The 62,186-nt window shown below is 42.6% G+C and overlaps 1 protein-coding gene and 1 long non-coding RNA gene across 8 annotated transcripts; both read right to left on the reverse strand.

Moving 5' to 3' along the window:
• Positions 1 to 10,752: 10,752 nt before the first annotated feature.
• Positions 10,753 to 17,716, reverse strand: LOC135542334 (uncharacterized). The gene is made up of 2 exons (XR_010456049.1): positions 15,793 to 17,716; positions 10,753 to 15,653 (listed from the first exon to the last, which is right to left on the reverse strand). It is a non-coding gene; the product is annotated as an uncharacterized LOC135542334 (long non-coding RNA).
• A 1,446-nt stretch (positions 17,717 to 19,162) lies between these two features.
• LOC135542335 (protein TESPA1-like) lies at positions 19,163 to 47,061 on the reverse strand. Of its 7 annotated transcripts, none has more exons than XM_064969225.1 (15): positions 46,371 to 47,061; positions 45,459 to 45,741; positions 45,143 to 45,185; positions 43,524 to 43,567; positions 43,362 to 43,415; positions 42,642 to 42,678; positions 42,428 to 42,478; positions 42,079 to 42,165; positions 41,739 to 41,947; positions 39,807 to 41,272; positions 39,537 to 39,624; positions 38,637 to 38,807; positions 23,597 to 24,108; positions 22,563 to 22,714; positions 19,163 to 22,209 (listed from the first exon to the last, which is right to left on the reverse strand). In XM_064969225.1, exons 2-10 carry the CDS (start codon positions 45,691 to 45,693, stop codon positions 40,335 to 40,337), a joined length of 1,698 nt encoding a protein of 565 aa, XP_064825297.1. In that variant the 5' UTR covers positions 45,694 to 45,741; positions 46,371 to 47,061; the 3' UTR covers positions 19,163 to 22,209; positions 22,563 to 22,714; positions 23,597 to 24,108; positions 38,637 to 38,807; positions 39,537 to 39,624; positions 39,807 to 40,334. The 7 variants fall into 7 exon arrangements, with proteins under 7 accessions (XP_064825297.1, XP_064825292.1, XP_064825293.1 ...); XM_064969220.1 differs by having other exon boundaries at positions 19,164 to 22,209; positions 45,459 to 45,725; positions 46,371 to 47,060; XM_064969221.1 differs by having other exon boundaries at positions 19,164 to 22,209; positions 24,031 to 24,108; positions 45,459 to 47,061.
• Positions 47,062 to 62,186: the final 15,125 nt, after the last annotated feature.

The raw sequence follows: 62,186 nt of genomic DNA on the forward strand, positions 1-62,186 counted from the left end.
CCCGTCCAGTCTACACCTAAAACTATATTGAAACTGATTTCACATATAATAATAATAATAATGGCCTGCCTAGTTGGCCTGTCCACTCTACACCTAAACTATATTGCCTGCCTCATTGGCCCGTCCACTCTACACCTAAACTATATTGAAACTGATTTCACATACAGTGTGGCAAAAATAATTATTTAGTCAGCCACCAATTGTGCAAGTTCTCCCACTTAAAAAGACTAGAGAGAGGCCTGTAATTTTCATCATAGGTACACTTCAACCTAGACAGACAAAATTAGACAAAAAATTCAGAAAATCACAATGTAGGATTTTTTATGAATTTATCTGCAAATTATGGTGGAAAATAAGTATGTTGTCAATAACAAAAGTTTATCTCAATCTCAATCTTTGTTATATACCCTTTCTTGGCGACGACTGAGGTCAAACGTTTTCTGTAAGTCTTCACCAGGTTTTCACACACTGTTGCTGGTATTTTGGCCCATTCCTCCATGCAGATCTCCTCTAGAGCAGTGATGTTTTGGGGCTGTTGCTGGGCAACACGGACTTTCAACTCCCTCCAAAGATTTTCTATGGGGTTGAGATCTGGAGACTGGCTAGGCCACTCCAGGACCTTGAAATGCTTCTTACAAAGCCACTCCTTTGTTGCCCGGGCAGTGTGTTTGGGATCATTGTCATGCTGAAAGAGAATTTGCTGATGGAAGGAGGATGGAAGGAGTTTTTCACTCAAAATCTCACGATACAGGGCCCCATTCTTTCCTTTACACGGATCAGTCGTCCTGGTCCCTTTGCAGAAAAACAGCCCCAAAGCATGATGTTTCCACCCCCATGCTTCACAGTAGGTATGGTGTTCTTTGGATGCAACTCAGCATTCTTTGTTCTCCAAACACGATGAGTTGAGGTTTTACCAAAAAGTTATATTTTGGTTTCATCTGACCATATGACATTCTCCCAATCTTCTTCTGGATCATCCAAATGCTCTCTAGCAAACTCCAGACGGGCCAGGACATGTACTGGCTTAAGCAGGGGGACATGTCTGACACTGCAGGATTTGAGTCCCTGGCAGTGTAGTGTGTTACTGATGCTAGGCTTTGTTACTTTGGTCCCTGCTCTCTGCAAGCCATTCACTAGGTCCCCCCGTGTGGTTCTGGGATTTTTGCTCACCGTTCTTGTGATCATTTTGACCTCACGGGGTGAGATCTTGCGTGGAGCCCCAGATCGAGGGAGATTATCAGTGGTCTTGTATGTCTTCCATTTCCTAATAATTGCTCCCACAGTTGATTTCTTCAAACCAAGCTGCTTACCTATTGTAGATTCAGTCTTCCCAGCCTGGTGCAGGTCTACAATTTTGTTTCTGGTGTCCTTTGACAGCTCTTTGGTCTTGGCCATTGTGGAGTTTGGAGTGTGACTGTTTAAGGTTGTGGACAGGTGTCTTTTATACTGATAACGAGTTCAAACAGGTGCCATTAATACAGCTAACAAGTGGAGGACAGAGGAGCCTCTTAAAGAAGAAGTTACAGGTCTGTGAGAGCCAGAAATCTTGCTTGTTTGTAGGTGACCAAATACTCATTTTCCACCATTTGCAAATAAATTCATAAAGAATCCTACAATGTGATTTTCTGGATTTCTTTTATCATTTTGTCTGTCATAGTTGAAGTGTACCTATGATGAAAATTACAGGCATCTCTCTTCTTTTTAAGTGGGAGAACTTGCACAATTGGTGGCTGACTAAATACTTTTTTGCCCCACTGTATAATAATAATAATGGCCTAATGATGAGATTACATTTACAACAGTCTGATGGGTGACAATATTATCAGTCAAATAGAGAATGAAGAGACTGATGACCAGCATTGACAGTGTGCATTGACAAAGAAGCTAGAAGGAGCTTACCAAATAGCACTTATTCCATATCATCCTACAGAGGTTCATGCAGGCCAGACGTTTTGATTGCTATACCCTATCAGAAAAAGCAGATTCTAAGGTATCTAATTAATCATTTTTTTCCATGCAACTTTTCTTACTGTAAAATATATGTACAGTATGTTTACTGTGGTAGGGCAGGGCCTGTGATTGTCTACTAAATTAACAAGTTGATTTCATTGGCATGACGCCGCCATAGCCTTGGCTACTACGCACATATGACAACAGATTAAATCAAATAAATGAAGTATAGTATGATGGGGGAGGATGTGGGAGTTGACAAGTGAGGGGAAGCGAACATTGATAATAAGTATGTAATCACCCATAGTGAATGAATAACAGGGAGGGAATAGATTATTAATATATTCTATTTCTAATCTCAAAATGGTATGTTCCCTATATCAGTCCACCGAATCCAAGCAGTTTTAGTAGTCTACTCCAAGCCTAAACAGTGACAGGGTGCATAATTTACATTGGCAAGACCAAGACGAATGGATGCACATGCTGTGTTTGTCACAAGACATCCAACATAGAATGCCCACCCAGATCACACCCTGACCAACCAAACATAGAAACATACAAAGTAAACTATGGTCAGGGTGTGACAGTGTTAGCTTTGCTACAAGATCTAAATGAAAACGACTCAGATGGCAGGGAGGATATGGATGATGAAATCTCTGATGATTATTATTCTGATTCATGCTGAATATAGCTTTCCATATCTGGAAAAGGATCCATATCAGGCAGCAGATGACCAAGTGTCAGATAATGTTTCAGGATCAGATGGCACAGCTGTACTAGGTGAAAGGAGGAACTCACTGGTGGCCTGTTGCTGTATTCTACAACATGCTTGACTTGGCTGCTATGTTCTTCAGCAGTGGATTTATTTTACTAGGCAAGTCAGTTAAGAACAAATTCTTATTTTCAATGGCGGCCTAGGAACAGTGGGTTAACTGCCTGTTCAGGGGCAGAACAACAGATTTGTACCTTGTCAGCTTGGGGATTCGAACTTGCAACCTTTTGGTTATTAGTCCACCACTCTAACCACTAGGCTACCCTGCCGCCCCAACACCATGAGCAGAGAGACTTTATCATGAGTCTGGCACACGGGCTAGGTGAAAGACTTATGAGGGCCAAGGTAGCAGCAGCAAAGATTCCATGCCAGCCATTGAGTGAGCCAAATTGCACATAGTCTCCGGGGAGGAGAAAGTGCAAGGTGGGCAGATACACTTGGAACAGAACCCAGAACACCTGTTTCAGCTGCAAGCGACTTGTTTGTGGGAAGTGTTGCAATCAAGTGAAAGTGACTAAGATTTGTTGAGACCTTTAGGTCAAGGGACAGCAGCTAAATGAGATCCAACTTGTTCCCGTTTGGGTATTTTTATGAAAAGAAGACTTTACTGTGTTACAACTTGGTTTTGGTTTCATAGTTGTAACAAAAGGAACTCCATGAATAAAATGTATTTTACACAATTCTGTGTTTTTAGTAATTTTTCGTTTTTACATATAGCCTACAGTGACATAAACTAATTAAAATGTTATGTTCTGTGAAATATTTACATTCCTATTCTAATGTTACCTAAGAACTTCATAAACACAACCAAATGGCATTGGCTCGAAGGGGGTCCAACGAGGCTGAACAAAAATATCAACGCATCACGCAACAATTTAAAAGACTTTACTGAGTTACAGTTCCTAGAAGAAATCAGTAAATTGAAATAAATAGATTCGGCCCTAATCTATAGATTTCAAAAGACTGGGCAGACAGAAATAATCCTCACCGTTCCCTCACAAAATGTGTATTGTTCCCTAGCAAAATGTAGCACGTTCCCTCGCAAAACGTTTTGTGTTCCATCACAAAATAATTTTTTGAAAAGTACTTCCGGCAAAGCCAGAGTGAATCCTGCTACCTATACAGTCGACCTGATTCAGGTAAGTAAGAACCTTGTGTAAAGTTGATTTGAATGCTATCAAATCAAATTTTATTAGTCACATGCGCCAAATACAACAGGTGTAGACCTTAGAGTTAAATGCTTACTTACGAGCCCCTAACCAACAGTGCAGTTTCAAAACATATACTGATAAGAATAAGAGATAAAAGTAACAAGTAATTAAAGAGCAGCAGTAAAAAATAACAATATATATACAGGGGGTGCCGGTAGAGTCAACGTGCGGGAGCACCGATTAATTGAGGTAGTATATACATGTAGGTTAATTAGGTTAATTAAAGTGACTATGCATAGATGACAACAGAGAGTGTCAGCGGTGTGGAGAGGAGGGGGCAATGCAAATAGTCTGAGTAGCCATTTGCCTAGATGTTCAGGAGTCTTATGGCTTGGGGGAAGAGGCAGTTTAGAAGTCTCTTGGACCAAGACTTGGCACTCCGGTACCGCTTGCCGTGTGGTAGCAGAGAGAACAGTCTATGACTAGGGTGGCTAGAGTCTTTGACAAGTATTAGGGCTTTCCTCTGACACCGCCAGGTATAGAGGTCCTGGATGGCAGGAAGCTTGGCTGCAGTGATGTAATGGGCCGTTCGCACTACCCTCTTGTGGTCGGAGGCCGAGCAGTTGCCATCCCAGGCAGTGATGCAACCAGTCATCAGGATGCTCTCGATGGTGGAGCTGTAGAACCTTTTGAGGTTCTGAAGACCCATACAAAATCTTTTCATTCTCCTGAGGGGGAATAGGTTTTGTTCGTGCCCACTTCACGACTGTCTTTGTGTGCTTGGACCATGTTAGTTTGTTGGTGATGTGAACACCAAGGAACTTGAAGCTCTCAACCTGCTCCACTGGAGCCCCGTCGATGAGAATGCAGTCCACAATCATCTCCTTTGTCTTGATCACGTTGAAGGAGATGTTGTTGTCCTGGCACCACACGGCCAGGTCTCTATAGGCTGTCTCGTCATTGACGGTGATCAGGCCTACAAACGTCATATTATCAGCAAATTTAATGATGGTGTTGGAGTCGTGCCTGGACGTGCAGTCATGAGTGAACAGGGGTTACAGGAGGGGGCTGAGCACACACCCCTGAGGGGCCCCTGTGTGTAGGATCCTGAGGCAACAACATCTCCACCCCGCTAATCCTCAACACTGGGGCCCCACAAGGGTGCGTTGTGAGCCCTCTCCTGTACTCCCTGTTCACCCACGACTGTGTGGCCACGCACACCTCCAACTCAATCATCAAGTTTGCGGACGACACAACAGTGGTTAGGCTTGATTACCAACAATGACGAGACGGCCTACAGGGAGGTGAGGGCCCTCGGAGTGTGGTGTCAGGAAAATAACCTCACACTCAACGTCAACAAAACTAAGGAGATGATTGTGGACTTCAGGAAACAGCAGAGGGAACACCCCCCTATCCACATCGATGGAACAGTAATGGAGAGGGTAGTAAGTTTTAAGTTCCTCGGCATACACATCACAGACAAACTGAATTGGTCCACCCACACAGACAGCATCGTGAAGAAGGCGCAGCAGCGCCTTTTCAACCTCAAGAGGCTGAAGAAATTCGGCTTGTCACCAAAAGCACTCACAAACTTCTACAGATGCACAATCGAGAGCATCCTGGCGGGCTGTATCACCGCCTGGTACGGCAACTGCTCCGCCCACAACCGTAAGGCTCTCCAGAGGGTAGTGAGGTCTGCACAAAGCATCACCGGGGGCAAACTACCTGCCCTCCAGGACACCTACACCACCCAATGTTACAGGAAGGCCATAAAGATCATCAAGGACAACAACCACCCGAGCCACTGCCTGTTCACCCCGCTATCATCCAGAAGGCGAGGTCAGTACAGGTGCATCAAAGCTGGGACCGAGAGACTGAAAAACAGCTTCTATCTCAAGGCCATCAGACTGTTAATAAACAGCAACCACTAACATTGAGTGGCTGCTGCCAACACACTGATTCAACTCCAGCCACTTTAATAATGGGAATTGATGGGAAATTATGTAAAATATATCACTAGCCACTTTAAACAATGCTACCTAATATAATGTTTACATACCCTACATTATTCATCTCATATGTATACGTATATACTGTACTCTATATCATCTACTGCATCTTTATGTAATACATGTATCACTAGCCACTTTAACTATGCCACTTTGTTTACATACTCATCTCATATGTATATACTGCACTCGATGCCATCTACTGTATCTTGCCTATGCTGCTCTGTACCATCACTCATTCATATATCTTTATGTACATATTCTTTATCCCCTTACACTTGTGTGTATAAGATAGTAGTTTTGGAATTGTTAGTTAGATTACTTGTTGGTTATTACTGCATTATCGGAACTAGAAGCACAAGCATTTCGCTACACTCGCATTAACATCTGCTAACCATGTGCATGTGACAAATAAAATTTGATTTGATTTGATGGCAGATGTGTTTTTACTTTCCCTTACCACCTGGGGGTGGCCCATCAGGAAGTCCAGGATCCAGTTGCAGAGGGAAGTGTTTAATCCCAGGGTCCTTTGAGGGCACTATGGTGTTGAACGCTGAGCTGGTGTCAATGAATAGCATTCTCACATAGGTGTTCCTTTTGTCCAGGTGGGTAAGGGCAGTGTGGAGTGCAATAGAGACTGCATCATCTGTGGATCTGTTGGAGCGGTATGCAAATTGGAGTGGGTCTAGGGTTTCTGGGATAATGGTGTTGATATGAGCCATGACCAGCCTTTCAAAAAGTTAATGGCTACAGAAGTGAGTGCTACGGGTCGGTAGTCATTTAGGCAGGTTACCATAGTGCTCTTGGGCACAGGCACTATGGTGGAGCCTCTTAGGGCTAGGCCCCTTTTTTCTCAATTTCCGCCTGAGGGACGTGCCCAAAGTTAACTGCCTGTTGTTCAGGCCCTGAAGCCAGGTTATGCATATAATTGGTACCATTGGAAAGAAAACACGTTGAAGTTTATAGAAATGTTTAAATAATGTACGAGAATATAACACAATAGATTTCGTAGGAGAAAATCCAAAGAAAAACCAACCAGATTTTTTTTTTCAGAGACCATCCTCTTACAATGGCAAGTATAAGTATATCATACTTAAAATTAGCTCCATGGATGCAATTCCTATGGCTTCCACAGTGTGTCAGCAGTCTATGTTCAAGGTTTCAGGCTTGTAACTTCAGAAACTAAAACAAAAATTCAGTGTTAGTACAGGGACACAGTCTTGGAAATGTGCGTTTGCGCTCCATGAAGACACATGCTAAAATTGGTATTTGTGAATTATGAAACCTGTGCCGGTGGAAAAATATTTTGATGTGGGGCGCCGTCCTCAAACAATTGCATGGCATGTTTTTGCTGTAATAGCTACTGTAAATCGGACAGTGCAGTTAGATTAACAAGATTTTAAGCTTTCAAACGAGATAAGACACTTATATGTACATACATTTTTAATATCCATAATTTTTATGATTATTTATTTGAATTGCGCGCCCTCCAGTTTCAACGGAAGTTGTCGCGCTAATTGAAACATGTTGGTATCCCTGATCCCTAATGAAAACATTTTGGTATCACAGACTCACACAGGGAGAGGGTGAAAATGTCAGTGATGACACTTGCTAGTTGGTCAGCGCAAGCTTGCAGTACACGTCCTGGTAATTCGTCTGGCCCTGCGGCCTTGTGAATGTTGACCTGTCTAAAAGTCTTACTCACATCAGCTACGGAGAGCGTGATCACACAGTCCTCCGGTACAGCTGATGCTCTCATGCATGTTTCAGTGTTATTTGCCTCAAAGCGAGCATAGAAGTAGTTTAGCTCATCCGGTAGGCTCATGTCATTGGGCAGCTCTCGGCTGTGCTTCCCTTTGTAGTCTGTAAGGGTTTGCAAGCCCTGCCACATCCGACGAGCATCAGAGCCAGTGTAGTACGACTCGATCTTAGTCCTGTATTGATGCTTTGCATATTTGATGGAACATCGGAGGGCATAGCAGGATTTCTTATAATCTTCCGGGTTAGAGTCCCACTCCTTGAAAGCGGCAGCTCTAGCCTTTAGCTCAGTGCGGATGCTGCCTGTAATCCATGGCTTCTGGTTGTGGTATGTATGTATGGTCACTGTGGGGATGACGACATTGATGCACTTATTGATGAAGCCAATGACAGGTCATATTCCAGTCTGCTCTAGCAAAACAGTCCTGTAGCTTAGCATCTGTTTCATCTGACCACTTTTCTATTGAACTAGTCACGGGTGCTTCCTGCTTTAATTTTTGCTTGTAAGCAGGAATCAGGAGGATGGAATTATGGTCAGATTTTCCAAATGGAGGGTGAGGGAGAGCTTTGCATGCATCTCTGTGTGTGGAGTATAGGTGGTCCAGAGTTATTTTCCCTCTGGTTGCAAATATAACATGCTGATAGAAATTTGGTAAAACTGATTTAAGTTACCCTGCATTAAAGTCCCCGGCTACTATGAACGCCACCTCTGGGTGGCCTCTTGTTTGCTTGTGGCGGAATACGGCTCATTCAATGCTACAAAGAATATAGATGAAAACTCTCTCGGTATGTAGTGTGGTCTGCAGCTTATCATGAGAAACTCTACCTCAGGCGAGCAATAGCTCGAGACTTCCTTAGATATCGTGCACCAGCTGTTGTTTACAAAAATACATAGACCACCGCCCCTTGTCTTACCAGACGCCGCTGTTCTATCCTGCCGGTACATCGCATAACCAGCCAGCTGTATGTTGATATTGTCGTCGTTCAGCCACGACTCAATGAAGCATAAGATGTTACCATTTTTAATGTCCCGTTGGTCATTTAATCTTCCCAGTAAATCGTCCATTTTATCGTCCAAAGATTGCATGTTTGCTTGCAGAATTGAGGGAAGTGGGGGTTTATTCAATCGCCTCCAACTTCTCAGAAGGCAGCCTGCTCTTCGACCTCTCTTTCTCTGCCTTCTCTTCAAGCTAATCACTGGGGTCAGGTACTGTTCCCGAGGGGCTGTATATCCTCCGGCGCGTCAGAGTCGAGAAAGAAGAAAAAGCTTTCTGCTAGTCCATGGTGAGTAAATCACAGTCCTGATGTCTAGAATTTATTTTCGGTCATAAGAGACGGTAACTGCAACATTATGTACAAAAAGAGTAAAAAAATATGTTACAAACAACACAGATAAACAAACAAAAAAACACAATCGGTTGGGGGGACATTAATTGTCTGTCTTCTGGTCCGGCGACATCTTACATTAGCAAATGCTAAGCTAGCGTTAGCAATAGCACAGTTACTGGGTGTCACAGAGTTATTTACCTATATACTTAGTTGGCAAGCTAATGATGTTGATATAAGTCATGGTAGTTGGAAAAGGGTTTATTTCCAGTGATTCGAGTGATTTGTTTCTGTTCTTGTTAGTTACAGGTGGCTATTATTTGGAAACAGTACATTGATTATGTTTTGTCCAATGGTTGGGTAATGCAGAACAGCTCCAGGTGTTTCATGCTTTTCTTAACTCTTGTTCTGAGCACATGAAATTCTCTATACAATCTAACAAGTCAAATCAGTTTCCTTGATCTTTTGATTATTTGTGATGATAATGTTCTATGCACAGCTCTTTACAAGAACCCTACAGACCCTAACAGTGTTGAGGGCTGATAGCTTTCAACCGATTCCTTTGAAAAACATCTGGATTTGTCTCCCGCTTCAATCTTGGGGGTGACTGAAGCCTGCTTGATTGAAGCAAGGTACAAGAGTCCCCCTTTACTCCCACTCCCCTCCTCCTCAATCTCTGTAGTTGGTTGCATTTCCTAAAGCCTAAGTCATTTACTTTTACATGATATGGCATCACATTTTGTTACTTTGTATAGTCTTTTTTTCAAGCATTCAGACGGTAGATAAGTATTTCAAATTGTAAGAATCAATGAGGTCCTGCAAACTGTGCCTTCATAAGGCTTATGGCTCTGATTATTATCTAATTATGTCAAATAATGTCTCATTTCTCATGAGTGTTCATGTTGATCATTATTTTGGCTATGCTAGCCTATTGTAAATGATCAAATAAATGTCTGATCAATACATACAATTCTGAACGTATTGTAATTTATAATGCTAATGCACCAATAAATTGTCCAGTATTCTTGCTGTATCTGTTTTCATGAACATTCCCTTGTGTCAAAGCTTCTAAAGTGACTCAAGCTTAACTAATTCTTGAGAAGAAGTGTAACCAGTATTCTATTGGTTACAAAACAATATAAACGGAATTATGTATTGCCGCCGTTTGTCTGTTATCCAACAGTCCATGATCAGATCTGTTGACCATGAGATCATTTTGCAGGGAAGATAGGATGAATCAAACTATTTAGGCTTGGAATGACATGTAGAAATATTGACAAGTAGAAATAATGACAAGTAGAAATATTGTCTAAACTGTTTGTGTTCGTACGATGAGTTGGATGGCACATCACATGTTTGGGATTTACATATCATCTTGGCCCGGATTTTCAAAAGTTACCTATCCGGATTTCAGCTATCGAATAGGACTCAATACATAGAAATGCAATGAATAGAATGGAAGTCCCCATTCAAGTCATTGATTTGTCCGTTCTATTCATTATCTTTCTAATCATTTAATCCTATCCAATAGGCAAAATCCAGATAACTTCAGAAAAACTGGGCCCAGGCCATCAAAGAATGTCGACAAGCCCAGCGGTCGGCCCAATGTAATGTCTGGGTTTACATAACTTTACACAACCACAGATTTCCTTTCCCAAGTTGAAAATTAAGATCTTCAAATGTGCAGGACAGAATGTACTTTTCGCCAAACAGTGCCATGTGACCCATATGAACTATGCAATATTATCATCTGTAACGGTTTTCTTCCTGGGAAGGAGAGGAGGACCAAAATGCAGCGTGTTTATTTATAAACATGTTTAATGAAAGATGAAAACGTGAGCACTATACTAAATAAGAAAACATGGAGAAACCAAAACAGTCCTCACTGGTGCAAAACACAGAGACAGGGAACAATCACCCACAAAATACCTAAAGAATATGGCTGCCTAAATATGGTTCCCAATCGGAGACAACGATAAACACCTGCCTCGGATTGAGAACCACTCCAGGCAACCATAGACTTACCTAGCACACTCAACTGAACACAACCCCATAGACTACAAAACCCCTAGACAAAACAAGACACATAAATCACCCATGTCACACCCTGGCCTAACCAACATAATAAAGAAAACACAGAATACTAAGGCCAGGGCGTGACATCATGGCTTAATCTTCCAAGAGACCTGTCAGGACCCGGTTACGAACCTGGGTCTCCGGAGTGAGAAACAGTCACTTAACCAACTGAGCCACGAATAGTCAGCAGAACCCAGAAGATGAGGCAGACACAGCAGTACTTAAGACGGTGTATTTAATAAAGTAAAAAGGAGAAGTCCTTCAATACAAAAAATGGCAAATCCAAAAGGTGGTAGGAATAGCACAAAAAAGCCTTAAGAGATACTCAAAAACAAAAACAGAATTCCACAAGAGCATCCACCGGAATCGACAAGAATACACAGAACACTAGGGCCGGGTGCTAACATACAAACACAGAGCACAGAACTGAGGGAAACTAAGGGTTTAAATACAATCAGGGGAAACGAGGCACAGGTGCAAATAATAATGGGGAACAAGGGAAAAAACATGAGGTCAAAAAGCACAATGGGGGCATCTAGTGACCAAAACCCGGAACAACCCTGGCCAAATCCTGACAAGACCCATACCAAGCTGTTGATTTATACATTTACGAAATGCTATCAATGCATCTCTGTAATCTGCTCTATGGTTGACAAATTGCACCAGCAGAGATGATGACCGTATATATAAGATTAGTATAGTGGGGCTGATGAAACTGGGCCTGATGTGGGCCTTGGTACCTAAGCTCTTGATCTGAATCTGAAACTCAAAGTCCTGGGCCTGTATCTGTATTGTTTTCACTCATGAATGATGATATAAACTTCATTAAATAAAATGGAATAATATTGAGGACGTGTGGCCTAGCTTACTTCATTTGTACCATTTTCCTGTATATTAATTGTCGAGGTGGTGCCTTCAGAAAATGTTTATACCCTTTGACTTATTCCACATTTTGTGTTACAGCCTGAATTCAAAATGGATAGAATCTAAGGAATCTACACATAATAAACACATAACACAGTGACAAAGTGAAAACATGTTCTTAGACATTTTTTGCAAATGCATTGAAAATGAAATATATAAATATCTCATTTACATAATTATTCACACCTCTGAGTCAATACTTTGTAGAAGCACCTTTGGCAGTGATTACAGTTGTGTCTTTCTGGGTAAGTTTCTAAGAGCTTTCTTCACCTGGATTGTGCAACATTTGCCCATTATCCTTTTCAACATTTTTCGTTCTCTTTCAAATTGGTTGTTGATCATTTTTGGTTTTGCCATAGATTCTTAAGTACTTTTAAGTCAAAACTATTACGTGGCCACTCAGGAACATTCACTGTCTTTCTAAGCAACTTCAGTGAAGATTTGGACGTTCAGGTTATTAACCTGCTGAAAGGTGAATTAATCTCCCAGCTGACTGAACCAGGCTCTGCGATTTTGCCTCTGTTTAATATTTTAAATTCAGGCTGTAACACAAGAAAATGTGGGAAAAGTCAAGGTGTGTGAATCATTTCTGAAGGTACTGTATCTGACTAGAAGCTGCCCTCTTTCATTGCATTATATGACTAGAACCTTCTTAACTTACTATGGGTTTCACCCAGACAGTTACAAAAATCAACTTCTCATTTTGAAAATGGCTTGTGTGGTATCGATATGAGTGGGAAACATTTATTCTAGTGACCACAAAGTGTAAATAGGATCATTTCAGTCTCATCCAAAACTGAGATTTGCGAGATAGGAACAACTCGTACGTCATGGGGAATAAAGGGTATCATAACAGTTTTCCGTGGGTTGGGTTTATTTAAATCATCCCCACACAGCATTTAAGCACCCAAGCTAACTGGCTAAAAAGTTTTCTAGCTTGCTACCTACTTCCAGACACAAATGAGACACACCATTTTACTCACCCTACTCGTGTTATCTAGAGCGTTGGTAATCAATTCAGAGCACAGCTGCACGTGAATCGATATCCCAGTGGGGCTAGTTAGGGATCATGAGTACATTACACAATGTACAGTACATGGGACAATATTTTAAACGGTCAATAGCTCCACATTTCTATGAATTAAAAACCTCAAACCAACTATAATTTGCAGACATTCATACAAATAATTGAAAGCATTCAATGACACAGCTAAAAGATGTGCACCATGAAATGATTGTCCCATTTACATTGGGTAATTTATTGACAGTCCCCAGAGTCAAACCAACTTTGCCACAGTTGTACTACAGCCGATTGGCAAAATAATTTGTCTAACTCTTACTACCTGCAAATACACACAAGAGACACCCACATCAAACCACACGCCGAAACCAACTAAATTTTGAATTCAGTCAGTGCCACTAATATTTAGCCCACCTCCCTCATTCCATCCGTACCAGTAAGGACTGACAACCAGAGCCATTTCCTTTCGATTGCACTCGACAAGTCATAGTCGATTATAGATACTTTTCTGCTTGAACACTCCCAGCTCACATCTGAAAAGAAGAGGCCGGTGGGAGGAGCATAAGGAGGTCTGGCACATTGTAATGGCTTTTACAGCTCACCCCCCCCCGAGCATCCTCTGCATCTGAACTATTCTTTTCACTATTGTCTTACTACAAAGACAATTGAAAATGTGAACTCTCAACAATAGATATGGGCCTTTATTACCAGATAATACCAGATAATGTTATTTCTGCCACGTTATTTCTGCCACTATCCATTGCCTCTTCATTTGTCTTGGTTTAATTACCATATCAAGCCTTGTTGATTTGACTCATTGAGTTGTTTGAATTTCTTCCCTATTTTCCTATTACCATTTATTTTTTCTTTAATATTATTATACTCCTTTGCTTAGTTCTATAGCGGTTTATCGTGATTTTGTTTAATCCTTTTGGAGAGATATTGTGGAGGGTTATTGTACTTGGCCCTTTGGTGCCTCAGCACAACAGCGCCATCTGCTGACATAATATGTCTTTCACTCAGTAAAACAGGACTGGGAACACCGGATTGGAGCCCTCAGAGTGTGCCTGCCGTGGGGGGACCACCTGTCACGTCTACTCCCGTTCCAACGCTCAAAAGTCACCGATTTACTAACCACCAGTCCTGGAAGCCCTTCATTAGGCACACCTGGACTTCATCACTACACTGATTACTCCCCCTTTATCTAAATCAAATCAAATTTTATTGGTCACATACACATGGTTCGCAGATGTTATTGCGAGTGTAGAAAAATGCTTGTGCTGCTAGATCCGACAGTGCAGCAGTATCTAACAAGTAATATCTAACAATTCCACAACAAAACCTAATATCTAACAAAATTCCACAACAAAACCTAATACACACAATCTAGTAAAGGAATGGGATAAGAATATATAAGTATAAAATATATGGATGAGCAGTGACAGAGCGGCTAAGATGCAATCGATAGTAAAGAATATATAGTGAAGGATACAGTATACATTATATACATATGAGATGAGTAATATGAGATATATAAACATTATTAAAGTGGCATTATTAAAGTGACAAGTGTTTTGTTTATTAAAGTGGCCAATGATATCAAGTCTGTAGCTATGCAGCCTCCTTTCTGCACTAGTGGTGGCTGTTTAAACAATCTGATGGTCTTGAGATAGAAGCTGTTCAATTTCTATGTCCCAGCGTTGATGCACCTGTACTGACCTCGCCTTCTGGATGGAAGTGGGGTGAACAGACAGTGGCTCGGGTGGTTGTTGTCCTTGATTATCTTTTTTTGCCTTCCTGTGACGTCGGGTGTTGTAGGTATCCTGGAGGGCAGGTAGTTTTCCCCCGGTGATGCGTTCTGCAGACCGCACCACCCTCTGGAGAGCCTTGCAGTTGTGGGCAGTGCAGTTGTCGTACCAGGCGGTGATACAGGATGCTCTCAATTGTGCACATGTAAAAGTTAGTGATGGTTTTTCGGTGACAAGCCACATTTTTTCAGCCTCCTGAGGTTGAAGAGGCGCTGTTGCGCCTTCTTCACCACTGTCTGTGTGCATGGACCATTTCAGTTTGTCGGTGATATGAACACAGAGGAACTTAAAACTTTCCAACTTCTCTACTGCTGTCCCGTTGATGTGGATAGGGGGGTGCTCCCTTTGCTGTTTCCTGAAGTACACAATCCTCTCTTTTGTTTTGCTGACATTGAGTGAGAGGTTATTTTCCTAACACCACACTCCGAGGGCCATCACCTCCTCCCTGTAGGCCGTCTCGTCATTGTTGGTGATCAAGCCTACCACTGTTGTGTCGTCCGCAAACTTGATGATTGAGTTGGAGGCGTGCATGGCCACGCAGTCGTGGGTGAACAGGGAGTACATGAGGGGGCTGAGCATGCACCCTTGTGGGGCCCCAGTGTTGAAGATCAGCAAAGTGGAGTTGTTGTTTCCTACCTTCACCATCTGGAGCCGGCCCGTCAGGAAATCCGGGACCCAATTGCACAGGGGAGGTTGAGACCCTGGGACTCTAGCTTAATAATGAGCTTGGAGGGTACTGGTACTATGGTGTTGAATGCTGAGTTGTAGTTAATGAAAAGCATTCTTACATAGGTATTCCTCTTGTCCAGATGGGATAGGGCAGTGTGCAGTGTGATGGCGATTGCATCGTCTGTAGACCTATTAGGGTGGTAAGCAAATTGAAGTGGGCCTAGGGTGGCAGAAAGGGTGGAGGTGATTTGATCCTTGACTAGTCTCAATAAGAACTTCATGTTGACAGAAGTGAGTGCTACAGGCGATAGTAATTTAATTCAGTTACCTTAGCTTTCTTGGGAACAGGAACAATGGTGGCCATCTTGAAGCATGTGGGGACATCAGACTGGGATAGGGATTGATAGCGGATGTGTTGTTACCTACCCCTCTACTTGGGGGCGGCCCGCCGGGAAGTCCAGGACCAAGTTGCAGAGGGAGGTGTTTAACGCTGAGCTGTAGTCAATGAATAGCATTCTCACATAGTTGTTCCTTTTGTACAGTTGGGAAAGGGCAGTGTGGAGTGCAATAGAGATTGCATCATCTATGCAAATTGTAGTGGGTCTAGGGTTTCTGTGTTGTGTTAATGTGAGCCATGATCAGCCTTTCAAAGCACTTCATGGCTACAGACGTGAGTGCTACGGGTCGGTAGTCATTTAGGCAGGTTACATTAGTGTTCTTGGGCACAGGGACTATGGTGGTCTGCTTTAAACATGTTGGTATTACAGACTCGGACAGGGAGAGGATAAAAAGGTCTGTGAAGACACTTGCCAGTTGGTCAGCGCATGCTCGTGGTCATATTTCTGTGCATAGGGTGTGTTTACAGGGTATGTTTGTAAATTAGCTCTGGGTTGCCACAGTGTGATCAGAGTGCGCTCGGGCGTTTGTAAATTCAGTGTTACATTGGCAATTCGAAAATTCAGAGCGTTTCGCTCTCGGAGGGTTCAGAGTGCACACCGGCATTTAAGCACCCAAGCTAACTGGCTAAAGTTTTCTAGCTTGCTAGCTACTTCCAGACACAAATGAGAGAACACCTCACTCTGACCATTTTACTCACCCTAGCAGAGCTGGTTAGGCTGTTTTCATGTTATCTAGAGCGTTGGTGACTACTGTGCTGCAGTTTTTTTTCGCCAACGTTTACTGACACCGGTCATATTCAAGGGTGTTGTAGTTTCGTTAATTCATCAGTTATTCTGATAATGCTCTGAAATCAGAGTAGATAACCAGAGTGAAATTACGAACACACCCTTTGATAAGTTTGCGTTAAAGCTAGAATCAATGCATGCCTCAAAATGTGTACAAACGGAGTACATTTTCAAGAACTGTCCTCCATTTCACATACTTTCACATACTTTTTGGACTCGGGGGATTGGTAGTATGCATTTTGAGAAACATCCTCCGTGTTTGGCTCTCACACTTTCCCTTTACTGGATGAAAAAAAATAAAGAGTGGATCAGAAATATTGAAGGTGAGAGATTCAACATCTCCCATACCAGGGTCTGCAGCCGCCATTCCCAAAGTGATGACTTGATGGAGCCTTCAACTCCACCTGGACGTCGGCTAATCAAGAAGGGAGCTTCCCCCACCTTGTTCCAGTGGAATGACTGCTCAGTCACAGCACCACCCTTACAAAAAATAGGACTGTTTTGAAATGGCAGTAAAAGTGCAGTAACTGCAGTCGACTTTGGTATTTTGGATGCAGTAATGACAGAATAACTGCAGTGTACTGCAGTTATATTGCACTCTAACTGCAGTTACACTATAAAATTACTCCAGTAAAAAAATTGTGTTATTTTGGACGCAGTATTTGCAGCATACTGCAGTTATAAACTCAGCAAAAAATAAACATCACTTTTTCAGGACCCTGTCTTTCCAAGATAATTTGTAAAAATCCAAATAACTTCACAGATCTTCATTGTAAGGGGTTTAAACACATGCTTATTCAATGAACCATGAACAATTAATGAACATGCACCTGTAGAACAGTCGTTAAGACACTAACAGCTTACAGACAGTAGGCATTCAAGGTCACAGTTATGAAAATTAGCACACTAAAGAGGCCTTTCTACTGATTCTGAAAAACACCAAAAGAAAGATGCCCAGGGTCCCTGCTCATCTGCGTGAAAATGCCTTAGGCACATGAGGACAGCAGATGTGGCCAGGGCAATAAATTGCAATGTACAGTGCCTTGCGAAAGTATTTGGTCCCCTTGAACTTTGTGACCTTTTGCCACATTTCAGGCTTCAAACATAAAGATATAAAACTGTATTTTTTGTGAAGAATCAACAACAAGTGGGACACAATCATGAAGTGGAACGACATTTATTGGATATTTCAAACTTTTTTAACAAATCAAAAACTGGAAAATTGGGCGTGCAAAATTATTCAGCCCCCTTAAGTTAATACTTTGTAGCGCCACCTTTTGCTGCGATTACAGCTGTAAGTCGCTTGGGGTATGTCTCTATCAGTTTTGCACATCGAGAGACTGAAATTTTTTCCCATTCCTCCTTGCAAAACAGCTCGAGCTCAGTGAGGTTGGAGGGAGAGCATTTGTGAAAGCAGTTTTCAGTTCTTTCCACAGATTCTCGATTGGATTCAGGTCTGGACTTTGACTTGGCCATTCTAACACCTGGATATGTTTATTTTTGAACCATTCCGTTGTAGATTTTGCTTTATCTTTTGGATCATTGTCTTGTTGGAAGACAAATCTCCGTCCCAGTCTCAGGTCTTTTGCAGACTCCATCAGGTTTTCTTCCAGAATGGTCCTGTATTTGGCTCCATCCATCTTCCTATCAATTTTAACCATCTTCCCTGTCCCTGCTGAAGAAAAGCAGGCCCAAGCCATGATGCTGCCACCAACATGTTTGACAGTGGAGATGGTGTGTTCAGGGTAATGAGCTGTTTTGCTTTTACGCCAAACATAACGTTTTGCATTGTTGCCAAAAAGTTCAATTTTGGTTTCATCTGACCAGAGCACCTTCTTCCACATGTTTGGTGTGTCTCCCAGATGGCTTGTGGCAAACTTTAAACGACACTTTTTATGGATATCTTTAAGAAATGGCTTTCTTCTTGCCACTCTTCCATAAAGGCCAGATTTGTGCAATATACGACTGATTGTTGTCCTATGGACAGAGTCTCCCACCTCAGCTGTAGATCTCTGCAGTTCATCCAGAGTGATCATGGGCCTCTTGGCTGCATCTCTGATCAGTCTTCTCCTTGTATGAGTTGAAAGTTTAGAGGGACGGCCAGGTCTTGGTAGATTTGCAGTGGTCTGATACACCTTCCATTTCAATATTATCGCTTGCACAGTGCTCCTTGGGATGTTTAAAGCTTGGGAAATCGTTTTGTATCCAAATCCGGCTTTAAACTTCTTCACAACAGTATCTCAGACCTGCCTAGTGTGTTCCTTGTTCTTCATGATGCTCTCTGCGCTTTTAACGGACCTCTGAGACTATCACAGTGCAGGTGCATTTATACGGAGACTTGATTACACACAGGTGGATTGTATTTATCATCATTAGTCATTTAGGTCAACATTGGATCATTCAGAGATCCTCACTGAACTTCTGGAGAGAGTTTGCTGCACTGAAAGTAAAGGGGCTGAATAATTTTGCACGCCCAATTTTTCAGTTTTTGGTTTGTTAAAAAAGTTTGAAATATCCAATAAATGTCGTTCCACTTCATGATTGTGTCCCACTTGTTGTTGATTCTTCACAAAAAAATACAGTTTTAAATCTTTATGTTTGAAGCCTGAAATGTGGCAAAAGGTCGCAAAGTTCAAGGGGGCCGAATACTTTCGCAAGGCACTGTATGTACTGTGAGACGCCTAAGACAGCGCTACAGGGAGACAGGACAGACAGCTGATCATCATCGCAGTGGCAGACCACGTGTAACAACACCTGTACAGGGTTGGTACATCCGAGCATCACACCTGCGGGACAGGTACAGGATGGCAACAACAACTGCCCGATTTACACCAGGAATGCACAATCCCTCAGACTGTCTGCAATAGGCTGAGAGAAGCTGGACTGAGGGCTTGTAGGCCTGTCGTAAAGCAGGTCCTCACCAGACATTACTGCCAATAGCGTTGCCTATGGGCACAAACCAACCGTCGCTGGACCAGACAGGACTGGCAAAAAGTGCTCTTCACTGACGAGCCGCGGTTTTGTCTCACCAGGGGTGATGGTTGGATTCACGTTTATTGTTAAAGGAACGAATGTTACACCGAGGCCTGTACTCTGGAGTGGGATCAATTTGGAGGTGGAGGGTCTGTCATGGTCTGGGGGGTGTGTCACAGCATCATCGGACTGAGCTTGTTGTCATTGTAGTCAATCTCAACGCAGTGTGTTACAGGGAAGACATCCTCCTCCCTCATGTGATACTCTTCCTACAGGCTCATCCTGACATGACCCTCCAGCATTTCAATGCCACCAGTCATGCTGCTCGTTCTGCGCGTGATTTCCTTCAAGACAGGAATGTCAGTGTTCTACCATGGTCATTCCCACCAGAAATGTCTGGAAACTTGCAGGTGCATTGGTGGCAGAGTGGGGTAACATCTCACAGCAAGAACTGGCAACTCTGGTACAGTCCATGAGGAGGAGATGCACTGCAGTACTTAATGCAGCTGGTGGCCACACCAGATACTGACTGTTACTTTTCATGTTGACCAATTTGGTTTGGATGCAGTAAATGAATAATATCTGCAGTGTACTGCAGTTGAACTTCAATTACACTGAAAATTTACTGCCTAAAAAAACTGTAAATTGGATGCAGTATTAGCAGCATACTGCAGTTATACTTGACTCTAACTGCAGTTATACTGCACTCTGACTGCAATCTTTTTTCGTAAGGAGGTAGAGCAACTGGGGAGACAGGTGGAGGAAACGTCTGTCCATCACCAATTCTGTTTGGAGCGATTTGCTGCATCCAACACGACATACGGTTGGATCTACACAAGGTAGGTCATAATAACAGTAATAATAATATAGAGAAGAGAGGATAAAGAGTGCTGCTTTACTTCAATAAAAAGAACAATATATGGTATCAAAAGGATGCGCATCGTGTCTCCGCTGAATCCAGGGATAACCATTATGGTGGACAAAGGTTTCCTTGTGGACGACTGTGTGCCCTGCAAGGTATACAGACCGACTTTTCTCTTAAAGAGATCACAAATGCCAGCAGCAGAAGTCAGGGAGATGCAATCCACCACTCGGCTGAGGGTCCATGTGGAGCGGCTGATTAGCAGAACGAAAGATCATAAGCTGTTTGACACTCATACCGCTCTCCTTCACTGGGATCAACCAGCTCTACACCGTTGCCTGCCTCCTCATCAACTACCAGAATGGGCCGCTGGTCAAAGCTTGGGCAAAGGACTAGTGATGATGTCAATTTCAATACGATTAGACTGGTAACTGGATTGGCCTGTTTTTTTCTCTGCTTCTGCTTATGTTCAGTGTTGCAGGTCTACAGGCCTGCACTCCACTATTTTGTCCAGTGATTTCACTAACAAACGCAGAACATTTGACATCAATATAATACATTTGTTGGATTCGGGGGGATAAAACAGCACAAAAAAGTGGTTATCTTTCATAATATAATGCCTTATACCTCATAACATTAGGAAATAATATATGCTAGAAATAATCACAGATAAAGGGAAGATGTACAAAAGTTTAAAAATATATATTTTAAAATTAATATTCATCAGAATGAAAAAACAAGACTATGGTTATTGATAATTGATATTTCAACAAGTCATCTCTGGAAAAAAGTGTACATTTTACATTTGGATACATTTTACCTAGGAGAGTAATAAAAAAATGGCCAGCTTTCTCTCTGATTGCTTCCCAAACTTGGCAGTCTGTGAATGTGCTGTATCAGCATGTCCTCCTGGGCATATACCACAAAGTCACACCACTCCAAACCTGAGATCAGCATCTTACCTTGTAGCTGCTAGTAGTATGCATGCTGGTGTTTCAGTGCTGTTGCACCATTCTGGGTCTTTAGGTAAGGGCAGTCCACGTAGCTCTTGACATTTGGGCACTTTATCTCCAGAAGGCCAAATGATGGACTCTCTGTGGGGTCCATCACGAAATACCCAAAGCCAAGGGGCATCTGGGTAGATAAGAAATGCACAGCGGTAACTGTTGACATTCTGGAGAACACAACGGCAAACACCATCTATACAGACCTCTCTTCATCTCTGCAGACTGAAGAGTTCCCCTGAGGACTCTGTCAGCCAGGTGTTCTGCAGAACTCTGCCCCCTCACATGGCAGACCTCTTTGAAGCCGGAGGAGGTTATGCGTGGCTTGTGAAGGTGATGCCCCTCCATTAATAAGCTATGCACTCTCATAGCACTCTCGACCTTGTGGGCCAATGTAATTGCCAGTGAGCTCATGTGTAGGAGTTCATGCTCACTATGGAGAAATATGCACACAGATGGGCCAAGACTGTAGCCATCAAGTGGCAGAGATGGAGGGGGGGCATCTTCACGCGAAGTGATGTTGCGAGTTGTTGTAGCAGGCTGCTGGTATGCCAGGATGCTCCCTGACTGGACTTCACCAATGCCAGAATCCACTAATGGGACCTCAGTGGCCATGTCCATTGTAGTGACCAAAGGGGCTGTAGCATTGGCAAAGTTCCTGTACACCTCTGCCACTTAGATGACAGGCAGCACCCCTGGTGACACCTCTATAGAAAGTACTCCTGTGATAAAGACAAAAAAGGAATTTCAGTCATAGGCCATATCAGGAAACCCCTAGTTCTTACTGCCTGGACACTTGTGTCGATTCAGAAGGATTGGCTGTAGGTATAAGCTTGATGGTAATAACTGCACCTTGCCCATTGATTGGCTGGGTGGAATTGTTGCCATCTTGCTTTTAACTACCCCCTTTCGATCTACACAAGTGTCTGGAGTTCAGGGACCACTGGGGAGTGTTTCTTGATTGGCATGTAGTTTGGCATGTAAATAAGGCATAGTGGCTACACAATCAAATGCCTTTATTTTTAAAGCAGTTGTCAAAGATTAACTCAGATTATGAGAAATTATCCACATTTACCTCACTCCCTCAACCAGTCTCTTCTCTTTGGGTCTTGCTGACAGGAACATCCTCCTGTTAGGAGGGCCTGGCTTCAACCTCTTGGAATAACAACGGGCACTTAGATCATCACATCACTACCGTTCAAAAGTTTGGGGTCACTTAGAAATGTCCTTGTTTTTGGAGGAAATTTTGAAAGAAAAGCAAATTGTCAATTTTTTGTCCAATAAAATAACATCAAATTGATCAGAAATACAGTGTAGACATTGTTAATGTTGTAAATTACTATTGGAGCTGGAAAGGGCTGTTTTTTAATGGAATATCTACTGTATATAGGCGTACAGTAACAATCACTCCTGTGTTCCAATGGCACGTTATGTTAGCTAATCCAAGTTCATAATTTTAAAAGGCTAATTGATCATTAGAAAACCATTTTGCAATTATGTTGGCACAGCTGAAAACTGTTGTACTGATTAAAGAAGCAATACAACTGGCCTTCTTTAGACTAGTTGAGTATCTGGAGCATCAGCATTTGTGGGTTTGATGACAGCCTCAAAATGCTCAACACTGTGTACTACTCCCTTCACAGAACAGCACAAACTGCCCCTAACCAGAATAGAAAGAGGAGTAGGAGGCCCCGGTGCACAACTGAGCAAGAGGACAGTACATTAGAGTGTCTAGTCTGAGAAACAGACGCCTCACAAGTCCTCAACTGGCAGCTTCATTAAATAGTACCCGCAAAACACCAGTCTCAACGTCATTAGTGAAGAGGCAACTCGGGGATGCTGGCCTTCTAGGCAGAGTTCCTCTGTCCAGTGTCTGTGTCCTTTTGCCCATCTTAATCTTTTCTTTTTATTGGTCAGTCTGAGGTATGGATTTTGCATTGCAAATCTGCATAGATATTCCATAATAAATCTTCCGTTTCCAGCTACACTGTATTTCTGATCAATTTGATGTTATTTTAATGGACAAAAAAATGTGCTTTTCTTTCAAACTTTTGAACGTTAGTGTATATCATTCATATTAGCCTTCAATAACCATTCATACTTCCTTACCATTGTTCTTGGCATGTGCCACCTCTGCTCACTCTCAGTGCAACTATAGATGGGGAAACTGCACCAATCCCAGATTGAGAGTAGTTTGCTGTCTGGTTGAGCAGTGCAACTGTGTGGTTGCACAAAGTACTCCCATTAACACAGGAGCAGCGGCAGTGGGCCAGGATTACAGGGAGTGACTCCTTTAACACAACAGTGCTGTTCAAATGTAGGTAAGTAAACAAACCAAGAACAATAGAAACAGACTGACAGCTCAAAGAAAGAAATCCGCAAACTAGTTTCTGGGGAGCCTATTAAAAATTCACACCTTAAGTGAATTATTTAAAACGTGACACTTAAACTGTGCTACGTTGACTACACTATCTAGTTAATCAATTTCCAAGTAGCCTCGCTGTGCTGCCATTCTGTTAGAAGGTAACAGATCATTTTATTACCGTGGTTAATATGGATTTTCTTTGTGTTCCATGGCGTTTATCGCCCCCCCTAATGGAGCTTTCTGGTACTTAGAAAGACTGTAAGGAAACAGGAAAAGACACGCAGAGAAGCAGCTAAAAACAACGCTACGCTGCAGTTATTTCTTGCCACGCATCAGCCTCAGAAAATATTTGTTTGTAAATTCGATTCAAGCATATTGCTAGTGATGATAATCTTGTTATTGATAGAATTGCTTACTTATCAATGTTAGTTGGTTGCCTTGCCTTTCATGTGTGCCATCAGCTGTATTACTTTGCTCGTGCCTCATGTAAATGAATTGTAAAACATGCAATACTGTAGTTTTGTTACTGTTTCTAGTGTAATATGCTTTGTTATTGTACAGAGGTGGTTGCACATTATTAGACTAATGAAAGGAGTTAGCTAAATGTTACTCATATGATACTTGGCTATATGGTTTGGCAACATGCTGTTTCAGTATGATATGTTGGATAAAGGAATAAAGACAGACACCAATGTCAAGTTCAATAGCCTTGTTTGTGCATTGTACAAATCCTTACACATGGAGTCCGGGGAACAGTCCGGCTAGTCGAATACCTATCAGCTAGACTCCGCAACATCATCCTTTTCAATAGAAAGTGCAAACATAAAGGCATAACATTAAGTTCTTAACAGTCAGGTCATAACAATAGAAAAAGCATGACATTTTCTTTTTACTTCAGTTGTCATCTTCCTTTTTTAATTTTAGTTTATTATTTAATAAAAATATATATATTTTAATTAACCGAGGGCAAGTTAACAGTCTCTTGCTTACAGAGTAAGCCTGTCCGGTGGCTTACACAGCCAACCAACCTGTGAGTAAGTATTGGCTCTGACAGGGGTAGGATTAGGGCCACGAGCTGGAGAGCTTGGTGGGGTAGAAGCCTCACCTTCAGTTGGCTCATGTCTCAATTCTGCGCCCCTTACCCTTAGGCCTGGACTGTGATCCAGCTCATCTAGGTGAGTGTATGGCGTGTTCTGGTTTATCTGCTCTGCTACGCGCAGATCCAACCGATTGCGACGGTAGAGGGAGCCACCAACATCCACCAGGTAAGAACGTGGTGCAACTCTCTGCAGGCATGTGCCCAGCCTCCAAAGTCCTGTGTGGTCTCCCGGCAGAGGTTTCATCCTTATCGTTTCACCCACCTCCAGCTCTGGTAGGTCTCAAGCAGTCCGGTCTTAGAAGCACTTAGCGAGCTGATTTCTGTGACACAGTTTGTCCGTGACGCCAACCATGACTCAGTGCTCAAGTAGCTTGTTAGCTATGGGGATGGTAGTCTTCAGACGTCTGGACAGAAGGCGTTGTGCTGGGCTACTGTCCATGGTTTCGGGGGTTGTGTTCTACCACTGTAAGATCGCTTTCCATGGGTCGTTGCTGTCGCGCAAGGCCCTGCTTAACAGGTTTTTTGCAATCTTGACAGCTGATTCTGCCTTGCCATTTGCTTTTGGGTGTCTTGGAGAGGAGGTCACGTGGTCAAACTCCCATTCTGAAGCGAAAAGCTTGAACTGTGCAGTGAATTGTGGGCCATTGTCCGTGATTACCTTGTCAGGATGATCTTGCCTTGCAGTCAGGGAGCAGTTCAATTTCCCAAAAGTCAGAGTAGTGATCAACAATGAGAAGATAGTCCTTTTGTCTGTGGCTGAATAAGTCCATGCTGACGATTTGCCAGGCCCTTGTGGGCAGTTCGTGTGACATCATGGTTTCCTTTTGCTGTTCATGAGCGTACTCGTTGCATGTGGTACAGTTGCTGACAAAGTCTTTAATTTCTGCTTGCATGTCTGGCCAGTATAATGTTTCACGAGCCTGGCGGTAGCATGCGTTACCTCCAACGTGACTGGAGTGTATGCAGGTACATCTCTGGACGTCGTGATTTGGGAATAATGACCTTCTGACATCTGAACAAGACACCATTTTGCATGCTGATCTCATCTCGAAAGGTCCAGTATTCTCTCACTGTGAAAGGTGTCTCCTTTTTCAGGTATGGCCAATCTGCGAGAGCTATGGACTTCAGTGACTGTAGGTGTTCGTCCTTGTCAGATCTGGGCTAGGCGGTGATCTGTGACGTTTAAGTATTCTGCCTGATTGATCTGTTGAACATCTTGTTGTTCCTGCTGTAGAAAACAGATGGCCTGCCGCTGATAGACAGTGCCTCTGCCTGTACATTGTGTTGTTGCCCTACTCAGTGTGTTGCTGATGTACATCTCCTGTCCTGACCGCCAGGAGTCAGGAGCATGCTTTGAAGCCTCTTGGGCGTATTGAGGAGAGGTTTACTGAATATGGAAATTAGTGGTTTGTGGTCAGTTTCAGCGGTGACCAGCTCTCGCTCATATAAGTAGTGAGAAGACGATGCTGAGGCACTCTTTCTCAATTTGTGCATAGTTTTGTTCGGTGGGGGTAAGCGCTCTCGAGGCATACGCAATGGGCTGACCTTCCTGCATAAGGCAGCATCCAAGTCCCCTTTGGCTGGAGTTGCTCTGGATTGTGACAGGCTCCATGACGTCGCAATAGCGCAACACTGGCATGGATGAAGCCAGAGATTTCATCTCCTGCACTGTGGCCTTGTGCTTGGGTAGCCAGTGCCATGGTGTGTCTTTGTCCAGTAACCGGAGCAGAGGCTCTCAGACTGCTGATAGGTTTGGCATGAACTTTTACTCCTTTTGCATCAGACGGGTTTGGCATGTCGAGGATCGCTCTGACCTTGTCTGGGTCCGGCTTCAGGCCTTTTACCGAGAGAATGTGGCCATGGAAGTGGACGTCTTTCACCTTGAACTGCAGCTTCTTCAGGCCAAGACGAAGCTTAACTGATCGGCAGCGCTCCATCAGTGCCATAAGCTTCACATCGTGGTCGCGTTCTGCTTCTTCGTCTGTGTCACCACAGCCTACAACCAGGACATCATCGGCGATGGGTTCAATGCCCTTGAGCCCAGCCAGTAACTCGTGCTGTTTGCGTTGGCATATCTCAGGTACCACTGAGACACCAAATGGGAGCTTGAGCCAGCGTTTCCGACCCCAGGGGGTCCAGAAGGTAGTCATGAAACTGCTTTCTTTGTCTAGCTTGCATTGAAGGAATGCATCTTGGGCATCCACCAAGGTGAAAATAATGGCCTTGGGAAGCTTTTAGAGGATATCCTCTAGTGTCGGCATGATGTAGTGGGATCGTTTCAGTGCTTGGTTCAGATGCTTTGGGTCGATGCAGACCCTCAGCTTCTCTGTTTTTTTCACTATGACCATATTGCTGATCCAGACAGTTGGTTCAGTCACAGATGTCATGTGGCCATCAGCCTCATACTTGTCCAGCCGGGCCTTCACAGCCACTTGCATTTGCAATGGGCACATTGTGAGGAGCACACTGGACTGAAGTGATGCTCTCATCCACTTCAAAGTGTACTTCCCCAGGCACAGATTCAACGGGCATGTTGAATACATTGTCATATCTGTTGAGTAGTTGTTCTTTGGACAGGGGTCCATGCTGGACATGATCCACAATGTGCAGGTCACTTGGTACAGTGAACTGCATCAGTCACAGGCGTCCGCATGTAGAGCCTGAGAGGAGAGGATGTTGACTGGTTTTCACAATCTCAAACTCCAGCTTGTGTTTGCGTCCCCGAATAACACATTCGGTCTCAAAGGATTCATAGAGCTCATTAGCTCTCCTGATTACAGCTTTAGTCTAGTATCGCTGGGCAATAGATGTGTGTCAGGTGCCAGATTGATTTTGTCTTTATAGCTCATTACGTTGCATGTAGCACCCGAATCCAGTTGACATTGTTGTTGCTTGTTGTGTAATCGTAGTGTCACAAACCATTTCTTCCCTCTTGAGTGTACAGCCCCAATGGATTCATGCATGTAAATGTCACTTTCACTGTTCAGCTCTGAACATTGAGTGATATCATCAACACAGTGAATCTTGCCCTCACTCACCCTCCTTTTGCTTTTGAGACACTTTTGCAAAGTGATTATTAGTTCCACAAGATCTGCATGGTTTTCCATAGGCAGGGCAGTGCTCTTTGCCACATGTGTGTGTATTCCCACAGTATTTACATGCTACTGGGCTCTCTGTGTTCACCGTTTGTGGTGAATTACTCTGCCTCGATTGGATTTGTCTGAATGTCTGCCAAGCAACAGCGTGAACAGTATCAACGTCGGAGCATGGGGTTTCGGTTTCCATTGCTCTCATTCTCATGTCAGTGACTTCAGCAGTGCGGCACATTTCGATGGCAGTTACTATTGTTAAGCCTCTCTCTCTTAGTAGACGCCGGCGCGTATCCTCATTTGCAATTCCCAGTACTATTTTGTCACAAATCAATTCATCTTTCAACCCCCTGTATTCACAAGTGGCAGATTTCTCTCTCAAACGGGTTACAAAGTTGTGTACTGACTCACCCTCTTCCTGTTTGCAGCTTCCGAAAACGAACTGCTCGTAAATGACTTTTCTGGCGGGTTTGAAGTAATTCTCCAATGCATCCAATATAGACTTTGCATCACACTGTTGTCGTGCTGTGAGGGTGAGAATGTGCCAGTAGATATGCCTGCATTTGCTGCCCATTAAACTTCTCAGAGTTGCAGCTTGTACCTCGCTGGGTTTCTCATGTAGACCGGTCGCCAGCGCAGTCCTTGATTACATCCCTGAAGTTGTCCCAATTAGTATTCCAGTCCCCTGTGAGAACCATGGGATTTGGTGATGTAATGTTTGCTGCAATAGCGATAGAATAGGAGATTTCTTTGCCTTCAGTCATCGAGGTAGGTAGTGATGCTAGCTAGCCAGCTAGTTGATCAGTGTTGTGAGTAGGAAACAGAGTGTGTTCGCATATGGAACGTAACTGCGCCTACACTGTACTTAGCTACAAAAATAACAAACGCGTGTTTTCCGAGCCACTTCTGATACCATGTTTCAGTATGATATGTTGGATAAAGGAATAAAGGCAGACACCAATGTCAAATTTAATAGCCTTGTTCAAGCATTGTACAAATCCCTACACATGGAGTCCGGGGAACAGTCCGGCTAGTCGAATACCTATCAACTAGACTCCGTAACACATGCCAGATACATGGTACCTTGGTACGTGCTTTGTATTTATGCAACTTTAACTTGAAATGTATAATGTACCGCTACAGTATGTCGATGTGAATTGAATACTAAAGTATAGTCTTTTCTGTATTTTGCAGTTTCACAACATAAATGTTTTCAATATATTCATTCAAGACAAGTCACGCCTTGGGAGTTTTATTGAAGACTTAGTTGTTAGCTATCTGTATAGTTTTGCATGGGAACGCAATTCCAGGACAGAATACTCGTCATTATTTTTAGGCACTTATTAATTCCCAGGAACTTGTTTGTAACAACCCAAACAGTAAAACTTTGTGCTTGCTATATTCATCCTACTCTCAAACTGTGTAACTTCTCGGATTTCCTCATTGACCTGTAACAAGTCACCCTCATGCTGATCTATCCTGTCACCTGATCTTTGTTGGAAACTGAGAAATTACAAATAAAACAACTTAACCTTTTAGGAAAAATGACTACTTAAAAACCTCCAGAGGATTGGACACTTTTTTTTAAACATTTTCGCCTAAAATGACATACCCAAATCTAACTGCCTATAACTCAGGCCCGGAAGCAAGGATATGCATATTGCTACCATTTGAAAGGAAACACTTTGAAGTTTGTGGAAATGTGAAAGGAATGTAGGAGAATATAACACAATAGATCTGGTAAAAGATAATACAAAGAAAAAACCAACCGTTCTTTTGTATTTTTTGTACCATCAACCTTGAAATGCAAGAGAAAGGCCATCATGTATTATTCCAGCCCAGCTGAAATGTAGATTTTGGCCACTAGATGACAGCAGTGAGACTGATCAAATGAACCATTGTATTTCTGTTCAAACTTTTGTACCAAGACTGCCCAAATGTACCTAATTGGTTTATTAATAACTTTCCATGTTCAAAACTGCACTTTCCTCAAACAATAGCATGGTATTATTTCACTGTAATAGCTACTGTAAATTTGACAGTGCAGTTAGATGAACAAGAATTTAAGCTTTCTGCCAATATCAGATATGTCTATGTCCTAGGAAATGTTCTTGTTACTTACAAGTTCATGCTAATCGCATTAGCCTACGTTAACTCAACGTCCCGCAGGAGACCCACCAATCCTGAAGAAGTTTTAACCTTTCTGGGACAGGGTCTAGTTTCCTGAATTTATGCCTGACTGACGTGCCTAAAGTAAACTGCCTGTTACTCAGGCCCAGAAACCAGGATGTGCATATAATCGGGAGCATTGGTTAGAAAACACTTTGAATTTTCTAAAACTGTTAAAATAATGTCTGAGACTATAACAGAATTGATATTCAGCCCCCTCCTGTACTCCCTGTTCACTCATGACTGCACTGCCAGGCACGACTCCAACACCAACATTAAACAGTGATCACCGAATATGACGAGATAGCCTATAGGGAGGAGGTCGGAGACCTGGCTGTGTGGTGCCAGGACAACAACCTGTCCCTCAACATGATCAAGACAAAGAAGTAATTGTGGACTACAGGAAAAAGAGGACCGAGCATGCCCACATTCTCATCGATGGGGCTGCATTGGAGCAGGATGAGAGAGCTTCAAGTTCCTTGGTGTCCACATCACCAACAAACTAACATGGTCCAAGCACAACAAGATGTATGTATATGTAGATTGTTGTTGTTGTTGATATTTGTCCTTCAAAGAGGGAGTTAGGTTATTTTAAAAAAATAATAATAATAATTTATACAAAAATCATAAAAATAGCCAAAATACAATGAAAATATATTTTTTAAATATATATATATATATATATATATATATAAATATATAAAATATTTCAAAAATATATAACTAACATGGTCCAAGCACACCAAGAAAGTCGTGAAGAGGGCACGACAAAACCTATTCAGGAGACTGAAAATATTTGGCATGGATCCTCAGATCCTCAAAAGGTTCTGCAGCTGCACCATCGAGAGCTGGTTGCATCACTGCCTGGTATGGCAACTGCTCGGCCTCCGACCGCAAGGCACTACAGAGGGTAGTGCAAACGGCCCAGTACATCACTGGGGCCAAGCTTCCTGCCATCCAGGACCTCTATACCAGGCGGTGTCAAAGGAAGGCCCTAAAAATTGTCAAAGACTCCAGCCACACTAGTCATAGACTGTTCTCTCTGCTACCACACGGCAAGCTGTACCAGAGCACCACGTCTAGGTCCAAGAGGCTTCTAAACAGCTTCTACCCCCAAGCAAGGAGACTCCAGAACATCTAGTCATATGGCTACCCAGACTATTTGCAGTGCCCCTCACCCCCTCTCACCCCCTCTTTACACCACAGGTACTCTCTGTTGTCGTCTATGCAAAATCACTTTAATAACTCTACATACATGTACCTATTACCTCAAATAACCGGTGACCCAGCACATTGACTCTGTATCGGTACCCCCCTGTATGTAGTCTCGCTATTGTTATTTCACTGCTGCTCTTTAATTACTTGTTAACTTTTATCTCATATTCTTATCTGTACTTTTTTTTATTTTACCTGTGTTGTTGTTTAGGGCTCGTAAGTAAGTAGAAAATGATAAATACCTTATTTACATAAGTATTCAGACCCTTTGCTATACAACAAAATTGAGCTCTTGTGCATTGATCCTTCGATCCTCCTTGAGATGTTTCTACAACTTGATTGGAGTCCACCTGTAGTAAATTCAATTGATTGGATATCATTTGGAAAGGCACACAACTGTCTGTACAAAAGGTCCCACAGTTGACAGTGCTTGTCGGAGAAAAAACCAAGCCATGAGATCGAATGAATTGTTCATAGAGCGCCGAGACAGGACTGTGTTGAGGCACAGATCTGGGGAAGGGTACCAAAACATTTCTGCAGCAATGAAGGTCCCCAAGAACAGTGGCCTCCATTCTTAAATGGAACGTGTTTGAACCCACCAAGACTATTCCTAAAGCTGGCCTCCCGAACAAACTGAGCAATCGGGGGAGAAGTGCCTTAGTCAGGGAGGTGACAGAGCTCTTGAGTTCTTCTGTGGAGATGGGAGAACCTTCCAGAAGGACAACCATCTCTGCAGCACTTCATCAATCAGCCTTTATGGTAGAGTGGCCAGACGGAAACCCCTCCTCAGTAAAAGGCACATGACATCCCCCTTGGAGTTTTCCAAAAGGCACCTAAAGACTCTCAGACCATGAGAAACAAGATTCTCTGGTCTGATGAAACCAAGGTTGAACTTGCGGAAACTTGAACCATCCCTACAGTGAAGCATGGTGGTGGCAGCATCATGCTGTGGGGATGTTTTTCAGCGGTAGGGACTGAGAGACTAGTCAGGATCGAGGCAAAGATTAACACAGCAAAGTAGAGAGAGTTCCTTGATGAAAACCTGCCCCTGAGCAATCAGGACCTCAGACTGGGATGAAGGTTCATCTTCCAACAGGATAACGACCCTAAGCACACAGCCAAGACAACACAGGAGTGGCTTCGGGACAAGTCTCAATGTCCTTAAGTGGCCCAACCAAAGCCCGGACTTGAACCCAATCAAACATGTCTGGAGAGACCTAAAAATAGTTGTACGGCAACGCTCCCTATCCAATCTGACAGAGCTTGAGAGGATCTACAGAGAAGAATGGGAGAAACTCCCCAAATTCAGGTGTGCCAAACTTGTAGCATCATACCCAAGAAGACTCGAGGCTGTAATCGCTGCCAAAGGTGCTTCAACAAAGTACTGAGTAAAAGGTCTTACAGTTGAAGTCGGAAGTTTGCATAGACTTAGGTTGGAGTCATTCGTTTTTCAACCTCTCCACAAATTTTGTTAACAAACTATAGTGTTGGCAAGTCGGTTAGGACATCTACTTTGTGCATGACACAAGTCATTTTTCCAACTATTGTTTACAGACAGATTATTTCACTTATAATTCACTGTATCACAATTCCAGTGGGTCAGAGGTTCACATACACTATGTTGACTGTGCCTTTAAACAGCTTGGAAATTCCAGAAAGTTATGTCATGGCTTTCGAAGCTTCTGATAGGCTGATTGACGTCATCTGTCAATAGGAGGTGTACCTGTGGATGTATTTCAAAGCCTACCTTCAAACTCAGTGCCTCTTTGTTTGACATCATGGGAAAATTCAAAGAAATCAGCCAAGACCTGAGAATTTTTATTTTAGACCTCCACAAGTCTGGTTCATCCTTGGGAGCAATTACCAAATGCCTGAAGGTACCACGCTCATCTGTACAAACAATAGTACGCAAGTACAAACACCATGGGACCATGTAGCCTTCATACTGCTCAAGAAGGAGACGCGTTCTGTCTCCTAGAGATGAACGTACTTTGGTGAAAAAGTGCAACTCAATCCAGAACAACAGCAAAGGACCTTGTGAAGATGCTAGAGGAAACGGGTACAAAAGTATCTATATCCACAGTAAAACGAGTCCTATACCGACATAACCTGAAAGGCCGCTCAGCAAGGAAGATGCCACTGCTCCAAAACCACCAAAAAAATAGACTACGGTTTGCAACTGCACATGGGGACAAAGATCGTACTTTTTGGAGAAATGTCCTCTGGTCTGATGAAACAAAAATAGAACTGTTTGGCCATAATGACCATCGTTATGTTTGGAGGAGAAAGGGGGATGCTTGCAAGACAAAGAACACCATCCCAACCATGAAGCACAGGGGTGGCAGCATCATGTTGTGCGGGTGCTTTGCTGCAGGAGGGACTTCACAAAATAGATGGCATCATGAGGTGGGAAAATATGTGGATACATTGAAGCAACATCTCAAGACAGGAAGTTAAAGCTTGGTCGCAAATGGGTCTTCCAAATGGGCAATGACCCCAAGCATACTTCCAAAGTTTTGGTAAAATGGCTTAAGGACAACAAAGTCATGGTATTTAAGTAGCCATCATAAAGCCCTGACCTCAGTCCTATATAGAATTTATGGCCAGAACTGAAAAGGCGTGTGCGAGCAAGGAGGCCTTTACAAACCTGACTCAGTTACACCAGCTCTGTCAGGAGGAATGGGCCAAAATTTACCCAACTTATTGTGGGAAGCTTGTGGAAGGCTACCTGAAACGTTTGACCCAAGTTAAAGAATTTAAAGGCAATGCTACCAAATACTAATTGAGTGTATGTAAACTTCTGACCCACTGGGAATGTGATGAAAGAAATAAAAGCTGAAATTAAATTCTCTCTACTATTATTCTGACATTTCACATTCTTAAAACATAGTGGTTATCCTAACTCACCTAAAACAGTGAATTTTTACTGGGATTAAATGTTAGGATTGGGAAAAACTGATTTTAATTGTAATTGGCTAAGGTGTATGTAAACTTCTGACTTCAACTGTATGTAAATGTGATATTTCATTTTTTTTATAGAGACAATTTCTAAAAGCCAGTTTTTACTTTGTCATTAATGGGTATTGTGTGTAGATTGATGAGTGGGAAAACAATTTAACATTTTAGAATAGGGCTGTAACCTACCAAAATGTGGAAAAAGTCAAGGGGTCTGAAACCTTTCCGAAGGCACTGTTCTGAATCGACTATCGTCGCATCTACAATGTAACCACATGGACTTGGTGAAGTACCTCATCCAAGTCTGTGGTTCCTCCTTCTGATAAGACTGTGGCACATCCTCTTCCAGGTCCTAATAATTATTATAATAATATGGTTATTATGTGCTAAAAGAGCAAGGACTTCCTTATTACTAAAACCAATTCAAATGTACAGTTTCACTAGTCATCTAACTCAAGCATTTCAACTGTGGCGTTCACAGTAACAGGTAGCCAGGGAGACATGCAAATAATTACCAAATCCCATACGTTAATATTGAAATATAAATTACTTTACTCTCAAAATACTTCCAATATTCTAAAAATATTTCCACTTTAATCTGTAAATATTGCCACTTTTTAAAGTACTATCCATGCAAAAACAATTATTCAAGTACCACCACCCATCTGTTGATTATTTTTTTTCTCTTCACTTGGCCTTAATACTCTTGCGTACTTCTTATTTGACATAACTATTGAGCATTAAAATAAAATGTGTGTGAGCCTGTGTATTTTGGACTTATTTGTTTCATAGGCTATTGCATATTGCAGGCAATTATGACCGCAACAGGAATAATACCTTTACGTTACTTCAATACTCACATGAAATCTTCCCACCAGCCCTCCACTAATTGCTACTGGTCAGATTCCTGCTAACAAATCCAAGCCAAATCAATAGAGGTGCAACGGCTAGGGGTACTTGAGAAGAGGTTTGAGAAACTGTTAAATGAAACAATTCTCTGTCTTTAGCACTAGCATCCATCCACTTGCTCCCACAGGCAGTGGCACATCTAAATAGCCAGTCAAGTGGAACTCTGTAGCTAAGATGTTGTCCAGGCTCCATGATGTTCCTGTGGACCTGAGGAGCAGCCATGAGATGGAGGCAGAGGATGATACTTTTACCCTAGTGAGACATGGGGTGTAAATCATTTTTACCTATGGTGCTCGTTGATGGCCTCTCTAAGCAAATAGTATTTAAAAAATATATTGCTGCTGTGCTCGTCTCTTGATACGTCGTCATTGTAAATAAGAGTCTGTTCTTAATTGTCTTCCTTGTACATATAAAGGTAAAATAAAATAAAAACATTTGCATGTGTTTGTATGTGAGATTCTGACTCCATTGTACCGTTGCCTCCTCTGTTGGCAGCAGGGGGGAAGCAGGGAAATGTAAAGGTTTGGGCTGTACATCTGATGGACTCTGAGGAACTCAGCAGGAGAGATGAGGAGCCACCCTCTGGGCATATCCAGCTCTAATTTATGCTCTCTGCTCCATGCCCTCGCTGAGGAACAGCGCTTCAATGTCAGCTATCTCAACATAGGTAAATATCCCCCATTTTACTGGGGTCAGGAGTTTTCCTTACCATGGCCTGATTAGGAAAACTAGGCACTGGTGTTGTTCCTCATTTATCCATCACCACTCACTACTGCATTATCTCTATAATTCACTCCTCAGCAATATTCCTTCTAATTTTGTTTCAGCAATGAGCAAATTTCAGGTCTGCTGAGCGCAAACTTGAAGCCAGCATCAGGTGGTCAGTCTCAGTGGCATATGAGAGAGCAGCAGACTGAAGGTCCGCCTCTCAACATCCCTCTGCTCTCCCTTTCTTCCACTGACACTGACAAAAAAGGGACACAGTCTCCCAGATGATGGCGAAACTTGAGTCGTACCGCATTAATTCTGCCTCATGCAGAAGTTCATGTTACTCCTATGAACAGAGAAAGTTAAATATTCCTCGCTATTAAAAAAGACCCAGGCTGCTAATAATAACAACAACGCAAGCCTATATATACACTTTTCTACTCATTCATTACTGCTGCAGGGCTTGTTGTAGTGGAAATAGAGTGAGTGGACATAGGAAGAAGTTGCATTTCAGGGCTTATAAAAGTGTTAAATACAAAGTTTTGACAGTGCTGAGTAAGAACTTAAACATGAACTCACTCATAAAAACAACATATCTTTGCTGTTTACTCTGGGCCTTCCAAGAAGGCAGAGTTTGTACCTTCAGACATTTCAAAATGGCAACAGTTCGCGCACAGGGCAGCTGAATCGGGTGTTTAAAAAAAAAAATGGGTGATCGACTAGGAATGCCTTGGAGATCAACCAGTTAGTGACCACTGCTCTAGAACGTTTGAGTGAAGTTCAATATCGTGCTTCTCTCTGTGGGCTGATATTTCTGTGCAGCAGTCCCTGGGCAGTCTCACGGTTACTGTTGAGAGGGAACATTGCTCCTCAGTATTTAGTATCCTACATGTATGGCTTGACGCTGGCAACAAACAATAGAGGATTTGGTAACTAATAAACAGATCTGGCAACCAGGCTAGAGATGGTCTTTATTGTATTGAACCTAACGTAGGTTTGTTAATTTTAACTTGTTGTTCAAGAGGGGCGCAGTCTGAGCGATCTATGCCAGAGTCTGTTAGAGCTATCCACTCAGCCAATCAGTGTGCCACGGCTTCACACCCACTCCGGACGCTGCCCGTGCCAGCGCAGCCCACAATGCACTGCAGTACCTTAAAATCATAGCCAGGGGGAAGTGAGCAGGAAGTGACTCCGTCTTCCAGACCCAACTCGCTCTCCATGGCCAACCTTGACACTGGTCACATGACATCCACCTCTGAGGATGGAGCATCCTGCAATCAATGGTTGTCAAGGGACATGACCATGATTGACCTATTCCACAAGTTTATCCAGAATTATGCATGATGAGGGAATTGAGATTTCTCCCCCCACACATCCCCAAAGTCCTTCTCTCTGTGTTTTTTATTCCATTTCTATATGACCTGAAGATATGGGATTTCCTTAGAGGATGCGTCCCTATACCATTGAAGATATAGGCTAGCCCTTGATGCTCTCCTATACCTCTGAAGATATTCCCCATAGCCTTAAATGCCCTCGATTGCCTACCCTGACCATTCATTTGGATGGTCAGTCACCCACCTTCTCAGCTGTAACATGCTTAGAGACAGACTCTGCAGGGAAAGGGCAGAAGACAATTTAAAAGAAAAAAAAAAGAAAATTTTACTGTAGCCTCAATAACCCTTTTTCACACCTAAAATGGTTCTCATTGATTGAAAAATGACCTTGGTTGCCTTTTCATTACTAAGTACATTGTCGTCGACCATTTCTCCCCCATTATCACTTCCCCTGGATAACTGTTGCAAGTAAAGTATAATTTGGTGCACTTATAAAGTGGACATTTTAATTAGGAATTCTTAAATTGGAGACCTATGTATTTTTATCTACAAGACTCACCCGGTCTGTCTTACATGCCTGTCATTAGTTGGATTATACGGAACTATGTATTAAGGCCTTTAGAAAAGTACTCTGATAACTATGAAGGTCTACGTTTTACATTTGAATTGTTTAACATCTGAAGTGCAAAATGTTATTTTATGATTATTGGAAATACATTTTAAACATTGGGTACTTTACCATTGAATTTATTCATTTTCAGACCTCACAAAACCCAGTTTTAAATTGTGTGACAAGATGCTACTGTGATTAAAATGTGTAATCTTAGGGTGTCGCAAGTTTTAATAGCTGTTGAAGCAATGTTGTCTTATGTGTTTGAGTAGCTGGTTACTCTCAAAAAACCATGTCCATGGTCCTTAATTAACTTCGGTAACACAACTACTATGATTTTGAATTGATAACATTACGTACCTCAACTGTGGGTGTGTTCATAATGTCTGAAATAGAGCATCAAATTGAGATGGAACTACATTATTACTTCCTGAATTGACTGCCATTTAAATTGAATTGACCCCAACCCAGTTGCTGACTAATCTTTTCTTCATCTTCCGTTACATGCTAACCTGAACTCAATATTCTCCCATGTTTACTCCCAAGAGTTCAGATACAAATCAAATCAAATTTTATTTGTCACATACACATGGTTAGCAGATGTTAATGCGAGTGTAGCGAAATGCTTGTGCTTCTAGTTCCGACAATGCAGTAATAACCAACGAGTAATCTAACTAACAATTCCAAAACTACTACCTTATGCAACCATTGGTTGATGCAATGCCTGCGCATCGAGTCAGGCAGGAACTCAACCCTTATCAGTCTGTCAGCTCTTGTCTCTGTCAGTGGAGTAGACTGAAGAGATGACGTCTTCATCAGCATAGCCACTACTGTCTGATTGCATGCTGTCCCCTCGAACCACCAGACCTACACAGAGACAAAGACATATACACTGACACTGTCAGGTCTACACAGAGAGAAACACAACCACACTTACATGGCGCGTAACCCTCGAACTCCCAGGCCTGCATACTGTACAGGCAGATAAACACACAGTCAGCTCGAACGCAGATTTAGTTACACAGTCATACTCATGTCACTTAACCCTTGAACCACCACCAGGCCTACAACATACACACACAGATGGATACACAGTTATATTCTATTCATGGATTTAACACGTCAGGCCTGCATTACAATACTTCCCAGAATAAAACATGCATGGGTTGGCCAGAAATTCACCCACACTTTACTCAACATTTCCAGTTAGCTGACAATCTTAAAGAACAAGAATGTGAGAAATTCTTATTACGAGAAGGTGTGAGAACAAGTGGTGAACGCACCCCTTTCTTCACACACACACATATATGCATGCACAAATGCACACAGCAACTCATTCACAGCTAACGTGACAACAGCACTGCCCATTTGAGGAACAGTATCAACCACATTCACTTTCAAACTGTAAATTGAAACGGTTGTGTGTTCCTGTGAAATTAAACGGACGTCACTTTCAGCACATTGGCTGCTCCGAATCGCGGTAGTCAGTCACCTTTCACTAAACAACTACTTTGGTAGTAAGCAGATGTACACTGTTAATATCACTCAGTTCAGCTGAATATGACCATGATGTATCAATGAAGACTATGAACTCACCTGTGTTTTGATTGACAGTAGACAGTGACAAAGATGTTGACCTTATGGTTTCTTGCTGTCCAAAGTCTTCCTCCCCTGCACTATGTACCTGTTGTTAAACAAAATTGGAAAACAGGTGGTCAGGAAAACTCCTGGCTCCAAGTATATGTCAGGCAGCCATGGGTGGATAGGTAGTCGACTACGCCACCTAGATGTGTCAATAAGCCCTAGGAAGTCAGACTGGAGTAGATTGTGCCATATAGGTTAAATCCCCAAAATTATGTCATTTACCTCCTCTAGCTCAAAGGAGTTGGCCTGTTGAAGACTGTGGGATGCCTCCCCTTGGACCCCGATTGGTGGTGGTTTCAGAGGACTCAGGCACCACTTGTTCTCCCATACACCTGGATAATACTGGGCTGCTGAAGGCACCTCAGTGGTACCACCACTGGGAGTGAGAACCATCGCCGGTGTGTATGCAGAACTAAAACTACAAGCCACATCAGTTACAGTGATTAGACAAGGGGACCTCTTTCCACTAGGGAGCTTTATGGGCACGAACGTTGACTCCACCAGTGTCCCAGTTTCTCCCAAACAAGAGTCACCCTCAGACTCAGCCTTTGGAATGGTAGTTATGGCGACCTCTAAACTCTTGGCTGAGTTATTGGTAGTTAAATCCTTCTCCTCCCTGGATTTGTGTAGTGCGTCTGATGTGGTGAAGGACTGGTCAGATCTGACATTCTCACAGGACACAACAGACGACAAAATGGTCGCCATCTGTGTGCTATTATTCCACTGTTGTAGTTGACTGCTGTAGAGTGCCTAGTGCACACTCTCAACGACCTGAGGACATATGACGTCATGGGTAACCTTGGCAACCGGTGCCACCACTGCTGCCCAGTCTGTGGGATGAATTGTGTTGTGAGTTTCTCCAACCTCACAAGTAGAACTTGGAGTAGTAAGGCAAAAGTCCAGCTTCATTCTACTACTGGGTTCTCGCTGACCTGATTCTGAAAGTGATGATGCTCGAAGATTTGGAGTTCCATCGGTGTCTCTCTCTCTCTCTAAATCAGCCCCTTCCCCATCTGATGACGATCCCTGGTCCAACCCCTTGCCTCTGACTGTGTCTCTATGTCCCTGTGTCTCTGTCGCTCTGTCCTTGACCAGATGTGGCTCCACAGAACTAATCAAACTACTATGCCCTGTGTCCATATCCTGTACATCTGATAACAAACCCTGCTCCATCTCCTTGTCACTGACTGTGTCTATGTGTCCTTGTGTCTCTGTCTCTCTATCCTTCACCATAGTACTCGTGTCCACAGCAGCACTCATCCCATTACTGTCCCCTGTATCCTGATTATCCTCCTCCATGTCTCTGGATACAGCCTCTGCCTTGGCATTCTCCAGGACCAGTCCCACCAAGTCAGGCAGGCTGCTTCTCTTCTTGGGGGACAACCCAGACCCAGGTCCGGAAGAAAATCCCTGACCGTGGCAGGCAGAGTCCGAGCCTAGCTGGGTGGAACCACCAGAACTAGTATACAGGCACATCTTAGAAACCGTGTCCTTAAATCGCTCCACTGGAGACCTCGGTTTGCTGCGAACGCTTCCCATGAAGCGCCGTCCAGTCTGCTTGTCAGCGGTGGGGGAGATGCTGAACTCGGGAGGGGAGAGCTTCTGAAGGGGCATGTGGGACACATGGGAGTAGAGGGAGTAGAAGGCATTGGCCATGGCTGTTAACACCTCTACCTGCCTGAAACGACCTGCAGGGGGGAGGTGCGTTCATCAGGACAATTGAAAGAGAAAACAACCATTTGTTTTGAATGTTCTGGCTGCCTAACACACAGGACAATGAGATGCAGTAACGTTTTTTGTTTATAGCAAAAACTGAGTATAATGTATTTATTGTATGTTAGGATGATTGGTGGAGAAACATACTATACTGACAGTGCTATGTAAATGTAGACCGAATCACTGTCTATTTAGAGATTAAGCTCTTTAAACCATTTGAACTGCATAAAAAGTGCTGCATAACTAAAGTTATTATGCAAATGAAAGTTGACTCATGTACAGACTCTCTATACCTGGTTGTGTTGTGGGTGGGTGTTTATGACAATGATGATCATTACCACAGTAATGTGTGGGATTCCGACACAATGGTGGTGTGTGTGGGTGCGTGCGTGCGTTTGTGTGTGTGTGTGTGTCTGCGTGCATGCGTTTGTGTCTTACCGGCCAGAGAGAGTCCTGGGTCCTCCTGTCGGAGGCGGTACAGTTGGGACTGGAGGAAGAGGCGGAAGTTGATACCGTGAAGCTGGGAAGGGAAGTTGAGGAAACGGGTGGGGATGCGGTCTGTAACATCAGGCTCGTCACATCCGAACCCCAACTCGTACAGAGTCTCCTCTGCATCCTCTGCACACAGTTGCAGCACCTCAGACACACTGGGGTGTGTGTGTATGTGAGTGGTGGGGATGGAGAGATAGAGGGAGATAGAGATGTCCTGACAGATTGTATATACTATATGACTGTTAAGACTGTAACATAAGGTTGATAGTGGTTGGTCCTAACACACCTTGACGCCTTACTGGTGCTGTTGGAGAAGCCACTGGAGGCAATACTGTAACCGAGGTGGAGTAATGCCAGCCTCTGACGGGGAGTACTGCAGGAACAAAGAGATGAGATCAACATGCGACAGGTGAAAAATAAGCAATGAAACAACTTAAAAAACAAACCAGAATTATTATAGTAACAATGTAATAATGGTTGAAGCATGCCTGTATTCAACAGATATCATATGTTAATGTAATCGTATTTAATGTACTAGTAGCTGGAAAAATGCATAAAGAGGGATAGTCAAAATAAACTCTAGAATATAAATATAGCTTGCCATATGTTATAGTTTGTGGGTTGCTCTAACTGACCTGGTGGTGACTTCACCTCTGTGAAGATGTTTGGGTGGCGGAAGCAGCACCCTACACAGGCACCAGTCAGCAGGCACCACAGTGGGAAGATAAAAGCAGGTCAAGCTCAAGTCATGTCAACCAAACTTGACAAATCTAAACCTCCCTCTGAATAGGAAGGAATTTGGTGCATAATTTCTGTAATGAAACATTCTTCATATTCCATTTATCTTACCTCAGTTCTGAGACTCCTTTGACATTTAATGCTGTAGCTGTAAAACATAAAAGTTTGAGTGAAAACAGAACACTGTGTGTGTGTGTGTATGTGTGCGAGCGTGCGCATTTGCATTCATGCTTGTGTGTGCGCATCTTCCTCCCAGATCTCTGTGACATTTGGCCCTTAGTGTTGTGAGGCTCCAGTGAGTGTTGGCTCCTCTCGTTGCAAACATGCTATTATTATTGCTTTGTATATTGGGCCAATCTTATAGAGTTTCCGTCAGTCAGCAGCTAAATCACATGCACCAGGATGTCAGTCACTCATGGAAGAGGTGAAGGCTTGAGGTTTGATGCTACAATGAGTACATGTTCCTGGTGTACTATCAGTGGAGAAGCAGTCCTTAGACATGAGGATGGGGTATATCACCAACATGTACAGACTTCTACTCTGAATTTCAATGGAACATTTAAAAATTGAAAGTGTCCACTATTCAAACAGGTATAATATTGGATAAAAGGCCTATGTTCTTTAAACATATTCAGTAATGGAAAATTAGTTTGAATAGGAATAGCAAAAACAAAGAGGAAGATGGTCATACAGAGGCAGGAACAAAGATGAAAATAACCTTTTTCCAAAACATTCATGATGCTCTCCTACTTTTCCTACAAAGCTATTTCCTGCTTTGATTATTTAATATGGTATGCGTGTCATTGGGTTTATGTTCTCTTTTATCCTCACCCTCGGCACCCAGACTCAGGTCATCTTCAAAACTGTTCGCTTTCAGCAGAGACTCTGGAAGAGGAGAATAAATTATCAAATAGAAGCGGAGAGACTACAGTCAGTGTTTTATGCCGACCAGTCGGTAGATTGCAGTGACGGCGGCTTTATTGTCAGACTTACCAACAGTCAGAATATTGCTAGAGTTCTCTGAGTCTGTCTTCAGCCTAGTAAAAATATATAACGTACACCAAAACAACATTTTAGGATTCTGTATGGAGGAATGTGTAAGGGTGTGAACTGGCGGCAGAGAAGTCAGACGCAGGAGAGAAATAACTGTGTTTCCAACGACGCAGTTTATTGTAAAAAAAAACCACAGGAAAGAAAACATAATAATTAAAATCAATGGGTAACATAACCCCGACGCACACCAGTACAGACGTACACATACACTTACAATAAACAATCACCGACAAGGACATGAGCGTTAAATACACAACATGTAATTGATGGGATTGGAACCAGGTGTGATGGAAGACAAGACAAAACCAATAAAAATAAAAAATGGGATCAGCGATGGCTAGAAGGTCGGTAACATTAAAAAATGTATTACTTGTTCAACAAAATCTCTGTCTCTGAGCAATTGTATTAGTATAAAATAATATCTAACTTTTTTTGAGCATATTATTATAAAATAATAATTTGGTGTGTGCTTCTTATTTGTCCTATTTCACACAAGTACATGTGTGTATTAATACACATATCCCAACTCTTCCTGAGATACTCTTGGAGAGTGGGGTCACAGCCAGAGCCATAATCAACGGTGACCCTGAAGCAATTAGGGTTAAGTGCCCCATTTCTTTTACAGATTATTAAAACAGAAGTTCACTTTGTCGGCTCGTGACCTTTCCGTTACTGGCCCGATCCTCTCACCGCTAGGCTACCTGCCATCCTAGATATCTATTTTATACAGTCATTTTTGCTCATCTTTATCAAGGGTGTCAATTTTGCAGACCACAGTATACTATACAGCTCTGGATCAAACCTATAGGCATGATCTCTAGCTAGCTATCCTCCCAGTCTGTTCATTAAAGCTACAGCTTTTTAAAAGTCGGTTCACTTCCTACATAGGAGATGCTCGCAGGCTGAGTGATTAGCAGTCAGATTGTCAAGTCACGTTAACCACAGATGTTTTAAGAACGCCCCAACATTTCTTATCTGACATGATTTTAAATCAGATTCTATAAAACCCACAAAATAGCCTGAACATCCAAGTTCACACACCAGTTTAGCCACATTTTCAGACTCAACTTGATCAGCCAAGTTAGCCATGATCATTAGTAACACATGTGTAATTGCACAATAGTGAAGTTTGCATCCAGTGATGGAACAATTGCTTTTCTGTGCTTACATGACTACAATTTTCTGGTCAACACATAACTGGAACAATCAACAGAACAAAGAGTACTTTTGTACCATTTCCTATGATGCAAACTTGGGACTATAAACACCAAAAGCATTCAAATAGAATGTCCTTTAGTATAAACAGAGCCAAACTAGTTCTAGAACCAAGGTGTTTTGGAACAAGAATCCAGTTTGGGCAATGCCATTGACCTGTTTCCATATTCTAAACAGAATTCACATCTGTAACATTTCCCCAAACGGTGGGTGGTTTACCTAGACAATTTATTTTTATCGTTTAACTTACCAGTTGCCACTGGCTGACACATCATCCTATTAAGAGTCTTTCTTGTAAATGTAATTTCAAAGTCAAACTTTGCACGGCATGCTCACTCACTCACCCACAGCCCAGAAGCCAGCTCTCAATCTTTCCTGCAGAGCATCCTGTGGAAACAGTGGACATAGAACAGTCTGGGTGAGCATTCAGCATTCAGAAAATTAAAACTTCTTACACTCTTTTTTTCTGTGCTTTGTCACAAAGATGTGTGATGCATCATTAAGTGGCCAACCGCCTACATATGAGTTATAAATATACCAGACTAAGCAGAGTTTTAACCCCCTGCATGTTCTTTTCTTTATCACACAGATATCTTACAGTAATAAATCAATGTCACTCAAATGTGAATTCTTAATCAAGCTACCAAAATGAGAACTGACCATCTGAGAAGACGTCGTCCTCTGATGCAGACTGGTGTTGATCAGAGGGATGGGTGTATGGTGGTCCATGTGGGGCAGAAGGATGGGTATATCCTGGTCGTTGTAGGGTAGATGGGTGGGCAGAGGGGTGGATGTATGGTCCTGGTACCTGTGGATCTAGTTCTTCCAGGGTTAGCCACTGTCGACTGGTCTGGACCCAGGCCTGGCGCCTGGTCGTAGAAGACGGGCTCTCCATCAGACCGCTCACCTATTCACTCAACAGCTCACCTATTCATTGAATAGGCTACTTCAATAATTATCAACTGGGAGAACCCAAATCGTGAAGTAAGTACTGTATCAGTAGGTTTATATTGACACAATACATCCAAACCAGGACCATCCAAATGATAGTTTCAGTGAAACTACAGTAGCCTACAGGGCATTTCATGCAGGAACATTTAACCCCCTGATTTATAATCTAGTACAGCTGGTTGGAATAGCAAATTATTACATTATTGAAATGAACAGCTGCAATTTTAAAAGAATTGACACCACACACTCACTCAAATCAATCCATAAGTAGATAATCATCATAAGTCACAAACTCACAAAATAATTGCAATTATGTTAATGTTGTGCTGAAAAATAATAGCCTACATGACAATCACATTAGAAGTTCCCTCTTAGAAAAATAAAGTTATTATATTATATAGCTTAACAACTGCCAATATTTGTAGAAAGCTTTCAGTGAACATAATTACTCATGTCAAATTTGATACAACTTTATTTCACTGCTCAAGCAAAAACAAGGACATATTTAGCTGAAAATGGCTGAAAATCCAAACGCATGCAGATGCTGATACCAAAGTAGGCCTACAGTAATATATTTCAATAACTAATGTAGAGACAAGCAAATCTTCATTTCAAGCCTACCTTCACTGGCGCACCGCAGGTTTCAATTCTGGTTTCTCCCACTGCGCTCACCAGTCTCGACTCGTGTCTCTTATTATCAGAATAGCACTGCTTAACGTTACATCATCCAGGTTTTCTTCAGTTTTTCTGATGACAATCTACTTAAACTGTTTATCAAGTACAAATGTTGAGACTATCAACACATCGCCTAGGCTACATGTTCGCGACTGTCTCGTTCAACTGTCTCTTTAGGCGCAAATACAGAGAAGGTAAAAAAGGAAGTGTGGCTTCAAGTGAAATAAATTAACATTGCGACACATCCTCCCGGCAGTAAAAGAAGCCGACACATACACACTGTAGAATAGCTAGTCTAAAGACGAAGAGCTGACGGTAGCCCTCTTTATGCCTGCTGGTGATAACATGCGCCCTGATAATTTAGTAGCAGGTTCAGGAGAATTTACGCTGCAGGTTAGAATAGGGAAAGTTGGGGAAATGGTTGGCTAAATGGGGGGCAAATGGTTTACTTTTGAGGTCAATTTGACAAAAGCTGTATCCCATCTAGACATGACCCTCGAAGTTGGAGAGACACGCAGACAGTTGGCCCAGCCTGGTCTCCGTGCATCTTTTATTATTGTGGATGTAAATCCGAGACACTCAGTTTATTATGATATGTTATGTTTAGTTTGATATGCATTAATTTGTGGATATCCATCACTCATTTCGTACACGTTACAAATTAGTATTCGTATTATATGTTCCGAATTTAGAAAGTGTATAATATGGTACGTATTAGCCAAATGTTTGAAATATTACGAATTCTAGCTAGGTGGCCAGCAGGCTAGTGTTAGCTAGGCTAGGGGTTAGTATTAGGGGTTAAGGTTAGGGGAAGGGTTAGCTAAAATGGTTAGAGTCAGGGGAAGTGTTAGCTAGCATGCTAAGTAGTTGCAAAGTAGCTACAAAGTATGAAGTAGTTGAAAAGTTACTACTTTGCTAAAATGCTAAAAGTGTCCGCGATGAGATTTGAACTCTGGAATATTCGGGTTGCTAGACATAAAGTCTGGCTGTAATGGCCCACCCATCCACCCAAAACAAGTAACCATCTGTCTTGTCTAAGTATACGAAATGTAACATAGCACACACATTTGAATGATTTACGTTTACTATGTTACGTCTAGTTTATGAGACCAAGCTGGACAGACAGACACCATACCACAGGCTCTCCTGCTAGTGTGTGCCAAGGCTGAGCAGTCAGTGCAAACAGGTTATCTATTATTTATCCCTTCAATTCCTTTACGTTCCTCACAACTAAGTAAAATTGATTTTTATTATAATAAATCCCTTTAATAACAGCAATATTTTGATGATCCTGAAACAAGACTGAAATCTGAGTTAGGCCGATGCTACTGGAGCCAGTCACAATCTTATGAAAGTTGTATTTATTTATTTTTTTAACATTAAAATCATTGCCTGCAGTAGGGTTAGACATGCAGTACTAGTCATAAGTGTAGACACACCTCATTCTAGGGTTTTGTACATTGTAGAATAATAGTGAAGACATCAAAACTATTAAATAACACATTAAATAATTTAGTAACCAAAAAAGTGTTAAATATATCAAAATCTATTTTATATTTGAGATTCTTCAAAGTAGCCACCATTTGCCTTGATGACAGCTTTGCACACTTGTTAAACGTTAATTTGTGAAATTTCTTTCCATCTTAATGCGTTTGAGCCAATCAGTTGTGTTGTGACAAGGTAGGGGTGGTATACAGAAGATAGCCCTATTTGGTAAAATACCAAGTCCATATTATGGCAAGAACAGCTCAAATAAGCAAAGAGAAATGACAGTCCATCATTACTTTAAGACATGAAGGTCAGTCAATATGGAACATTTCAAGTTTCTTCAAGTGCAGTCACAAAAACAATCAAGTGCTATGATGAAACTGGCTCTCATGAGGACCGCCACAGGAAAGGAAGACCCAGAGTTAAAATCCAATCAATTGTATTTGTCACATGCGCCGAATACCTTACAATGAAATGCTTACTTACAAGCTCTTAACCAACACCTTTAAAATAATACCTTTAAAAAGTAAGAAATTAAAGTAACAAATAATTAAAGAGATGGTAGCAGCAACATTATGAACAAAATAAGTTACAAACAATGCAAAAAAACAAACAAAATAGCACAGTTGGTTAAGAGCCTATAAAACAGCAACCATCCTCTCCGGCACCATTCTGTACAGATGATCTGTTTACTGTGCATCCAAGCAAACTATGGAACATTCTAATTCATCATAAACCCAGTTTTTAGTCTGTAACCTATGCCTATCTTAACATCTGGCACATAACAACAGCACAATTGCCAGAAAATAGCCTAAGGTGTCTTGCTCAGAGATTTCAAAATCCTCTCTCGAACTTTTATCACTCATACTCTCCTTTCGGATGTATCTATAGTTATGCAAATGCACAAAGAGGATTTATTTACAATTATAAACCTGGTTCTAGTCCTGAAAGCCATGGTATATCAGACCATATACCACCGGTATGACAAACCATGACTTTTTACTGTTCTAATTACGTTGGTAACCGGTATATAATAGCAATAAGGCATCACAGGAGTTTGTGGTATCCTTCCAATATACCACAGCTACCAGCTGTATCCAGGCACTCCACAAGAACAGCCTTTATCCGTGGTATATTGGCCATATACCATACCCCCTTGAGCCTTATTGCTTAATCATAGCAGTCCAAGTTAAATCTACATCCACTGATGTAAAAAGATTTTTTGGGAGTCTAGTTTTCAGGCCTTTTAGATGGGTTTTGAGTGGTCATTGGCCTACAAATTTTAGCTTGACCTGGCAACCCTGCACTGACAGAAAGTTGGAAAACGTCTGCTGTTTCTAGGAAACATGACAATGGCAGACATGGAATTCACCTTTGTGAAATGTATGCTATTGAAACCACTTCTCTGACACGAAGCTGAACATGATCAACATGGTCCAAGGAATGAATATCAATATCCAACATCCACAATACTTATTTGGCATTTTTGTGATGGTTGTCTTAAAATATAACCAGGTAGTGAGTGCATTGACTACTAAAATGAGAACATATCGTTTTTTGCAGAATATTGGATATATATATTTTTTTAACCAAGCAGTCAAATACACTTGCTATTGACTCCACAACTGGTGTCTCGGGTACTTGCTCATCAATGGCTGGTTTCCTGGACACAGATTAAGCCTATACAATTGCCAGTGTAGAAATCCCCTACAATAACCCATGTGTAGCCTATTACACTTTACTCACACTTAATCGACAATCAACAAATTTGCATTTTTTTGGTGACAGCAATATTACAGACAAAACCAATTGCAGGCTCTAACATGGGACACAACATTTAGATAAATACATTAGCTATATTGTTGCAAGCAGCATACAGTCAGGTCCATAAATAGTTGGACATTGGACATTGACCAAGTTATTATTGTTTTAGCTGTCTACCACAGCATATTGGAGATTCAATTAAATAATAATATGAACTGAAAGTTCAGGTATTTACATCCAAATCAGGTGAACGGTGTAGGAATTACAGCACTTTTTATATGTGGTCCCCCCCTTTTTAATGGACAATTAGCTGCTCAGCTGTTCCATGGCCTGGTGTGTGTGTTATTCTCTCATTAGTTAATTTACAAGTAAGCAGAAAAAAAGGTCTGGAGTTGATTTCAAATGTCGCATTTGCATATGGAATCTGTTGCTGTTGTCATGACTCTCCTGCGAGGATACAACAGATCAGGTTACAGTGGATCAGCTCTACAGAGCTCTCTCTCTCCCACAGAAGGGGAGAGGGATGGATGTGGTGGTTTTATGACACCTCACGTCGTTCGTAAAAAAAATAGGCAGCAGACGATTCCTTTTGGGGCTTAGTTTGGGTGATCGAATGTCTTTGTGTCTTATGAAGAGTTTGCGGACACTGGGACAATATATTTCAACATCCGGATATTGGGAATGATGAGAGATGGAATATGGAAAATGAATGTTTATTTTGTGATGTCATTAAAAGTTGCATGAAGACGTTATAATAAAAACATTGTAACTTGGAAGAGTTTTCATACTGTGTATATCATGTTTACATACTTTACATTGTGTGGAAAGTATCCAGGATAAAGAGAATGTTTTGTGATGATAAGACTGTGATTTTAGTTCTCTAACGAGACCATAGTAAATTGTGAAACCTTGCCTTGTAACAAGGGAAGCCAAAGAGCGTGTCAGCCTTTTTACGTCCCCTTTTTAACCGAGGGTATAAAGCATTTGAGTTAAGAATTAAAATATCAGACTAAAACGGACCACAGCTGCAGCATGGGCTAAGATAGTCGCAACCCCAAAAACACAACACGAAGTTGAAGACAAAGGAACCTCATCTATGCTACGGTTGAGTAGCTGTTCTAAGTACTGTATCTAAGAAGGACAATTTAAGTAGGATCATCCAGATCATTGCGTCCTACACTGCTTTCATTGCCACTCTTGGATCATCGACATGTCTGATTAGCCATCCTCAGGAGACCACTCTTCCAGAATAAGTGGAAGTAAACAGAAAACTAAGGACATTGTGACCTCTTGTGGACAATCAGAGACTTACACCTGAGAATAAAAGACAAGGTCATCCAAAGAGAGCCCAACAGAGCTTTACGAGGAAGACCTTCAACACGTAAATGCATCATTATAGTATCTCTTACCCAACCGAACGGCACTTCGGGGCAAGGTATTAGGGCTAAACTAAGTGTAGTTTACAAATGTATCCAAGTGTTGCTTCTCTTACTCGCTCTTTCTCTCTCTCTCTCTCTTTAAATCTAAATCTTGTGTAACAAGTCTCATATTTTATTAGTCCGTTAGGGACTTGTTGTCATCATATTACGTTTCTAATCAATAACCTGTACCGTGTGTGTGTGTGTGTATCTTGTGTTATCATTTAGCTTGTTAGTAAATAAATAATCAAATCAATGTGTGATTCAGAATAATTAGTAAGACTCGGGTTTGTGCAGATCTACGAAGTCAACGACATTCAGAATGAGACTGATATGAGGAAATTATTAGTTGATGACTGGTATGATATCTATATATTCTTGAGTTAATTTGGGAGACGGGCACTCATTAAGACAGTAACTCCCGTGGTGCCCAAAAATCCTAATGAGTTAATTGTTACATGATTAATTATTATTCGATAAATAGCAGTCATCACATTAATTAGATCTAGATTCCAAGATGGCGTAGCAGTGCAGATGTTGTAACAACACCACCCGTAGCACACGCTCCAGCAGGTATATCTCACTGGTCATCTCCAAAGACAAAACCTCCTTTGTCCGCCTTTCCTTCCAGTTCTCTGCTGCCAATGACTGGAACGAATTGCAAAAATCCCTAATGTTGGAGACTTATATCTCCCTCACTAACTTTAAACATCAGCTATCTTAGCAGCAAACCGATCGCTGCATCTGTACACAGCCCATCTGTACATAGCCCATCCAATCTACCTACCTCATCCCCATATTGTTTTTATTTACTTTTTGCTCTTTTGCACACCAGTATTTCTACTTTCTACATCATCTGCACATCTATCACTCCAGTGTTAATCTGCTAAATTGTAATTACTTTGCTACTATGGCCTATTTATTGCCTTACCTCCTCACGCCATTTGCACACGCTGTATATAGACTTTTTTTCCTGTTGTGTTATTGACTGTACGTTTGTTTATTTCATGTGTAACTCTGTGTTGTTGTTTGTGTCGCACTGCTTTGCTTTATCTTGGCCAGGCTGTAGTTGTAAATAAGAACATGTTCTCAACTGGCCTACCTGGTTAAATAAAGCTGAAATAAAAAAATGATAGTCATGTCACGACACTGTTAGCCCTCAATATGAAGTCCAAAGAGTTATCAATGCCAGTGAAGCAAGTCATCATTAGGCTGAAAATTCAAAACAAATCCATCAGAGAGATAGCAAAAACATTATGTGTGGCCAAATCAACTATTTGGTACATTCTTAAAAAGATTGAACACCAAAAGGCCCAGAAGACCATGGAAAACAACTGGTGAATGACAGACAAATTCTTTCCCTGGTGAAGAAAGGACCCTTCACAACAGTTGGCCAGATCAAAAACACCCTCAAGGAGGTAGGCATATCTGTGTCAACATCAACAATCAAGCGAAGACTTCACCAGAGTAAATACAGAGGGTTTACCACAATATGTAAACCATTAGTAAGCCTCAAAAACAGCTAGACCAGATTAGAGTTTGTCAAAAAAACATCTAAAAAAGCCAATGGACAGATGAGACAAAGATCAACTTGTACCAGAATGATGGGAAGAGAAGAGTATGGCAATGGGAAGAAACTGCTCATGATCCGAACCATACCACCTCATCTGTGCCTACCTCATACCACCTCAGCCTACTCCAGCAGTACTGTATCATTTCAATCATTTTAGTCAATAAGATTCTTGCTACGTAAGCTTAACTTTCTGAACATTCGAGACGTGTAGTCCACTTGTCATTCCAATCTCCTTTGCATTAGCGTAGCCTCTTCTGTACCCTGTCAACTATGTGTCTATCTATCCCTGTTCTCTCCTCTCTGCACAGACCATTCAAACGCTCCACACCGCGTGGCCGCGGCCACCCTAATCTGGTGGTCCCAGCGCGCACGACCCACGTGGAGTTCCTGGTCTCCGGTAGCCTCTGGAACTGCCGATCTGCGGCCAACAAGGCAGAGTTCATCTCAGCCTATGCCTCCCTCCAGTCCCTCGACTTCCTGGCACTGACGGAAACATGGATCACCACAGATAACACTGCTACTCCTACTGCTCTCTCTTCGTCCGCCCACGTGTTCTCGCACACCCCGAGAGCTTCTGGTCAGCGGGGTGGTGGCACCGGGATCCTCATCTCTCCCAAGTGGTCATTCTCTCTCTCTCCCCTTACCCATCTATCTATCGCCTCCTTTGAATTCCATGCTGTCACAGTTACCAGCCCTTTCAAGCTTAACATCCTTATCATTTATCGCCCTCCAGGTTCCCTCGGAGAGTTCATCAATGAGCTTGATGCCTTGATAAGCTCCTTTCCTGAGGACGGCTCACCTCTCACAGTCCTGGGCGACTTTAACCTCCCCACGTCTACCTTTGACTCATTCCTCTCTGCCTCCTTCTTTCCACTCCTCTCCTCTTTTGACCTCACCCTCTCACCTTCCCCCCTACTCACAAGGCAGGCAATACGCTCGACCTCATCTTTACTAGATGCTGTTCTTCCACTAACCTCATTGCAACTCCCCTCCAAGTCTCCGACCACTACCTTGTATCCTTTTCCCTCTCGCTCTCATCCAACACTTCCCACACTGCCCCCACTCGGATGGTATCGCGCCGTCCCAACCTTCGCTCTCTCTCCCCCGCTACTCTCTCCTCTTCCATCCTATCATCTCTTCCCTCTGCTCATACCTTCTCCAACCTTTCTCCTGATTCTGCCTCCTCAACCCTCCTCTCTTCCCTTTCTGCATCCTTTGACTCTCTATGTCCCCTATCCTCCAGGCCGGCTCGGTCCTCCCCTCCCGCTCCGTGGCTCGATGACTCATTGCGAGCTCACAGAACAGAGCTCCGGGCAGCCGAGCGGAAATGGAGGAAAACTCGCCTCCCTGCGGACCTGGCATCCTTTCACTCCCTCCTCTCTACATTTTCCTCCCCTGTCTCTGCTGCTAAAGCCACTTTCTACCACTCTAAATTCCAAGCATCTGCCTCTAACCCTAGGAAGCTCTTTGCCACCTTCTCCTCCCTCCTGAATCCTCCTCCCCTTCCCCCCCTCCTCCCTCTCTGCAGATGACTTCGTCAACCATTTTGAAAAGAAGGTCGACGACATCCGATCCTCGTTTGCTAAGTCAAACGACACCGCTGGTTCTGCTCACACTGCCCTACCCTGTGCTCTGACCTCTTTCTCCCCTCTCTCTCCAGATGAAATCTCGCTTCTTGTGACGGCCGGCCGCCCAACAACCTGCCCGCTTGACCCTATCCCCTCCTCTCTTCTCCAGACCATTTCCGGGGACCTTCTCCCTTACCTCACCTCGCTCATCAACTCATCCCTGACCGCTGGCTACGTCCCTTCCGTCTTCAAGAGAGCGAGAGTTGCACCCCTTCTGAAAAAACCTACACTCGATCCCTCCGATGTCAACAACTACAGACCAGTATCCCTTCTTTCTTTTCTCTCCAAAACTCTTGAACGTGCCGTCCTTGGCCAGCTCTCCCGCTATCTCTCTCAGAATGACCTTCTTGATCCAAATCAGTCAGGTTACAAGACTAGTCATTCAACTGAGACTGCTCTTCTCTGCATCACGGAGGCGCTCCGCACTGCTAAAGCTAACTCTCTCTCCTCTGCTCTCATCCTTCTAGACCTATCGGCTGCCTTCGATACTGTGAACCATCAGATCCTCCTCTCCACCCTCTCCGAGTTGGGCATCTCCGGCGCGGCCCACGCTTGGATTGCGTCCTACCTGACAGGTCGCTCCTACCAGGTGGCGTGGCGAGAATCTGTCTCCTCGCCACGTGCTCTCACCACTGGTGTCCCCAGGGCTCTGTTCTAGGCCCTCTCCTATTCTCGCTATACACCAAGTCACTTGGCTCTGTCATAACCTCACATGGTCTCTCCTATCATTGCTATGCAGACGACACACAATTAATCTTCTCCTTTCCCCCTTCTGATGACCAGGTGGCGAATCGCATCTCTGCATGTCTGGCAGACATATCAGTGTGGATGACGGATCACCACCTCAAGCTGAACCTCGGCAAGACGGAGCTGCTCTTCCTCCCGGGGAAGGACTGCCCGTTCCATGATCTCGCCATCACGGTTGACAACTCCATTGTGTCCTCCTCCCAGAGCGCTAAGAACCTTGGCGTGATCCTGGACAACACCCTGTCGTTCTCAACCAACATCATGGCGGTGGCCCGTTCCTGTAGGTTCATGCTCTACAACATCCGCAGAGTACGACCCTGCCTCACACAGGAAGCGGCGCAGGTCCTAATCCAGGCACTTGTCATCTCCCGTCTGGATTACTGCAACTCGCTGTTGGCTGGGCTCCCTGCCTGTGCCATTAAACCCCTACAACTCATCCAGAACGCCGCAGCCCGTCTGGTGTTCAACCTTCCCAAGTTCTCTCACGTCACCCAGCTCCTCCGCTCTCTCCACTGGCTTCCAGTTGAAGCTCGCATCCGCTACAAGACCATGGTGCTTGCCTACGGAGCTGTGAGGGGAACGGCACCGCAGTACCTCCAGGCTCTGATCAGGCCCTACACCCAAGCAAGGGCACTGCGTTCATCCACCTCTGGCCTGCTCGCCTCCCTACCATTGAGGAAGTACAATTCCCGCTCAGCCCAGTCAAAACTGTTCGCTGCTCTGGCCCCCCAATGGTGGAACAAACTCCCTCACGACGCCAGGACAGCGGAGTCAATCACCACCTTCCGGAGACACCTGAAACCCCACCTCTTCAAGGAATACCTAGGATAGGATAAGTAATCCTTCTCACCACCCCCCCCTAATGATTTAGATGCACTATTGTAAAGTGGCTGTTCCACTGGATGTCAGAAGGTGAATTCACCAATTTGTAAGTCGCTCTGGATAAGAGCGTCTGCTAAATGACTTAAATGTAAATGTAAATCTGTGAAGCATGGTGGAGGTAGTGTTATGACATGGGCGTGTATGGCTGCCAATGGAACTGGTTCCCTTGTATTTATTGATGATGTGACTGCTGACAAAAGCAGCAGGATGAATTCTGAAGTGTTCATGACCATATTATCTGCTCAGATTCAGCCAAATGCTTCAACGGCGCTTCACAGTGCAGATAGACAATGACCCGAAGCATACTGCGAAAGCAACCCAATAACTTTTGAAGGAAAAGAAGTGGAATGTTCTGCAATGGCAAAGTTAATCACCTGACCTGAATCCAATTGAGCATGCATTAAGCATACATTTCACTTGCTGAAGGCAAAATGCCCCAAGAATAAGCAGGAACTGAAGACAGCTGCCGTAAAGGCCTGGCAGAGCATCACCAGGGAATAAACCCAGCATCTGGTGATGTCTATGGGTTCCAGACTTCCCGCAGTAATTAACTGCAAAGTATTGGCAACCGAATTATTAAAACTCACAATTTAATTTATGATTGTTCATTTGTCCAATTACTTTTGAGCCCCTAAAATTGGGGCCTATGTATAAAAGTGGTTGTAATTCCTAAACGGTTCATACAAAAAAATTGACAAAATCCTTAAATTAAAGATGATCGTCTACACTTAAAGCACATCTTGATTGATTCCTTTCAAATCCATTGTGGTGGCGTACAGAGTCAAAATTATGCAAATTGTGTCACTATCCAAATTCCTGACTGTATTTCATTTATTTACAGTGCCTTCGGAAAGTATTCAGACCCCTTGACTTTTTCCACATTTTGTTACGTTACAGCCTTTTTCTAAAATGTATTAAATAAAACATTTTCTTCCTCAATCTACACACAATACCCCATAATGACAAAGCAAAAACAGGTTCGTCTTATTTACATAAGTAGTCAGACCCTTTGCTATCAGACTCAAAATTCCAACTTGATTGGAGTTCACTTGTGGTAAATTCAATTGATTGGACATGATTTGGAAAGACACACCTGTCTATATAAGTTCCCACAGTTGACAGTGCATGTCAGAGCAAAAACCAAAACTTGAGGTCGAAGGAATTGTCTGAAGAGTGCAGAGACAGGATTGTGTTGAGGCACAGATCTAGGGAAGGGTACCAAAAAATGTCTGCAGCGTTGAAGGTCCCCAATAACACAGTGGCCTCCATCATTCTTAAAAGACTGAGCAATCGGCAGAGCTCTATAGTTTCTCTGTGGAGAGCTGTGCGAGAACCTTCCAGAAGGACAACCATCTCTGCAGCACTCCACCAATCAGGCCTTTATGGTAGTAGCCAGATGGAAGCCACTCCTCAGTAAAAAGCACATGACAGCCTGCTTGCAGTTTGCCAAAAGACACCTAAAGGACTCTGAAAATGAGAAACAAGATTCTCTGATCTGAATGCCAAGCATCACATGCGGAGGAAACCTGCAACCATCCCAACATTGAAGCATGAGGGTGGCATGCTGTGGAGATGTTTATCAGCGGCAGGAACGGGAAGACTAGTCAGGATCGAGGGAAAGATGAATGGAGCAAAATACAGAGATTCTTGATGAAAACCTGCTCAAAGTGCTCAGGACCTCAGACTGGGGCGAGGATTCACCTTCCAACAGGACAACAACCCTAAGCACACAGCCAAGACAATGCAGGAGTGGCTTTGGGACAACTCTCAATCAGAGGTTGACCGATTAATCTGAAGGGACGATTAATTAGGGCCGATTTCAAGTTTTCATAACAATCGGAAATCTGTATTTTGGGACGCAGATTTTGCAGGTATTTTTTTACAACTTTATTTAACGAGGCAAGTCAGCTAAGAACACATTCTTATTTTCAATGGAGGCCTAGGAACGGTGGGTTAACTGCCTTGTTCAGGGGCAGAACGAAAGATTTTTACCTTGTCAGCTCAGGGATTCAATCTTGCAACCTTACGGTTAACTAGTCCAACGCTCTTAACCACCTGCCTCACGAGAAGCCTGCCTATTATGCGAATGCAGTAAGAAGGCAAGGTAAGTTGCTAGCTAGCATTAAACTTATCTTATAAAAAACAATCAATCTATCATAATCACTCGTTAACTACACATGGTTGATGATATTATCTAGCGTGTCCTGCGTTGCATATAATCGATGCGGTGCGCATTTGCGAAAAAGGACAGTCATTGCTCCAACGTGTACCTAACCATAAAACATCAATGCCTTTCTTAAAATCAATACACAGAAGTATATATTTTTAAACCTGCATATTTAGCTAAAAGAAAGGTTAGCAGGCAATATTAACCAGGTGAAATTGTGTCATTTCTCTTGCGTTCATTGCACGCAGAGTCAGGGTATATTCAACAGTTTGGGCCGCAGTTTGGGCCGCCTGGCTCATTGCAAACTAATTTGCCAGAATTTTACGTAATTATGACATAACATTGAAGGTTGTGCAATGTAACAGCAATATTCAGACGGAACCGTTCCGTATTTCACTGAAAGAATAAACCTTTGGTTTCCAAATTATAGATTCCGGACCATATTAATGACCTAAGGCTCGTATTTCTGTGTTATTATGTTATAATTAAGTTTATAATTTGATTGAGCAGTCTGACTGAGCGATGGTAGGCACCATCAGGCTCGTAAGCATTCATTCAAACAGCACTTTTGTGCGTTTTGCCAGCAGCTCTTCGCAATGCTTCAAGTATTGCACTGTTTATGACTTCAAGCCTATCAACTCCCGAGATTAGGCTGGTGTAACTGATGTGAAATGGCTAGCTAGTTAGCGGGGTGCGCGCTAATAGCGTTTCAAACGTCACTCGCTCTGAGACTTGGAGTATGGGTAACGCTGCTTCGAGGGTGGCTGTTGTCGATGTGTTCCTGGTTCGAGCCCAGGTAGCGGCGAGGAGAGGGATGGAAGCTATACTGTTACACTGGCAATACTAAAGTGCCTGTAAGAACATCCAATGGTCAAAGGTATATGAAATACAAATGGTATAGAGAGAAATAGTCCTATAATTCCTATAATAACTACAACCTAAAACTTCTTACCTGGGAATATTGAAGACTCATGTTGAAAGGAACCACCAGCTTTCATATGTTCTCATGTTCTGAGCAAGGAACTTAAACGTTAGCTTTCTTACATGGCACATATTGCACTTTTATTTTTTTCTCCAACACTTTGTTTTTGCTTTATTTAAACCAAATTTGCCAGCAGCATACCACCCTGCATACTACTGCTGGCTTGCTTCTGAAGCTAAGCACGGTTGGTCCTGGTCAGTTCCTGGATGGGAGACCAGATGCTGCTGGAAGTGTTGTTGGAGGGCCAGTAGGAGGCACTCTTTCCTCTGGTCTAAAAAAATATCCCAATGCTCCAGGACAGTGATTGGGGACACTGCCCTGTGTAGGGTGCCATCTTTTAACGTTAAATGGGTTTCCTGACTCTCTGAGGTCATTAAAGATCCCATGGCACTTATTGTAAGAGTAGGGGTATTAACCCCTGTGTACTGGCTAAATTCCCAATCTGGCCCTCAAACCATCACAGTCACCTAATAATCTCCAGTTTACAATTGGCTCATTCATCACCCTCCTCTCCCCTGTAACTATTCCCCAGGTCATTGCTGCAAATGAGAATGTGTTCTCAGTCAACTTACCTGGTAAAATAACACTATTTTTTTTAACATGTTTCATTATTTATTTGAGGCTGAATTGATTTTATTGATGTATTGAAATAAGTGTTCATTCAGTATTGTTGTCATTATTACAAATAAATAAAATGAATAGGACGATTAATCGGTATCGGCATTGAAAAAAATCATAATCGGTCGACCTCTCGTCTCAATATCCTTGAGTGGCCCAGCCAGAGCCCAGACTTGAACCAGATCAAACATTTCTGGAGAGGCCTAAAAATAGCTGTGCAGCGACACTCCCCATCCAACCTGACAAAGCTTGAAAAGATCTGCAGAGAAGAATGGGAGAAACTTCCTAAATACAGGTGTCATACCCAAGAAGACTCGAGGCTGTAATCGTTGCCAAAGGTGCTTCAAGAAAGTACTGAGTAAAGGGTCAGAATACTTATGTAATTGTGATATTTCCGTATTGTGTGTAGATTGAGGGGGGGAAACTATTTAATCCATTTTAGAATAAGTCTGTAAAGTAGCAATGTTGAAAAAGTCAAGAGGTCTGAATACTTTCCGAATGCGATGTACCTCAAGAGTGAAGTATTGTTTCTGAAAATGCTCTAAAGGTTGGTGGGACACGTCAAAAAGCCCAACAGCAAATGAAGAGGCAATTTACATTTATTTTGCCTGCAGAGATTCCAGTAAGAAGAAGCAGCATATCTGTCACATCGCAGGTTGTGGGAAGGTGTATGGTAAGACGTCTCACCTTCTAACCCACCTCCGCTGGCACACTGGAGAATGACCATTTGTCTGCAGCTGGTCTTTCTGTGGGAAGAGATTCACACGCTCAGATGAACTGCAGCGCCGTAAGAGGAGACACACAGGTGAGACGTGCCAAAACAATATATCTTTATTTAGCCTAGTGGTTAGAGCACTGGTCCAGTAACTGGAAGGTTGCTGGATTGAATTCCCAAGCTGACAAAGTAAAAATCTGTCATTCTGCCTCTGAGCAAGGCAGATAACACACTGTTCCCCAGGCGTCGAAGACGTGGATGTCGATTAAGACAGCCCCCCTCTGATTCAGAGGGGTTGGGTTAAATGCGGAAGACACATTTCAATTGAATACATTGAATAACTGACTAGGTATCCCCCTTTCCCTTTATTTCCATTTTACAGCGATAATGGAAATTATATTTTGCTCTCAGTACCCAGCCTCAACACAAGTCATGGCCAAGTTAGGAGCTGTAGATACTGTTGTCACTCCTTACGAGGGCTAGATTTCCTTGGCAGACCGTATGGCCAGACCAAGAAAAGCTCTGGGCCCTAGTTACAGGCTCTGAGTTATAATAACTTGGTTTTAGGAATAACCCCTGGCCCTAGCTATTGACATTTCTGTCATTTAGCAGACTCTTCAGTCTTGGCAACTTTTATGGTCAAATGTGACAATGACTGTGCAGTTGATGTGTGATGTTTTCATTTCTGAATAATCGTTATGAATTAAACCGCTTGATGCCAGAGTGAATAAAAAAGAAGGAACATTTACACGGGATTTATAAAAATTATAAAATATCTGAGAACTAGTGTTGGAGGAAATTATAGTTGAAATGATTAACTATGTATACATTTAAATTAGAACCATTAATTTTAATACTATTATGTTGTGGTATGAAATGTATGGGTTTTTGGTTAAACTAGAACTGAAAATGTAGGTAAACCCTTGCGGGTTTAAGGGAAGAGGAGGGTATATCTCTTTTGACAGATAAGAATGTTCTTTGATGTTCCATTAGTGGAGAAGAGTAAATCTTGGACCTGCCTGGTGTGTTCCTAGTTCTTCCTGATGCTCTCTGCGCTTTTAACGGACCTCTGAGACTATCACAGTGCAGGTGCATTTATACGGAGACTTGATTACACACAGGTGGATTGTATTTATTATCATTAGTCATTTAGGTCAACATTGGATCATTCAGAGATCCTCACTGAACTTCTGGAGAGAGTTTGCTGCACTGAAAGTAAAGGGGCTGAATAATTTTGCACGCCCAATTTTTCAGTTTTTGATTTGTTAAAAGAGTTTGAAATATCCAATAAATGTCGTTCCACTTCATGATTGTGTCCCACTTGTTGTTGATTCTTCACAAAAAAATACAGTTTTATATCTTTATGTTTGAAGCCTGAAATGTGGCAAAAGGTCGCAAAGTTGAAGGGGGCCGAATACTTTCGCAAGGCACTGTACATTCAAGCCATCATGCTTTGATAAGTTTACTATCATAGCAAAACACTTTTTTGATAACTTTCTATGTACATATAATTATTTGTTTTAATTGTAAAGCTATGTAAATTACCATAGGAAGGATCAATTGAACTTTTCGCAAGAAATTGCTTTTCTGTTGTGAGTGATTGTGTATGAGAATCAATCTTAAAATTATATTGTTATAAACTTTTATATGAATGTAGATTTAGTTTGTTAACTCTATTTCGAGAATTCTGTCTATAGAATGAACTATGCATGTATTCAATACAGTCCAGTTCTTTCCAGTACAAAAATGTATTTCTGTGGCATTTGTCAACTTGCTTCAT

This window comes from Oncorhynchus masou, chromosome 6 (genome assembly GCF_036934945.1).
Source record: "Oncorhynchus masou masou isolate Uvic2021 chromosome 6, UVic_Omas_1.1, whole genome shotgun sequence".
Lineage (NCBI taxonomy): Eukaryota > Metazoa > Chordata > Actinopteri > Salmoniformes > Salmonidae > Oncorhynchus > Oncorhynchus masou.

Coding starts and splice junctions, on each gene's coding strand:
- LOC135542335 (XM_064969225.1), bottom strand. CDS start 45,693: ATGGAGAGCCCGTCTTCTACGACCAGGCGCCAGGCCTGGGTCCAGACC. Junction 42,679..43,361: donor CCTGAGTCTGGGTGCCGAGG/GTGAGGATAAAA, acceptor TATGTTTTACAG/CTACAGCATTAAATGTCAAA. Junction 41,273..41,738: donor CCCAGGACTCTCTCTGGCCG/GTAAGACACAAA, acceptor TCCCCCCTGCAG/GTCGTTTCAGGCAGGTAGAG.